General features: G+C 40.4%; 5 protein-coding genes across 6 annotated transcripts; 4 read left to right on the forward strand and 1 right to left on the reverse strand.

The window, feature by feature from the left end:
* Positions 1–3,693: 3,693 nt before the first annotated feature.
* LOC121982519 (uncharacterized GPI-anchored protein At1g61900-like) lies at positions 3,694–20,320 on the forward strand. Of its 2 annotated transcripts, XR_006112121.1 has the most exons (9): positions 3,694–3,930; positions 4,517–4,711; positions 4,804–5,412; positions 7,882–8,127; positions 8,301–8,312; positions 9,200–9,343; positions 9,588–9,641; positions 19,362–19,508; positions 20,088–20,320. XR_006112121.1 is itself a non-coding variant. In XM_042535647.1 (8 exons), exons 1-8 carry the CDS (start codon positions 3,867–3,869, stop codon positions 19,430–19,432), a joined length of 1,395 nt encoding a protein of 464 aa, XP_042391581.1. In that variant the 5' UTR covers positions 3,694–3,866; the 3' UTR covers positions 19,433–19,735. The 2 variants fall into 2 exon arrangements, 1 of the variants encoding a protein (XP_042391581.1); XM_042535647.1 differs by lacking the exon at positions 20,088–20,320 and having other exon boundaries at positions 19,362–19,735.
* An 842-nt stretch (positions 20,321–21,162) lies between these two features.
* Positions 21,163–23,943, forward strand: LOC121980197. The gene is made up of 4 exons (XM_042532153.1): positions 21,163–22,179; positions 22,622–22,740; positions 23,238–23,867; positions 23,919–23,943. The coding sequence occupies exons 1-4, from the start codon at positions 21,163–21,165 to the stop codon at positions 23,941–23,943; spliced, it is 1,791 nt and encodes a 596-aa protein (XP_042388087.1).
* Positions 23,944–24,168: 225 nt separating this feature from the next.
* On the forward strand, positions 24,169–25,365 carry LOC121983402 (E3 ubiquitin-protein ligase RNF34-like). Its single transcript, XM_042536336.1, has 4 exons — positions 24,169–24,427; positions 24,509–24,662; positions 24,750–24,843; positions 24,948–25,365. The coding sequence occupies exons 1-4, from the start codon at positions 24,197–24,199 to the stop codon at positions 25,063–25,065; spliced, it is 597 nt and encodes a 198-aa protein (XP_042392270.1). The 5' UTR covers positions 24,169–24,196; the 3' UTR covers positions 25,066–25,365.
* A 15,226-nt stretch (positions 25,366–40,591) lies between these two features.
* LOC121982520 (protein DETOXIFICATION 41-like) lies at positions 40,592–43,108 on the forward strand. Its single transcript, XM_042535648.1, has 8 exons — positions 40,592–41,067; positions 41,140–41,684; positions 41,759–41,845; positions 41,925–41,981; positions 42,060–42,298; positions 42,394–42,512; positions 42,611–42,697; positions 42,837–43,108. Exons 1-8 carry the CDS (start codon positions 40,741–40,743, stop codon positions 42,909–42,911), a joined length of 1,536 nt encoding a protein of 511 aa, XP_042391582.1. The 5' UTR covers positions 40,592–40,740; the 3' UTR covers positions 42,912–43,108.
* Positions 43,109–44,080: 972 nt separating this feature from the next.
* Positions 44,081–44,668, reverse strand: LOC121980198 (receptor-like serine/threonine-protein kinase SD1-8). Its single transcript, XM_042532154.1, has one exon. The coding sequence runs from the start codon at positions 44,666–44,668 to the stop codon at positions 44,081–44,083; it is 588 nt and encodes a 195-aa protein (XP_042388088.1).
* Positions 44,669–52,851: the final 8,183 nt, after the last annotated feature.

Genomic DNA, 52,851 nt, shown 5'->3' on the forward strand with positions numbered 1-52,851 from the left:
TTGGATCGAACGCGCTAAGGGGGGGGGGGGGGGGTGAATAGCGCTCGTGACTTTCACTTTTGTTTCAGAAATATGCAGCGGAATAGAAGTAAACGAAAAATAATCGCTAACACCAAGGATTTTACATGATTCGGAGCCTATGACGACTCCTACTCTAAGGCCCACGCTCGTTGAGCGTTTACTTCGGGCAATCACTATCAACTCGGAAGTTACAATTTAAAGTACAATATAAATGAAAAACTTATACTGACAAACAAGGAATTAGTAAACTTGAAGCTTCAGGTCGTCGGAGTCGAGTTGCAGCTTTATTGGATCGTTCTCTCAGCAGCACATGGAAGATGGATTGTGAAAGTGTTGTTCTTTACTGCTGCTCGAGACAAACTTATATATCCCGTTGAGGGCGCCCTCAACAGCATGGAGGGCGCCTCCAACTGTCGGATCCGCAGCGTGGATAAGCTCTTATCCGCCCGCAGCCTATCCACCCGAGGGCACCTCCAAGCCTATGGAGGGAGCCCTCCACCCAACGTCCAGGGTGCCTCCTGCTCTGCTGTGCGGAGTCTTCAAGTATTGCACCCGAGGCGCCTCCAAGCTCCATGGAGGGCACCTCAGGTAATATTCATCCGAGGCTTTAAAGCTTTTCCACTCTCTGCAAGATGTGTTAGTCCAAAATATAAAACATATCCTGCAAAACATAGTTTATCATAATAAAATAAGATTAAGATAAATATTTGATAGTCACCAGACTGTCCGGTTCTGATTTCGAATTTCCCTTTGAAAATCATAGGTTGAACCGATGTCTACTATTCCCTCACCGGGGAACGCATCCTCACCTACTTCACTCAGGAGAGTTTACCTGTTGCAGTTCGGTCCTCCAGACTGATTGAACTTTTTCTCAGCACCCGAGGCTTCCGGTCTTCATGCTAGACGTCCACTCCACGACCCGCCAGACTTTCACCCGATTCGCGACACTAGGATTTCAACATAAAGTCCCCGACTCTAGGATTTTTGCCCGAAACACTCGACCTGCCAAGACTTTCCGCCTAGGGTTATCACCCCCCTAGTACCTAGGGTTACCACCTCCTAGGGTTCCCACCTACCTAACCTCAGTTAGGACTTTTGCCTAAGTACACTTAGAACTTTCTTGCAACCTCATTCAAACACGTTAGACCACAGATGACCTTAACTTTGAACTCTTTGTCATTATCAAAACTTAGGTTCGATCGTTGAATGCTTCCCATACCAACAATCTTCTACTTTTTTATTATGATAACAAAGTTCAAAGTTAAGTAAAACATAATAAGATTATAAATGAGTACAAGTATAAAATCAAGATTCAAGTACAATCAAGTTAAATAAATATTTAGTTGAATTCAAGTGCAATCAAGTGAAATAAATATTTAGATGCAACTTGTTGTATCTCCCCCTCAATTACTTAACTTTCACTTTCCTCTCCCCCTTTATCATATATCAAAAATATTACCTAAAAACCAAAAAAAAAAAAAGGAAAAATAGGAAATATTTAGCTCCCCTGAAAGATAACTCTTAATTGAAAAATATAGTTTTGCAAGAAGAAGGAGAAAAAAAAATTTGAAAGAAACTATAACTAAATATTGAAAATAACTTAGTTTTAAAGGAATTTAAACTTATGTAAGTACAAGCTTTAAAAGAAGTTTGATTAAAAAACTTAGCTTTAAAAGTACTTTATTGCTTAGTTTTAAAGTTTTTGACAAAACTTAGAAGTACTCAAGTTAAATAAAGATTATGATAAAAGCTTTAGTCAAGTATTTAGTAAAAAGCTTTTGATAAAAATACTTTTGATAACCACTAAGTTTAAAAACTAATTTTACTTCAAAAATTGATATTAATAAGCTGAAAAATAATTTTGAATAAACACTAAGTTTAATAATAATTTGTTTAAACATGAAAAATAATTTCATTTTAACACCAAGTTTAAAAATGATCAAGTTTTAAAAATAATTTTAAGTAAAGTCTAACAAAAAAAACTTTTGTTCGACAAATACTTTTAAAAACATGAATTTGACTTAATTTGAAAAATCTTTCTTTTACTCCCCCTTGATTAATGTCAGTCAAATTTTGTAAAAAAAAAATTTAAAGTCTTAGAGTCCATGTATGAAAATTCAAAGTAAAAAAATAAGATTAAGATAGAAGTAATTATTTATTATCCTAATTTTCCATCTCACCCTTTCTAAGTTATTAAACATGTTCAGTTTATGAGTTTGTGTGAGATGAACTTAAGTTAATTTTCAACTTAATTTTAAGTTTATAAATATTTAAAGATATTGAAAATATTTATGTTTGAACTTAAATTTAGAGAATTTTGAATTTAAATTTGACTTTAAATTTGAATTTCAAAAAAATTAAATTTAAATTTGATGTATTTTGAAAATATTTAAGTTTGACTTAGAATTTGGATTTCAGAATTATTGAAATTGAGATTAACAACTTAAGTTTACTTTTGAATGAGTTTGAATTTCAAATTTTAAAATATAAGTCTAAATTTAAAATTTAAGGATTAATTAGCATTTGAAAATAATTAAGATTTTGAAGGTTAATTATAATTTGAAAATCAATTAACATTAACACTTTTGAAAATTAATTAAATTTGAAAGTTAATTGATATTTGAAACTTAATTAGATATGAAAGTTAATTACTTAATCTTTTGAAATTAAAGTTTTGAAATTAATTAAAGTTTTGTAATTAATTAAAATTTTGAAATTAATTAAGAATTTTAAAATTAATATTTGAAAATAATTAGATTTTGAAAATCATTTTAGAAGATTTTGAAAATTAATTAAGATTTTGAAATTAATTAAGAATTTTGAAATTAATTAAGTTAAGTTTATTAAGTGTGTGTTTCATTTCTTGGATTAACAATCTTTAGTGTGTGTTTCATTTCTTGGATTAACAATCTTCTTGGTTATAACCAAGTAAACTCCTTTGCCTCTTCTTTTCAATTTATTACTTTTATAATTTATGCAAGTGTTTCTTTATAAGTTCGAGAAGGGTTGTATTTTTTTTATACAGGATAATTCACCTCTCCCTTTTTACCGGCCTCTAAAGGGATAAACAGAGCCTACTAGACAGTTGGAGACATAACTAATCTTTCATTGTTCCTCGCAAAGTTAGAGGAGTTTGATCACGAGACAAGGAGATTAGTTAATCATAGAGAAGATGAATCCCGACTCACAATGCTAAAGAGATTAGTCGTGTGATGCTAAAGGGTTTGTTCAAGTGGAAAATGGATATTACAAAGTTAGGTTGTATATATATATCTATATATATTTCTGTGTGTAATGACATAATGCATGATTGATGGAGTTTACATTGTATTTGACTTTAGAGATATATAAGAGACATCTTGTGGTCATTAATGTTTTTCTAACAAATTATTTCTTTGACTTTTTTTGGTCATCAAGACAATGAATTTTCTCTCTATTTGACCACAACATACATTAAATGTACTCATGTTATCCTCAACCAAAGCCATCTTCATCAAGCTAAACCAACTTCAACTGGATCACACTTAGCTCGATCGAGTTGAATTAAGGTAGTTACTGAGTGAGTCAAGTCGTGTAGTAGTATTGTATTGATCTGGGAAGGAAGGAAGGAAGAGGGTAGGAGTAAAAGAGGTCATGCTACACAAACGGCGCTTCTTAATAAGCGCTTATAAATGCTGTCTGCTTCCCCACTGCTACTGACACACCTTCATCGCCATTAAAAGCGACGCCCAGCACACTCCTAGCTAGCCTTGTCCTACCACAATCCAATCCCCCCTCCTCCACTCCTCCTCCTCCTCCTCTCTCTCTCTCTCTCTCTCTCTCTCTCTCAAGCGGAGGAGTCCGAAATGGGAGGCGCCCCGCCGCTCTCCGTCCCTCCGAATCTCCTCGCCGCTTCCCTCTTCCTCCTCTGTGAGTACGCCGGACTTCTTGATCTCTTGCTCCAGTTTCAAAGATCTGATTTCGCCGTTTGGTTTGTCGAGTTTGTGGTTTGATCTTGGTTCCGAGGGTTTTGCTGATGCCGGCTTGTCCCTTACCTGGGTCGGTGGCAAAATTTCGCGGTTTCCTGTGGTTGACTGAGTGGCGACGTTAGATTGCTCTAGAGAAAAACTAGTCGCGGAATTGGTGTTTGATTGGAAAGCTGTGTCTGCCGGGTAGCCATGCGTTTGACTACCTTTTCCTGTGTAATTAAAGAGGAATTGAATAATGTGAAACCTAGTGTCGTGAAATCTGGTGATAAGTTAATTTTCTTCCTCTCGTTGGTTGTTTTAGAAAGGTGAGCTTTTGTTAGGTGTAACGTAACTACCAAGTAGCTCAAAGTTATTGAGCGAAGTATGATTCATGTAATTTCTCCTGAAATAGAAAGTACCAAGAATGTTCACTTTCATTACAACGACTTTATGCTTTTTTTTTTCTGTTCAGTATATGCAGTTGATCATTATGAAGAGCTATATGTTTCAGGTAAGTTGATTAATCCTAAAATGTACTCGTCATTCAGGTCTACTGAACTTCTGCAATCTAGACAAAATATTGGTTAATAGCTTTGAACTAGCGAATCCGGTGATGGAGGCAAAGGAAACAAATTTATTGCCTGATACTTCTCCAAACAGTGCTCCACAACCTTTTATTCCTTTACTTGCTCCTTCCCCCATGGCAACACCATTTTTCCACAATAGCACTCCAAAATTATCAGGTTTCTTTGGTTTCATGTATAACTGGCTAGATATAGATTGCAAGTATTCTTTTATTATATGATCTTTTATTTGGTTTGTCATGTTGTTGTAGGACAATGTTCATTGAACTTTTCTGCAGTTGACAATTTGTTAAGAACAACTGCTGTTGATTGTTGGGCCTCCTTCGCTCCTTTCTTAGCCAATGTTATTTGTTGTCCGCAGTTCGAGGCTACCCTTGTTATTCTAATTGGACAAGCAAGTAAAGATTCAGGTTTACTTGCGCTGGACTCTGTTCATGCAAATTATTGCCTATCAGATATTCAACAGATTCTTGGAAGTCAGGGTGTCCCTAGTGACCTTCATGATATTTGTTCCATCCACTCTTCTAACCTCTCTGAAGGATCCTGCCCAATTAATGATACCATTGGGTTTGAGAGTGTTGTTGACTCTTCTAAACTCCTTGCTGCATGTTCAAAGGTTGATGCTGTGAATGAATGCTGCAGACAAATCTGTCAAAGTGCCATCAATGAAGCTGCAAAAAACCTTGTCTTGAAGGATGGCGGATTGATGACGAATATGGAAATTAATGATACAACAGTGGAGTATTCATCTACTGTGAACAGCTGTAAAAACATTGTCCTTAGGTGGCTATCTAGTAGACTTGATTCTTCATCTGCAAAGCAAGTGTTGAGAGGACTATCAAACTGTAATGTTAACGGAGGTAATTAATTTGCAATTTCTTCTTCCAGACTCTCTGCCATCTAGTTTAGTAGTTTATTTGAGTTGCTTCTTGATTTGGATTCACAATCTGCTAGCATGAGTGAATGCCTAATTGTTGTTATGCTCTTTTGAGTAGAGTATGTTCACTGGACCAATAATCATGCTTTATGAGTTAGGAGTTTGGTAACTAAAAGATTAACACATAGTTAATGGAACATATAGAGGTGATATGGATGCTCAAGTAACAAGGAGCAATGGATTTTTTTTTTTATTAAAAACTGCCATTATTATTTATGTCTTAGTGGTAGCATGATAGATTATTGAATTATGAATTAATGTTGTAGGGCATGGTTTAAGTTGATCAATTGATTTCACAGTATTTGAGTTGAATAATGAAAGGTAAAGTGTTGCCAAACAAAATATATATTTAATTATAAAGGAGATTCAGTATTAATGATATGGTGTTATATAGTGCTTCATATCATAATAACATTATGCAGCCGACCAACCCTTAGTAGTTTGGGATGCAGTATGAGGATATCCTGTTTCTCGAGAACAGAGAATAAGAGAGAGCAAAATCTGATTTGAATTCACCACTTATAAAGTTCATTATTTGTGTCTATTACAATCAACCTATTCTTGTATTGTGCTAGTCTTTTGTATTTTATTAAAGAAAAAACTGATTTTGATTATCAACACAAGTATAAATTAGCTCACGTAAAACTCATGGGCAAAGAGATAAGTATTATAGTATATTTCATTGCTTGGAGAAGTTGCCATGGCCCTCTTTCCAAGGTCCGGAAAACTCATTCGACGAGGCAACAACTTTATTGGCACATCCCTTGTGTGAGCCATGGGATTGCATTATGCTAAACAATGCTTGTAACACATCCACATGCAGTAGTCACATAATAAGAGTAACACTCAAATATAATAAGAAAACATGGTTAAACAAACATTTGGTAAAATAAAGTAGGTAAATTTCATAAGTGCTAATGCTATCCTATTGATGTTTGAAACTAATTAGGAGATGAAAGTATAGTTCATTTAACTAAGTTGTTCAATAAACTTTTACTTACTAAGAAGGTGCGTGATTATTATATAAGATGTTTTATATGAACAATTTATTAGAAGTAATGTGATATTCAATAATGCTCTCATTAAAGAGAGATTAATTAATGAGTCCAGTAGATGTTAGAATGCTAAGATGAATAAAACTTTAAGGACTAAAAAGACATGATTAAAAAAGAAAAATCTCATATCAAGCTACAATTAGATGGTTGCACTTGTTCTTCTTTTGAGGAAGGACTTCATTTACCATCCAACTAATATCAAGATAGTGTGAAAGTGTTCCTAATAGGTAAGTAAATAAAGAGGGAGGGAAGATCTCCCAAGGACTGCAGGTTCATCATTCAATAAGTGAAAAACGAGCTTTGTCTAAGAAATTCTTCCTCTACCACTGAGGCTTCTTATAGAATGTATAATAATAATTGTGATATACAATATCACTAATTAAAGATAATTTAAGTTAATGAATTTTGTAAATTCAGATGGACGAGAGAAAAGAAAAAATTAAAAAAATTAAAAATACAGGCAGATAGAGTAAAATTTCAAAAGAAAATAAATTTAAATGGTACCAAACTACCAATATATTCAAAGCCGATTAATAAATTCAATAATTAGACAAAATGAATTGATTAATGATGAATTCTTGATGTCTACAAGGAGACTAATGAAATTTGACATATGACAATTAGAAGGGACTAAAAAGATTTGAATATTATTAGCTTGTAGCATTATGTGAGTTCAATGGTAGAATAAGATGCGTCTATCCATTGTTTCAAAAAGCCTTATTGGAGGATTTGGAAACCATTATCACACATGACATGCGAGACTTTGCAGTTAAAAAATGTATTTGATTCATAGAACCTATATAGATTGAACAAAATTGATTTAAAACCCCAAGTAGGCTATACTCTTATATTTTGTATTGCATGATTGACATATACTTTTTCTATGTAGAAGCATGGATATTTGTTGTTTAATTTACTTTTTTGTATGTAGCTTACGTTTTTTCATAAGTAAATAATATTTTTAATTTTATTTTAGTACATGGTCACATTTGCACTATGCAATGGGTTAACCATGTATCATCTGCATATGCTTTTGAAACATTGCATGTAGAATATATCTGGGACTTTCAGTTATTTTTCTGTTATGTGGTGTTTTATTGCTTGAGTGAATTGATAATATGAAGTGCCGAAGCTCTTCAATTACTTTTATGCTTTTATACTGTTCAGTCTTGCTCCATTATTTGAATTCTGCATGTTGCTAATAAACTTTTTAGCAATTTTTCTCCTTTTTTTCCTATTGTCACATTTGATAAACATAATTTCTAACTTCTATTAGAGTGGACCATTGAAGTGACTGCTATTTTGATTCTTGGTTCTTTCTGTGATTCTTCTTGCAGCTTGTCCGTTAAATTTCCCAGACACCAAGGATGTTGCCAGAGATTGTTCTGATGGGATTAAGAATAATAGTGCCTGCTGTCATGCTATGGATAATTACGTCTCACATTTACAAAAGCAAAGTTTCATTACCAATTTGCAAGCTTTGGGTTGTGCCGCCTCACTTGGTAAAAAATTGCAAAACATGAGTGTCAGAACAAATGTTTATAGTTTATGCCAGATAACTCTCAAGGATTTTTCACTCCAAGGTTAGTTATGTAAAGCTGATAGTGACTATCTATTTTATATTAGAAATGACCAATTATGGAAATTTTCATCACATTTTATTTTCTGAACTTACTGTTTCATTAATTGTTTGCTAATACTGATATCCTTTTATTTGACTTTTGTGTTGATTATGTTGATGATGAACGGAAAACAGTTGGGACCCAAGGTATGATCTTTATCCAGTTCTACTTTTGCTGTAGCATATGATTCCTTATATACTTTACTTTTGAATGAATTTGGATGTATGGAAGGCATCTTTCCTCCATTCTATAATTTCTGTGGATTAAATTCAGGGATCTAACACAAAAAATCTGGTATTGTCTGCTATATTCACAGAAGCAAATCTTTGACTTGACAATTATATTAGTTCTTTTTGACAAAAAATATTATAGATCCAAATTGTAAACACAGTGATTTATGTTGTAACACCAAGACAAAAGTCACGAGTGAGAAAAGAAAATATGTCACTATGTATGAAGAGATCCAACTCACATTGGACATAATGGTTTCTTGTAAAATGATGAATAAACTTGAAATGTGATGACCCTTTGGTCTCAATCTCTCTGCTTGTTGATGATGCCCATGGCTGACCTTAGCTGAGGTTGGTCGACTTGCTTCTATCCAGGGCCTTTTGTTGTACTCCAATCAATGAATTCTCAATGTCCTACTTTGCCCAACTCTATGGGGTGGCAACTTGGCAGAGCAGTCTTGTATACTTTGGTTGCATCAATATAGTTTCCATCTGAGATGAGGATTGGCAAAATTTCTTTGACCTCAAGATCTTACAACCAAGTAAAGATGATCTCACATGAACATGTGCTTAAGGTAATGACTACAAAAGGACCAGATGATGATTGATCCATGGTTGACAAGATCATTATCAATGTCATAATCAAGTGGTCAATAGATCAAGTATTGGTGCATACTGGATTTGGAAACTAGGTTTATTAACAAAAGAATATGAAATAATTTCATCTGTTGCATTATGTTTGATCATAATATTGTGATGTTTATCAATTTGGTACTCATTACATATGTTCATTTCTATTGCAGAGTCTGGATGCCTTCTTCCAAGCTTACCATCAGATGCAACGTTTGACCCTTACTCAGGGATCAGTTTCACTTGTGATTTGAATGATAATATTGCAGCTCCTTGGCCATCTGCATCTCAACCATCTTCGTCTACCTGTAACAAGTGTATGGTGCCTTTTCCCTTTATCTAAGTGTGTATGTGTATGTATTGAATGAACAATGAAATGCTTCAGCGATCCACCTCAGTTTTCTGAATTTTTAATGTGGAAGTTTGTCCCAATGTTCTAACAAAAACCTTCACTAGTATCTTGAAGATTTAATTTCTTTTTCTTTTCTTTTGTATAATTTTATCTCCTGTCATTCAGTGTTACTAGAAATAAATCTTTTATATTTGCCTTTCCATGTGCAGCTGTTAAGTATCCTAATTATCCTGCACTTCCAGCAGCGACCTCTTCATCTTTGGGTAAGCAAATAGCTTCAGTTCCTAGTATTATTTCGTTTATAATAACTCTCGTGTTAAGCATCCTATGCTCCCATGCTCCTGCCACTGCTTAATGTCTATGTAGCCTATTCCTTGCTTAGCAAATAGGTATTCCTGCAAATAGAAAATCACTGATGCGGGTTGTTCTGCTTTGTTTCAATAAATTATAATTTTCATACTTTATTGAAATTGTTATTAGTCGACTAGAACTTTAGTAGTTGTCGCCAAGCTCTTGGATTCAAATTCTGCCTTTATCACTTGTTTGGAGTTTTTCCTGTCTTTCTCTGACTCCGCAAAATAAATTTTTTAAAAAATAATGAATGCATGCATAACTGTCACGCCCCAGAGGAGTCCCTGTCCGAAGAAATTTCGACAACATCTCCCCTATACGGGTGACAATCTGAAGCATTACTACATACAAAATATACATCAGCCACACTCGGCTGGAATATATATACAAACTAGAAATAATATAACCACGCAGTTTAATAAGCCTATACGATTGAAAGTAAACCCACAACAACGTAAACGCAACGGAAAACACAAAACCATATAAACATAAGACCAACAACGATAACAAAATACACAGAAGCAATATACCACCCCAAACAATAACAAAACCAAAACGAAAACTATCCTCGAGTGTGACAGAGGACCCAGGACTGGCAGCCGAGACTCTCCAAGCATCCTTGACTCATCTATCTGTTACCTGGCCAAAGGAAACAAATTTGCGAGGTGGTGAGTATTGGAACTCAGCGGGTATAGAAAAGATAGTGCATGAACATAGTCAACAAATAGAGAATGCCCAAAAGAAATACAGTCTCATAAGAGAAGTAGCATATACAAAATGAAACCATAATCAATGCTCATACCTGGAACCATATCCTAGGCTAGATATAGAAGGTCAAGAATGGTACTAATCTGCTACAATACTGCTCGTAACTACAGAGGTAATGTGTAAGATATATAGACATTTCAAATAAATAAACCAAGGTTTAACCGCCTACAACGAGAGCATATCTCAACTTAAGACAGCATACCAGCATAAGTGAACAACCGCAAGAAACAACGGCAGCATAAATATACCACATCAGCATAAGTAAGCAATAATAACATAAGTGATCCGGTGGTAAGAGCCCGGGACCCCCTAACGAGGAGGCAACGCCACGTGGAGGTCAAAAGGCGAGGTGGTCCGTCGAAGAAGGGTGAGCCGACCGGACTCATGAGAAAAGGGCAAGCCGATCGGTCTGCCAGTAAACATCTGATAGTAAAAGGCGCCCTGACAGGGATCGGGGTTCCGACGCTCAATGAAACAGTAAATAATGACCGAGCTGAAGGCCTAAGAGAAGGCAGGACGTAATGGGCGCGCCGCCCGACCAGCGCAGGGAATTAGGGTCGTCCGGACGGCGCTCTTCGTCTCGCCGGCCGGATGGACGTCCTGACCAGCGGTGGGTAAAGGAGAACAGGAACATCTTCTGACAGCCGTCAAGTCTTATGGCTAGGCCATACTCCAAGTCTGACAACGAGGTGTTCTGCTGTCCCATCGAAGACGTGATTGGACTGTAGCAGTATGGCGTCAGGTAAGCGTTCTGATAGACACATATCGAAGTATGGGCTACGGACATGTATGTGCCTCGGTGGACGCACAGGGACCTTTTCACCATCCTATATAACGAGCCTCATACTTCGCCGGAGGTACGCGTTCTACAAGCTTTGGAGCTACTTTTTCCACCACTTGCTTGCCTGACTTGAGCGTCAGAGGGTTGTCGCCGGGAAGCCCTTCCCGGCCCGACTTCTTTGCAGGTTCGCCGGAGCGCCGTCCGACCGGCCGAAGACGGAGATCTACATCAGCAACCCGGAGAGCACCACGCGCCCAGCGTCCGTTGACTCAGCGATTCGGACAGGATCAATTTGGCGCCGTCTGTGGGAACGTTCCTGTATCCGAGCGGAAACAATGGACGAGGCTGGACGACAACACATGGTGACGCTTTCGAACGAGGAACTCGACGCTCTGATCGAGATAAGGGCCGCCAAGCTTGTGGAGCAAAAACAGAAAGCCACAGCCGAGCGGCCGGAGCAGCAAGCAACATCAGCGTCTGGTGGTCGAGCGGAAGCACCACCGGCCACCGACTTAACAGAAAAGGCAAGGCACCCAGAGCGGACGCTTCACTCGAGCCAAAGCACCGACTGCCAAGTTCAATTTCCCTCAAAAGCAGATACTTCATCTCCCGAATTCAACTTATAGCAAGCCCCTCCTTCTGGAATCTCAAGAGCGGGAGTTTGATGTCAGGCGATGAATCGACCATATACGAGGAAGTTGGGTGGACGAGCTGCCGAGCGGACGAGGATGGATTGGCACTGGGATCCACCATAAAGCGCAAATTATACCCAGCCTTTCTGGGACAAGGTGAAAGGTGCGCCAATGTAATGTAGACTGTGTGTTTTCCGTTTGGCTGTATATTCGAAGTACAGGAAGCAAAATGTTAAAAAACGTATCGGTCGAGCGGCCTATCTCCATAATATATAAGATCCGAGCCACCGACTCAATGGCGAAGACCCTGTGCCGATCGGCCGGGCGTATAATTATACGAGCCAAATGCTCGAAGGTAAAGACCCCGTGCCGTTCGGCCGGGCATATAAATTACACGAGTCGAAGGCTCGATAAGACCCCGTACTGTTCGGGCGGGGTGTATATTATTCGAAGCACGATCGAGGTCAAAGATCCCAAGCCGTTCGACCGGAGGTATAATATCCGAGCCAAAGGCTCGACAATGAAGGCCTCGAGCCATTCGGCCGGAGGTATAGTATCTGAGCCAAGCTCTCGATGCCGAAGGCCCCGAGTCGTTCGGAGGTATAATATTCGAGCCAAACGCTTGACGAGGAAGATCCCGCGCCGTTCGGCCAGGAGTACAGTATCTAAGCCAAAGGCTCGACAATGAAGGCCCCGAGCCATTCGGCCGGCGAGTATGTTATCCGAGCCAAGCGCTCGACGAAGAAGAACCCCGAGCCGTTCGGCTGGGGGTACGTTATCCGAGCTGGGTGAAAGGTGCGCTAAATGTAAATTTATATACATTTCGGTCGCCTATGTCCTTGTAATGCAGGAAGCAGAAACAATTAAAGGATGGCCAAGGGTTTCGCCGATCGGCAGTATCGAAGTTAGCCGTAAAGGCCGTCGAGCTCCGACGTTAAATATCGAGAGACGAGCCGGCGTCTATAAACGTCCGAGCGGAAGACCGTCGAGCTCCGACGTTAAATATCGAGAGACGAGCCGGCGTCTATAAACGTCCGAGCGGAAGACCGTCGAGCTCCGACGTTAAATATCGAGAGACGAGCCGGCGTCTATAAACGTCCGAGCGGAAGACCGTCGAGCTCCGACGTTAAATATCGAGAGACGAGCCGGCGTCTATAAACGTCCGAGCGGGAGACCGTCGAGCTCCGACGTTAAATATCGAGAGACGAGCCGGCGTCTGTAAACGTCCGAGCGGAAGAGCCATCCATATAATATACTCCGACGGTAAGAAGCCGATCGACGACAAAGCTCGTTCTTTAAGACCCCTGAGTAGCCGAGCGGCTCGCATAGCAAAATCTATGGAAAACCCCTTTGAGGTAAGGCGCAAAGCAAAAGATGGTTAATTAGAATTAAAGACGTGAGCACGTGAACGAGTGACATTCGCGCGCCGAGCGGCTGCGCAATCGCATGGAGAGAAAAAGGTCTTGCCAAAACAAAAATTGCAAAGAAGGGAAGATGATCCATTTACGCCAAGCACTGGGCAAACGAAAAAAGTTACAGCAAAAAATAAGTTTGGCCGAGCGGCGAAGATACAAAAAAAAAAAAAGTTGGTAAAAAACCCTCCTCACGCATCAAATTCAAAAAGAGCATCAGGAATGACGCCCATCACGGTTGCCAGGTCCTCTGATGGGATGGTCAGCTCGGCGGGAAGGTGGCCTTTGGTCTTCAAGTAATCCACAGCCGCCTTAATCGCCTCTTCGAAAGTGAGGGAAATTTTGTCGGTAAATTTCTCTCCGAATTTGTCCGAGCGGACAAACGCCTTCCTCACTTCGTCAGAACGAACCGACTCCCCGTCCTGATACTCTTTAAGCGTGGCCTGGGCAGCATCATTAGCAGCCTGGAGATCCTTTAAATCCCCTTCGAATTTGAGCAAATCAGCCTAGCGGCTCTCCTTCTCGGTGGCCAGAAGAGCATCCAGATCCTTGATGCGTTGCTCCAGCCCTCTGATATCCACCTTCATTCGGTCCATGTCATCGATGGCCTGGCGCTTCCGGGTGGTCGCCGTCTTGATCTCCTTATCTCGTTGTTTGACCATCGCTTCGAGCCGAACGACCTTGCTCGCTAGATCGAAAGCTCGTTTCCGTTCAGCTTCCAGTAATTTTTTGGCCTTCTCCAGAGCGGCCGTCGACTGTTGGCTGTCCCCCGCGGCTTTGAGTTTTTTCAATTCATCCTCCAGCTCGGCCAACCGATTGCTAACAGCAATCTGCTCCACCCAGTTCTACGAGCAAAAGTGAACAGGTTAAAAACTTAATTCAAATACACGAACAAAGAAAAAGAGCATACTCCGGTGGCCTGTTGAAGGTTGCTGTCGCCGAGCTGCCCGGGAGTCATCGCTTTTATTCGGCGCCGAGCATCCTCCCAAGCTTTTGCAAGAGGGCCTGTCAAGGTGATCTGCTGCTCGGGGACCACTGGCCGATCAGCAGCAGCCATGTATTCCTCTGAGGGGAGGCGCAGGACGGTTTTGATTAAATTCTGGCCGCTCGGCTCGCCCTGAGAAGCATTGGCCTTACTGGATGGCCCACCGGTGGACGAGGAAGGAAGCTCGCCCAAACGCCTGATACGGCGTAGAGTTCTTGAAGGGCTGGACGGCGGCACCTCAGAGCTTGCCCTCGGAGAGCCATGTGGGGTCGGGGTACTCTCTAGGGAAACCGTCCCGGACAACACCGGAGCATCCGCGTCCCGCTCGGGTTGTGGCTCATCAAGTGGAGTTGAGACAGACGCGGATTCCGGTCGTCGACGCTTCCGAGTGACTAGCGGAACATCATCGGCCGAACGACCCTCCACCTCGGCTTGGGTAGAAGGTTCTGTGCCGCCCGCTGCCTCGTCATGAGAGGTAGTAGCTGCTAAGGCTTCAGGGGCATCCTGAGTCCCCTCGCCTAATTCGTCGGTCGGATCGACTGGATCAAGGCCCCGCTCGGCGACCTCCTTGTTCTTCACCGCCTCAATCTGAATTGAGCTTTCGGTCGCCTTAGCATGCCACATAACTTCAGGAAACAAAGATTAAATCAATTAGAACAAAAGAAAAGGAGGGATGAGAATCGCTACTCACGCCGCAGGCGATCGGCCGGGTGGAAGACAGTCGAATATATACATTACCTGTGGAGGAGCAATTGTGATAGCGTGACCCACCAACCGCCGCCGCATGAAGGTAGGTCGATCGCCTCTAAATTTGCCGAGCTCCGGCTGCGCAGGGTCTGCCACTTGGTGCGAAAAGTTGGCCGCTCGGGAAAACGCACATAGAAAAAGTGCTCCTTCTAATGTTTGTTGGAGCTCGACATATTATCAAAAAGGACGAAGCCTATCCTAGACTGGAAAATAAAGGTACCCCACTCGGCTTGCTTGGGATAAAAAAAGTAGTGAAAAATCTTAGGGTCGAGGGGGATGTTGTTCAGTTTAAAAAGGACTATCACTCCGCTCAACAGCCTAATGGAGTTAGGGACTACTTGGCCGAGCGGAATGCGAAAATAATTGCAGATTTGCAAGAAGAACTTGTGTGGTGGAAAACGTAGCCCGGCCAAAAATTGGTCTTGAAGAAAAGAACGGTGCCGGGCGGCGGTTCATGAGGCCGATTGGCCGGTGTGGCTAACACTATTTGGTGGTCGGTCGGCAGATCATAGGTTCGAGTGAGGCGCAAGGCGTCCTCCTCGTCGAATCGGCTTTCCATGGTCGAATACCAAAGACCCGGAGTACCGCCGGTCGGCTGTGAGGTATTGGTCATGGTATAAGGCCAGGGATGGACGTGTGATGGAAGGAAGGAGAAATAAAACTAGGAAAGAGTGCGGGATGATAAAAGAAATAGCTAATAGAGAGAAGAAAGGAGAGGCAGCAAGGAAGAGGAAGTCTTACGGGCAAGGGAGATGATCGGAAGAAGCTGTAGGGTCGCCGGAGAAGAAAGGAGCAGCGAAACGTCGGGAGGAGATGAGGCCGAAATGCGGCGGAAAGCGGAAGTCGGAGCTTTATAAGGGCGACCGCTATTAATTTCAGCCGTCCGATCCAGGTCACCGATATCGAGGTCGTCATCTAGCCGTTCATTTCAAACGGCGGCTGTCCCATCGGAAGTGACGCCACCGCCATACGCTGACAAACGCACGATCGCCACGTGTCAGCAGGATACTGGCCGCATTTAATGAGCTCCCCTTACCGTGCGCAGCGCACGTGATGGGTAGTAGGGGAGAGCATCGGACATGGATTCCAAGAGAACACAAGGCACGGACAAGATACCGCCGAACGGATGAGTATACCTATGCCTGGCCGAGCGGACTAATGCAGTGATCATTGCTCAGTCAGATCGGCAGTCCAGTCAGTCGGACTTCGCCTCCTTCGACTAGACTCGAGGGGAAGGCAAGTGATCCGGTGGTAAGAGCCCGGGACCCCCTAACGAGGGGTCAACGCCACGTGGAGGTCAAAAGGCCAGGTGGTCCGTCGAAGAAGGGTGAGCCGACCGGACTCATGAGAAAAGGGCAAGCCGATCGGTCTGCCAGTAAACATCTGATAGTAAAAGGCGCCCTGACAGGGATCGGGGTTCCGACGCTCAATGAAACAGTAAATAATGACCGAGCGGAAGGCCTAAGAGAAGGCAGGATGTAATGGGCGCGCCGCCCGGCAGGTGTAGGGAATTAGGGCCGTCCGGACGGCGCTCTTCGTCTCGCCGGCCGGATGGACGTCCTGACCGGCGGTGGGTAAAGGAGAACAGGAACATCTTCTGACAGCCGTCAAGTCCTATGGCTAGGCCATACTCCAAGTCTGACAACGAGGTGTTCTGCTGTCCCATCGAAGACGTGATTGGACTGTAGCAGTATGGCGTCAGGTAAGCGTTCTGACAGACACATACCAAAGTATGGGCTACGGACATGTATGTGCCTCGGTGGACGCACAGGGACCTTTTCACCATCCTATATAACGAGCCTCATACTTCGCCGGAGGTACGCGTTCTACAAGCTTTGGAGCTACTTTTTCCACCACTTGCTTGCCTGACTTGAGCGTCGGAGGGTCGTCGCCGGGAACCCCTTCCCGGCCCGACTTCTTTGCAGGTTCACCGGAGCGCCGTCCGACCGGCCGAAGACGGAGATCTACATCAGTAACCCGGAAAGCCCCACGTGCCCAGCGTCCGTTGACTCAGCGATTCGGACAGGATCAATAAGTAAACAGCAGCAGCCAAAGCAGGCATAATAACAGCGTATGCACGGATGGTCACCCCGCCCACCTCTCTGCACCATGACCTCTGTATGGTCGAGAGGTCGAATCAATGACAACTGTACCACCCAAAGGCCGCCACTCCCGCGAGTGACCGGATGGACAGGTGCGGAGTAGCTAACTAGCTACACAGCGAAGGGGGTCCCTGCTGCTCGTACTCCAGCTACCACTCACACGAGTGGCCGAGTGCGGCACGACAGGACAAGCGGCATCAACTCCAGCTACCACTCTCTCGAGTGGCCGAGGATGCAGCATGCATGCAATGACATGATGCGAACAATGCAACAGTCATCATATATATATAAGCAGAAACGGATATGCTACATGAAGCCAACATGCTCAATATCGTATATAAATAAGCAACAGTCAAAGCATATAAGCATGGTATCTAGTATCTGCTACCGATCATGGACAACAAAAGAGACTGTATAGATATGGAACCGAATTTCTCAAAGATTGCGTGGAAGTATCAAGCGCAGGAAAAATAAGAGTGGTGTCAAGGTAAACAGTCCTTATCCAAAATAATTCATGCACTAAGGTCAAAGTACTAAAAGAAAACAAAGCAAGAAGTATCCGCCTTTATATGTAGATCGTGTCAACCGTCTTCAACAAGTCCAAAAGATCACATCCAACTCGAATCCTACGATACAAGATAAGAGGCAAAACTAAGGACCTGTAATATGCATACTAATCAGTCTACCCATCTTCCATAACTCTACTAATTAATTAGTAGGTAACCTTCAATTGCTCCTGAACCTAAGTAACGCAAATAATTCAGTTAACTATCAAATTAATTAAGCCAGCTACTTAGTTTACCCTTAGCTGATCTCCAAATCAATCAATCAATTAAACAGATTATTCAAATATTAATTCATAAATCAATATACTTACGTTTACCTATATGAGTAATTAATCAATTATTATTCAATTAACACATCCACTGTTAATCAATTTCATCAATTCCTCACTATCATAATTAACCATGTGATAAATTCATATCTTAATTAATCACCTAAATCATCATAACACTCCCCCAAAATCCAGTGATCGACAGCATCCGACAACAACCTCAATCAATTCCAATCTTCCAATTTCTAACACAGGATCAGCATAATTTCGTTACCTTAAGAGCACCGACGCAATTTGGTGGCTATCAGTGGTGGGGATGAGAAGCTCGATCAGCGGTGGCTTGGTCGGCACCGACGCGATCAAGGTTGGGACATCACAGTAGAGACGCCCCACTGGACTCCCATGGAAAGAGCAGTAATCGGGCAAATTGACGTGGCACCGATCAAGAACAGCAGGTGGTGCTCGAGGTGGCTGACGGTCGGCGTCCACGCAGAGAGAAGAGAAGGAAGCGGTGGTGGATTGCCGCCGGCGCAGAAGAGACAAGAGCAGAGGGATTGGGGAAAGGAGTAGAGTCGGCGATGATGGCTCGAGCGGGAAGAGGCTCGGCGAAGGAGGGGAGATGGCGTCTTCTTCTCCGACGATGACTTGCGGCTGCAGGCGGTTGGCGCGAAGGGGAGGAGGACCGGAGGTGGGCACCGGCCATGGCTGTTGATCGCGCGCGGTGGCGCCGCGAGCAGCACCTGGGCGTGAGAGAAGAAACGGCGGAGGAGGGAGACGGCGTGTTGCTTAGGGTTTAGAGTTTAATAATCAAAAACCTAACTTTATCCCAATCAACTCCTCCTTTAAATAGGGTATTTTAAAACAGGCTTTTCTTTGACCCCATAAAAACTTAAATAATTGCTATAAAATCCAGAAAAATTCTAATAAATTCTATAAATTCATATCAACTTAATTCCGGATAAATTATCCACTAAAACATATTTATTTTCCCCAAAATAATTTAATTATGTTAAATTTTAATTATTTACATATCTATCTATATTTTTGGCATATTACATTAACTATGTGAATTGGGAATCATTAATGATGTTTTGTATATGCCAATGAATTAAGTGCATAAAACTAGGTGAATGAGTTTGTAAAGATTAACATTTGATTATAAGAAATTAGATGCATCACTTAATGAAACTAGATGAGCATTGATTATAAAAAATACTTGATGTATCACTTTATGAAAGTAGTTGACTGTAAAAGATCTTTGAAGTCAAGGTTTACAACGGGCGCAAACTTGTCTTCTATAAGTACTTATAAAAACATGGAGTTGGTGAATACAAGTATATCATCCTGTATCTATTCTCTCCTTTTTTCAGGTCTAGTGCGAACCTGTGTGAAATTTACCATGATCATTTGTTCATTTCTGCCGCTTGCGATGATGCTATAATCCTCTTTAGTTACATTGTTCTAATACTAAGTTTGCTGCCCCCTGGCCTGTTCATGCTGGTGCTGTATCGCCAAAGGTTAGATTTTTAGAGTGTTTACCAGCATTCTTAACAATATTTTGCATTTGTTCAGTAAATCTGTGCCGAAATTTTTGGTTCTCTCTCTATCTTGTAATCAGTTGATGTAATGATCTCTTGTATAGCTAAAATAGAGTGTAAGAACAGAGATGGTCCCTGTAATTAGCTACAGATTGTTTAAGCCCATTTGAAATTCCTTTTAAGGCTTGTTAGCTATATTATTCTGACCGATACCAGCATCAGGCACAGAACAGAAGTGTTTGCTATGGCTATTTCTGAAATTTTTTGACTGATGTACAATAGAAATACTCAGGGTATCATCTTCGAGCTTAGTAGTTAAGAACTTGGATGACAAGTTTTATCGTCTCCTTTGCGAGATTGCCCTAACAGAGCCATGCAGCGTTGTGGTGCACCTATACTTATGTTGATCAGATGCTCTCCTTTGTAATTGATATCGGGTGTATACTTATGTTGATCAGATGCTCTCCTTTGTAATTGATATCGGGTGTGTTCGATCATGTAACGCTGTTAAATGTGTATTTATACTTCTTTCATTGCTTGGTTGTTTGTTTGATTCAGCTGAAAAGAAGGGGCGCGGATGGTAAGACCTGTTAGAAAATGATCTATGAAGTGCTCCGAGTGTTTTTGAACTGTCGGTGAACGACGAAAGTGAAAAAGAATGAATGCCAGTGCATTGCAGGATCGAGAATGCAAAAGGGTGTGTGTTAGTTTTGTGAAATTTGTTCTTCATGTAAATATGACTGACTTTTGTGCTTGTCAATTGGTAATGCAACTGCACTTCACTTGTTGCTTCTCGTTTGTTGAGGTTGTGTTGAAGTCGACTGAAAGAATGCCATCTGAAAGAGTCACGTATTCATCTCTTCAACAAGTTTAGTAATAAGCATAATAGTCATATTGTTCTGATGGAGAGAAGGATTTATAATTAGTTTTTCGGAAAATTTACAAACGAACAATTTTAACGAAATCTTTCAATTTCTTATTTTAATTTGGTCAACTCTATGTATTCCTCTATTCGTAGAGTACATTGAATGTACAGAAATGACTATAACAGAGTTTATATTATTCGTACTAATAACTACTTAGGAGAAATATTTTTAATATGGTGCTAACGATTTAATAATTATCTTTATAGTTTTAGAATGTTTTAGTTTAGGTTAGACATCGGAACATAGCACTCTCTCTATATATAATAATTAAATTTATTTAATGGCAAAATATTTATTACATTTTAATAAAATTATTTGATGATTTATGCAGAAGAAAAAATAAATAAATATAAATAGAAAGGGAATCTTTCCTTCCCTTGTGTTTCCTACCCTTCGTCCTCAACGGCTACTTCAAACCCCAATTAATGGCTGGCCGCGCGCTTCTCGCGGCCAAAACATCTCTGAACTCCCGCCTTATCCTTCGACATTCCCCCAATTTCAAGCTTCACCCGCCGATTTCCTTTTTTTTCCCCATCGCAGGGCAACGGCGTCTGCTGCTTTGTTTCGCTGCGATTCATCGCGACATGAACGCTTCCGGTCTTCGAGGAAAGGGGAAGCGAGAGGATGGCGGGGGGCTTCTTGCTTCAATCTGATCGTGGTTTGGACTGTTCCGTTTCTTGTTTTGTGAGGAAAGTTGAGAGCTTGGCATGGCCTCGTCGGTTGCCCGCTTGCCGTCTGCTACGGCGGATGACTGGCGCGACCGTGGTCGCCTGGCCGCTGCTGTCCTCGGCGCCTCACACGGTCGGTCGTCGTATAACCCTGCTGCCCTCCAGAAAGTTCTCGTTCGCCAGCAGAAGACGAAGGTAGGCGGTGATGCGCCGCCTTCTGCGGCTGATTTGGATCCGATGGGCAAGGCGGAGGGGGGAGGGGAGTCCCGGGCATCAGCGCGGCGGAGGGAGTCGCAGAACCTCAATAAGTGGGCGGCGCGGCAGGCGCGGGAGATGGTGACGACCATCGAGCGTGAGGCTCACAAAGAGGATACCTCCACGATTACCACGGCGGTGCGGCCCGTTTCCGCCCGCGCCGCCTCTTTCCTCCGCGAGGCGTCTCCGTCTGGATTCTCTGAATCGTCTTCCACCGCCGCCGGCGGCAATTTGCAGTCCAATGTTCGGGCTTCGTCGTTGATCCAGATGTGGAGGGAGCTTGAGGCGGAAGCGGAGGCGGAGTCGGGGGGCACGCCCAAGCACCGCGAGGCGTTCGGCGGAGCTGGTGGTAATACCGAGGACGCCTGCAGCGGCGGCAACAACTCCGATGGGTCTGATGAGTTGAATACGCTCGGCGGCTGGAGCTCCGACACGATGTCTATGGCGTCCACCGAGCCGGCGAACTCCGCGTCTGCTTCGCCATTCCATGAGAGCGAGCGGAGCCGCGTGGGGAGCATCGTCAGGATGCTAACGTCGAGCTACGGTACCGGCGGCGGCTTCGTGGCGCCTCTGAACAATGAGAACAACCGGTCAGGAAGAGAAAGCCCGGCGGCTGACAAGGCAGAGAGGCCGCTCGGCAGGGTCTCGGGGCCGTCGGTGCTGACGAATTCACGGCGGCTGAGAGGGCGGGGAGAGATGGAGAGCTTTGTGGCGAAGATGGAGCAGGAGCGGCGGCGGGAGCTCGTTGCGTTGGCCGACCACCACCATGTCTCGGGCTTCTCCTATCGCGGCCGGCTTCAGGTGAACTGCAACAACTTCAACTCAAACCATTCAATATTTTCCTAAGAAACTTCCAAATCTTCATTTTTATACTTAATTTCACACACAACAATTCAATTCAATTAAACGATCGTTTTTATTATCATTTAATTAACTTTTTTCTTATCATCTGCAATGGTGGAGAATTCTCTTTATCTGTTTATATACTACTGATTTTCTTTTGTCTCACAAATGCATTTTATGGCTTTTCCTAAGAAACTCTTGTTCACAGTGGTTGTTGATTTGAAGGCTGAACAATCTTTTTAGTTGTTTAAATTGTTGGAATAGTTTTATATTGTGATAAAAATGATAGATTTGATCAGCTACAATGTGTCTCAAATAACCATTTGAATTGTTTTCACTAAGAGTGACATTAGTAAAGTATTTCTCAAATAACCATTTATTTTTGCATAATTTCTTGTAGTCGATGCTAAAACTCCGGTCTTTCCCACGGCACATGGCAATACAAGATCAAATGCGGGTTCAGTCAAGAAGATTGGAATTGGATAAAATGCAAAATGGATCCACAATCTCAGTTATCAGGTACTAGTAACCCAGGTAATTGTGTTACAGGTGACAAGATATTTCTTCCTTTACCCTCCATTTCTATGCCAACCTTCCAAACATGCTTTAAGTTTCAATCAAGGGGTTGATCACCAAAGGGCTTTAGCATTTTGGTTTGGAGTAGGTCTCCCCTTGAACTTTCACATTAAGTACTTTTGAGCCAGTCCCTTACCTCTAGCAATGTCGAGACTGAGGACTTGTCAAAGAGAGCAAGAGACTCCTGTTACATTGTAGAGTGAGACCCATGAAAACATGCCTAACAATCTAAATGGTTTTCCATCTTGCCTTGGCCTTGAAGTTTCACAATTTGTAATGTTTCACACTACGTATTGTTGATCTTGCTTGGATGTTTATAATGTCTAGTAACTTATGATTTGGTGGGGAATAATCAATCCACTTGAAGAACTTGAAAATATCTTGGAACTTGGAATCTCTACTCTTACTTTCCTTCATATGTGTGGCTTGATCAATGCTAGGGAGCGATTCAACAACCATAGAAGACAGCGTTCCGGTAGCAAAAGATCATTCATGGAGAGCTCAAGCAGTGTACACATTCAATTTCCAGCCATGACTGAAGCCACAGAGTACCCAATAAGTGTGGACGTCCAGTTCCCCATAAGTGCCAAAGGTTCAGATACAACAATACATGTTCAGTTCCCCATGGATGCAGAAGGTTCAGTTCATGCATCTTCTACCAACCAGTTTATCCTCAAAGATGAACATCAGTTTGAAGAAGTAGATTCCCCGAGAGACTCCATGAGCATTCCGATGGAAGCCAGCACACCTATTCCTAACAACAATGAGCTGCAGGATGAAAGACACAATATCGATGGCTCTTGGGATGAAAGAAATTTATGGGTGGATAACCTTGATTGGCAAAGGCCTCCCAACTCACTGCCATCCAATGGTTGGGAAAATGAGGCTGCTGCTGAAAGTGAGGCAGCTGTCGAGGACATGGAAACATCCCCACGGCAAAATCTTGGGAATTGGATAAGTGATCAGTGTTCAGATTCATGGAGAGGATGGAGCATAACAAGAAAACCTCAATGTAATGACTTGTTCGAACGCTTCTCTGATAATGTTGAAATAAGGGATCTTCTTGAGAGGTATGCCCTCGTTCTTGTTTACCATTTTTTTTGTTTTTTTAGTATTAACAGATTCCTTCATACATCTGGTAGATAAAGCCTAACTATTCCCTTCAATTCCTTTTCTTTCAGTCTACTAATGATTATGTCTGATTGATATAATAGTAGTAATGGAACCATTATTGTGTTGCATTTCTTCACAGGTTTCTTCTGAATTCCTAACAAAGTAACTAGGTAGAACAGACACTGAACACGCGAGTTCAGATCTTTAAGCACTTAATGTGTGTCACTTTAATTCTCTTTGCAGAAAAAGAGTCTCTACTTCGCTCGGTAGTGACTTTTGCCACAAGATGAACCAGTTAATCCTGTCATTTGTACAGCGAAGAGATCAATATTTCTTCTACGAAAATTGTGCAGAAACTAATATGGATCATCCATTCTGGCAACAAAGTGTTGTTTACCAAAGTGCCAAGCCAGTTGAATCCATCTCATCGTCGATAGTACCTCTACATTATTACAACTTGCAAAACTCAGAAAATTGGCCCAACACTTCATTCACACGCCAATCATCTCAAAATGTGGTAAGGTGTCTGTCTATAGATCTTTTCGATCCTATTTCCATGAGGTTCATATGCCGATAGTATTCGTCTGCGACATTATAGGACAAGGAAGCCTTGGATGACTTTAGAAATGAGATGGCTCAAATCCACGAAGAGATCGGCGAACTGAAACTAATGGTTGAGAACTGCATGGAGTGGCAGGACAAGCTTCGGCAATCGATCAAACAGGACATTTTGGATGCAATCAATCAGTCAGGTTATGGGAACTAACTACATTTCTTTCTAGTACTCCTCTTATGGATGCTGAATTTAGTTGTTTACCCTTCTGCTTCAACTGGAACAGTGAATACCTCCCGTAATTTCAAAGATGCCAAATCTGGAAGAAGAGAAACATGCAGAGTATGTTGCCAAATGCAAGTTGACTGTTTGCTTTACAGGTGACATTACAACAAGAACCTGTAATATTTTCTGTTGGATCTCAATGTTCAATAAGTCCGAGACAAAATTATTCTCCAAAAAATTTCATCTTTGGCATCTGCAGGTGTGGGCATATGTGTACTTGTTTCAATTGTGCCCATCAGCTGCAATGGAGCAGTGCCAAATGCCCAATCTGTCAATCCTCAATCATCGATGTCGTCCGGATGATTCCCAATTCATGAACAACAAAGACGACTGCAACAACAATGACTTGAAATCGATATCTAACTAAAACCACTGAGATTTTGGTTGTGTTCTTCTGTCTTCACTGCTGATAGGTTAACCAAGTGCGAAACAATCACAAGAAAGATTGATTGTTGCGGCCATTCGAGATCAATAATGTAAATGTCATCCTTCCATTTAACTTCATATACTGGAGACTGTATCTACATATTATATTGGATATGTTCTGGAACAAAAAAACAGTTCCAATAGTGGACAAAATGTAAGGTTTATTGTTGAATACTATCAAATATGTAATCTGGGAAAAATTGTGTATGTGGTTTGTGCATTCTCTAACATTTGTGAACCATTTCTGACTATTCAATTGGTGGCTGATTTGTTTAATGAGTATTTCATTGAAAAAAGAACAAATCCATAACCATAAAGAACAAACCAATAACCACAAAGAACAATGTTTACGAGACCGCACAAAGGTTTTCACGATAAGTTTTTCTTTCCTTTGCCTATTTTCTGTGATAATGAGTTTCATTTTTTTTTAGCTTTCAATAATTTCTAAAATTTGTCTTCCCTCCTCATCCTATAACAAATAAATATATATAATGTATGTCATTTAATAAATACAATATTGAGATAAAATTCATGCACTTGTATTTCATTTGGCATGTTGTCAAATTCAGGCATTGGATCATGTTACATTCATGGATCGTCAAAGTAAATTTTATGTAACACCATGATTTCTTCAATTTATATACCATTAATAAAAATTAAATATACATACTCATCTTATATTATAAGAGATTATCATCTCCGTGTCCTCTGCCTTTTGATCTTCTTTTATTAAAACCAATATCCTTCCCTCTACTTACAGCCTGCATCACATAAATAAATAAAATAAATGCATACCCCTTGTCATAAATATAAAAAAATAAATACAACTTGCAGAGATTTTAATAACTAATAATGCATTCACCTCTTGTCATACTTAATGTGATCTATATATGCATGACAGGTTCATCATGTAGCAAAAAAATTTCTTTAAAGCAAAAATATATATGCATGGCAGGTTCATCATGCATCCTGTATAATGCATACCTCTACTTGCCAGCAACTTGATCATGGTAACAAAATTAACATTGAAGATACAGTCTCTTCTTTAGTCATAGTAAAACCTAAAACTCTTGGTGCAGTTAAATCAGACGTGAGAAATTGAGATGAGTTAAAAGGCAAAATGATGTTTGACACTTCAACATTAGAAAGTTATGAACTCGTATAGTTTCAGCAAACTAAAACTAACATAGATCAATAAGAACATAAAATTTAGAATCAACATCAAAGACTTTAAAATTCCTAACCAATAGAACTCAAATTGCTGATACTCATTCAATCTGAAAGGTATTGTCAGAAGTAATTGAAATTGAAATCACTATATATTAATCTGAAACAAACTGAAGCTAATAGTACTTAAAAGCATCAAAAACTTATAAACTCATATAGTTTCAGCAAACTAAAACTATATAACACAGATCTACAGAATCAACATCAAAGCTTTTTGAATTCCTAGCCAACAAAGCTCAAATTGTTGATACTCATACAATATGAAACATATTTGTCAGAAGTAACTGAAACTAAAATCACTATATTGGAATTTGAACAAACTGAAACAACATCTTAAACTTATAAACTCATGTAATTTTAGCTAACTGAAACTATATATCATAGATCTATAACAACTCAGAATTTATATTAACATTGTAGAATTTAGAATTCCTAGCCAACATCACAAATTGGTTACTGATTGCGAAGGCTAAGAAATGAAACACAATGGGATTTTTGGTTGAGTTGCTAAGACTATAAATTAAAGGCAATGCAAATAGCGAAAACTAACCTAATTAAGTACGGTTGTAGAGAATTAGAGACAACATAAAATAAGCGTCTAACAAAACTAACATGCAATGAAACCCAATCTAATCTAATATAATTGCATCCAAATAAAGAAAACATATTTAAATATTCAAACGAAATAACCATTGCAAGAAATTAAACAACTTAAATGCATCAACTAGAGTCCAACTAATGGAAGAAGTTAAACCAAAGTGCATGCAATCTTAACATGGGAAGCTAATGTCATTATAATTCAATAATCAAAGTAGACAACCCAACACAAAAAAAAATCAACCAACACATCGAAAGAATGTTGCAGATGGATGATGGTTGTGGATGAAGCTTCTCCCTTGATCGGAATGGATGGGGTGTGACGAGCGCCGAAAATGAATCATGCTGCCCCCTTCGAATTTGGAAGGGTGTGTGGTGCATAAGAGCTTGGAATCCTGAAGCACTTTGATGTAAACTAGCCAACGGATGAAGGTGGCTGTCAAAATCTCTCCAAATTGAATAGAGGGTTGTGGATGAGGATGGATGAATGGAAGAGCCTTGGATTTGAGAGTTCCCAAGGTGGTGTTAGTATTATCCCTTAGAGCCAATTATGAGATGATTGACAAGGAAACTGTTGCATCATATTTTATTAATAAAAGATAATAGTTATTATATTTACCTTATATCTATGGCAGATGAATAAGTATAATAATATCCTAGGATAGTAGGTTCTAGTGTATAACATTCAATTGGTTGAATTGATAGTGGGAGGCGGTAGAAATATATAGAACACTACTCTTAATTATTCCTAATCAAGTATTAATATATAAAGGCAATATTAATGTGTTGAGACTAGCATGTAGGTCAATTAATACTTAATCTCACAAATTATGGATATAAGATATCAAGTTAACACATGAGTATATATTATAGAATATATATTGAATTGACCTGCTATGAGAATGTTTCATGGATTGTTATATGAGTGTTATAAATATTTTTATAGTGACTATTAGTATGAATAGTTTTTAGACCTGAAATTACTATAGTTCCCTACATAAGGAGTTGTATACTTTGGTATCAACAAACATCACCTGTAACAAAGTGGACTAAAAAGTTAATCATTAGGTATGTAATAAGTTATACGAAGGGATATCAGTGATGTAGATGAGATATATCCCTTCTATATGATGGAAGTGATATCTCTATGCCCTTGATTAAGTAGGACTACTAAAATACATGACCATGCACAAATAAGTTAATATGAGATATTCAGCTCATTTGGTTAAGTGAGTCTACTTTGAGATCAACAAACACAAAAATTGATAAGAGGATGACACGACCTATGCCTCATCAATAAATCTAGATATCGAGGATAGAAGACCAAGTTATACAATATAATAGACACAGAAAGGTTAGGTTGAATTTTGACATTTTCGTCACTTGGGTGGTAATGATATATTTCTAGATATCACTCATTGCTTATGTATCTAAAATATTATTTTAGAGATATTGCCAATATTACGAGAACCTATTGAGTCACACACAAAGAACATATTAGTTTGGAGATGGGTATATTTTAGTTTGACTAAAATATGATGGATCCTAAGATTATAAGGCTAAGTCTAATATGAATTTGACTTATTAAGTTAAATTCAAATGAATATGGATTAGACTCATTGTATTAATGGGTTAGACTCATTGGAATATTGAGTTAATGACGTATTGGGTAATGGTTAATCTAATATACTAAATCCAATCCATTAAGAAAATTAATGAAGATTAATGGAGATTAATTCATCATTAATGGAAGAAGATCAAAAGGCAAAACCCTTGGTATTCATTAGATGAATATAAAAGACTCTTTTGAGTGAAATTTGGTAAGTCTCTTGATCTTCTTCTTCCTCTTCTTCTTGTCTTGGATGAACATCACTTGTGATTGTTGCTAGCATAACATAGTGGGTGCTTCGTTGAATACTGAGTTCGTGCGATGAACAAAGGGCTTGTTCGCGTAGATACCGTAGAGGCGCGGACGTTCTGATTGCGTTGAGATCTACCAAAGTCAAGTTGCCATCGAAATTATTTTGTTCACGCAACAAAGGTAACTATTCTATTTGATAGAGTAGTAAAAATATATATACTGTTGTGCTCAAAGGGTGTCCACATATCTCCATAATAGGATGATATTGTCTATTTTGAGCCTAAGCCCTTTTGGCTTTGCTCTTGGACTCTCCCCAAAAAGCCTCATGCCAATGGAGATATCCTACATTCTTTTAAATCCATGATTTTTACCAAATCTTTCTAATGTGGGACTTTGATTGAATCCCAACAATCCTTCCCTCAAACGAAGAACCACAATTACTCTCATTGTCTACGCCTCTCCATGAGTATCCGGTCATCTTGACCAGCTCTAGGCCTTCCCGCAAGCATCCGCATCCGATCATCTTGACTTGCTCCAAGCCTCCTTGTGAGCATTCAGTCACCCTGACTTGCTCCAGACCTTCTCCAAGAGCATCCGATTACCTTGACCTACTCTAAGCCTCTCCGCAAGCATCCGGTCACCTATGACTTGCTTCGAGCTTTCTCGTGAGTATTTGGTCACCCTAACCTACTCTAGGCCTCCTCGCGAGTATCCAGTCACCCTGACCTACTCCAGACCTTCTCCACGAGCATCCGGTCACTCATGACCTGCTTCGGGCCTCCCCGTGAGCATCCGATCAACCTGACATGCTCTGGGCCTACCTTCAACTTCGTTCAAGGCCATCCCACATTACATCTGGTCTAGACCATGGCTTTGATACCATTTGTTGTGCCCAAAGGATGCCCACATATCTCCACAATGATATGATATTGTCCACTTTGTGCCTAGACCCTCATGACTTTGCTCCTGTGCTCTCCCCAAAAGACCTCATGCAAATAGAGATATCTTACATCCTTTTAAGTCCATGATCTTTACCAAATCTTTTTAATATGAGACTTTGATTGAATTCCAACATATACTGTATTAGCATGGATCTCTGGAGGGATTGTTTTTGTCACTGCGTATATTATTTTTTTATGCAAAAGATCCCTACAGGTGGATCTTCCTCTCCCAATCGGGAGAGGAAGGTGGAGATGGCTGGAGCCTCTGCGCCCAATCGGGAGAGAAAGAAGATGGAGTGGTGGCGACCGATGAGGAAGGATCTGGTTGTGGCACCAAGGATGAGGATTGGGGAGGACGAGATGACTCCTCCTCTCCCAATCGGGAGAGGTAGAGGAGATAAAGAAGGGCTGTCGGTGATAAGAGCTTCTCCCAATCGAGAGAGGGTAAGGTGAGATGGGATGTTGTGGAGGCCAACTATGATGAGGGTAGTAGCCATCGACCTTGGTGGACTGTGGATGGAGGAGGAAGTAGGGAGGTTTGAGTGTGGGCTTCAGGTGTGCGATCGGGCGGTAGAGAATGAAGTATCGGGATGAAGAAGAAAGGGATAAAAAATTAAGGGTATTTTTTCAATCTTTGGATGATATGGATTTGAATCAAATATGAAGATCCATATTTGAATGAAGAGAACAGATCACTCTAGATCTAGATGAATGGCCAGGATGATCGGATCTGAGTGGATGGATTGAATTGCTTCATATCCACATCAATGATTTTTTTTAAAATTTTTAAAAATTTAAAATAGAATTTTTTCCCTTTAATTTTTAAATAGATTTTTTTTCATAAATATACTTTTGTTTTAGATTTCGTTTTTAACATGTATTTATTTTTGTTTATAAAAATTTATTTGTAACTTTGTTTCTAATTTATTTTAAATTTAGTCTCAAATTTTTTTAATATTATATTTTATTAAAGTGAAATGGATTAGTAATTCCATAGCAAATGTTTCTCTAAGTTATATAAAACTGAAATAGATTTTTTTTATGTTTTAAAAATTATCATTATTATATTAATTTGAAAAAAATATTTTCAGTCTTAATTTTTTATTAAATTTTAAACAAATTTTGTGACCAATATTATACGATTTCAAATTCTATTTATAATATGTATTTATGTTTATTTATAAAAATTTATTTACAACTTCGTTCAAATTCATTTAAAATTTTGTCACATTTTTTTTATCAAATATTATATTTTATTAAAATGAAATAGATTAGTGATTTTGTAGCAAATCCATCTTTAATTTATCTAAATCTGAAACATATTTTAATTCTGTTTAATTTTTTTTTATCAATATTTATATAAATTTGAAATTGATTATTTTTTAGCTAAATTTTTCTTTAAATTTTAAATGAATTTTGTGATAGAAATTATATAGTTTCAAATTTTGTTTGTAATATGTATTTATTTTTCTTTATATATTTTTTTTGTAATTTCATTTTAAGTTCCTCTCAATTTTTTTTCAAATATTATATTTTATTAAAGTGAAACATATTAGTAATTTTATAACAAATTCATCTCTAATTTATCTAAATCTGAAATATAATTTAATTTCTTTTAAAAAATTATCATTATTTATATAAATTTGAAACAGATTATTTTCTATCTCAATTTTTCATTAAATTTTAAACAAAATTTATGATAGAAATTATTTAATTTTAAATTCTGTTTGTAATATGTATTTATTTTTATTTTAAAAAATTTATTTATAATTTTGTCTCAAATTTGTTTCAAATTCTATGTCAATTTGTTTTTCAAATATTATATTTTATTAAAGTGAAACATATTAATAATTCTATAGCAAATCTGACTCTAATTTAATAAAATTTGAAACATATTTTAATTCTGTCTTAAAATTTTATTTTTGAAGCTTTCTTGTAGTGATGGGTACATCTTCGAAAAGGCTCAAGCTTCCACAAATTGGGATGTTGCAGCCTGGGAACAACCCCATTGGGTACATCCCTAGTTAGCCAGCATAGCTTAGGAGCATTACCATTAGAGAACATCCTCAATCCATGTCCTAGGCTGCGAGAGCCTCCCTGCGTGCAAATATCTCCCCTAAGCCCCAATTCTTCTAGGTTGTGAGAACCTCCCTGCTTGCAGATATCTTTCCTAGACCTCAACTATCCTAGGTCGCGAGAGTCTCCCTGCCTGCATCTGTTTCTACTAAATTATAATCCCATTATTAGGAATATAATTAAAGTCCCACATTAGAAATACATAAAAAAATCATGTGTTTAAAAGATGAAAAATATATCTATTGGTACGAATCCTTTTAGGTAGAGCCCAAAAATAAATTCACTATACTTTATTACTCTCATCCTACACTCGGTGAGTATTCTTCGGTTTGTTGTCCAAGACTTTGAAAGTTCCACTAAAAATCTTCTTCTAACAGAGTAACCTTTTACAACAATTAAGTACAGAAAGTAGAAAGAAGAAAACAATAGAAGCAAGTGTTTTGTTTTAGAGTTGTGTTGAAATGAAGAGGATCAGAGCTCTATTTATAGTCTGCTAGTCAAAAATGTCCGTTGATTGAAGTGGCATCTCCAGCGCATGGAGTGAATCCGGGCGCCCCTAGCGGTGCATTCTATCTTCTTCGTAACGATTCTTCAACAGCTTCAGGATAAAATTTTGTACTCGCCTGAGCACCTGGATAGTTTCGGGCACTTGGAGTGTTGCTAACATGGACTCCAACAGTTATCTACAGCAACGTCTCAAAGAGGAGGTGCCTGTTTGGTACCTGGACAATCTGGGCATCTGGAGTTTGGGTGCCTGGATAAAGTCAACACTGAGTTGACTTTGTTCGACTGTGGCTCCGGTCGCTTGGGTGATTCTCCGACCATCTAGAGTTGAGCTCATCTGAACCTAGAGTTGAGCTCACCCGAACCCAACTCCAACCTTCTCTCATCGAACAATCTTTCGCTCCGGCTTCTCGTCCCTCGAAAGCAATGCGCGCGTCCTTCTCACTCCACTGATATACTCCTCAGCAGCTTCTCACCCCTTGGATACACTGAGTCCATCGACTCGCTTCCCGTGCCATCATTCTCATCCACTGCATCTTTTACTCGACTTCTTGTGTTTTTAAACAACCTTAGACACAAGGTATCAAAATGTAGAGCATAACTTAATCCGGTTGATCACATCAAAAACTCACCCGGAGTACTTACAATCTCTCCATTTTTTGATATGCATCAACCTAAAATAATCTAAGGTAATAACAAATAATAAAATAAGTGATTATTTCAAGTAAATACAATAATTTGGCAATAAAATAAAAACTCTACTCCCCTAAATTTACTTCCTAATTTCTCTCTCTCTGATCTCATAAAAAAATAGGGTTATATATAAAAAAAATCTAAAATTTTTTCTAAGAGTGATTGAAACAATTATCAAGTTTGAGAATTTTTTTTCAAGAATTATTTTTCAAATATCTGGATTTCAAAGAATTAAAAACCAGATTTTTCAAAGAATAATTCAAAAATTATTTTAAAGTGTCAAGAAAGCTTAAAATTTTTTTGCCAAAAATAATCACAATAATTTGAGAATATGAGAAAACTTTCAAGTATAGGACATTTTAAAGTGTAACCGTAGAAAATATTTTAAATAGAGAAAATTATTTTTAAAAATAAATATTTAAAAATAATTTTACAATTCTAAAAATTTGGTTATTTTTTTAAACATTCAAAATACAAAGGTTATTATCCAAAAAATCAGGTTTCAAAATTTATCTCTAAAAAACTTTAAATTTTAAATTTTAAATTATATTATTTAATATAAAAATTCAAAAAAATTATATAATCATTAAAATTTTTATACTAACAGATTATTCATTTGTGAAAAAATGAACAGTATGGTATACAAACTAATTAATTTTATAAACAGAATTAAAGTAAATTAAAATTAAAACATGCATAAAAATTTATTTAATCTAAGCATGATGATTTAGGGACCTAAAATAAGTTTTTACCTACTGGATTAACAAGATATTTTTTTAGCATATATTTTCATGTTATTTTTCTAATTTAGGCCTTGTAAAATCTAAAATATCAATTAAGCTTTGAGAATTTCTAAAATGTTGAACATTTGAAGATGAATGATTCAATTTTTCTATTTGATTCTTCAACTTTTCATTTTCAACCTTCAATTTAATAGACATGATTTTGCTAAGGTAACTCTTAATTCTAAATTCTCCTGTCTTAATTGTTCATTTTTTATTTCTAGTTTACACGAACTTCTAGAAAGCAATTTAATAAATTTATACAATTTATCGGGAGATAGAGAATGTACCTCACTTACCGTCATTGTTGCTTTCTTCTGAAGTGTTTTCCCCTTTGTTGATGCTCATCTTTGAGGTACTTTCGTCGTCTTTCTGGTGATTCACTATCAGTCCTAGTCTAACATACACTTACAACTCAGACTCGAATGACAACTCGTCCCATGTTGCTCTGAGGTTCTTATGTTTGGTTTTATTTGGCCTTTTATCCTTCTCTTTTATCTTGGTCTTTAGTTTTGGACAGTTGTCTTTTACACAACCTTCTTCATTACAATTGTAGTATCTAATTTTCCTTTTACCTCTAAGAAGCTTCGTTGCATGTTTCTTACCAAAGTTATTAGACTTAAAAATTTTTTGAAAACTTCCTTACTATAAAAATTTCTTCGTCTTCGTCAAGTGATGTGTTAGAATCCGATTTGTCCTTCTTGGCTTGCAAGGCTAGGTTCTGACTTGACTCTGTTTCTTTTGTAACTCTTACACATCGAGACTCGTGTAATTTAAAAGTCGAGAATAATTCTTCTAGGGTACTTACCTCTAAGTCCGTAGAGATGTAGTATGCATCTACTAAGGTTGACCACTCTTGTATTCTCGGAAAGACATTGAGCGCGTACCGGATTGAGTCTCGACTCATTATAGAATCTCTGAGATTGTTGAGTTGAGTGATCAAGTCCTTGATCTTCACATGAAGTTGTGTCACCTTCTCTCCCTTGTTCATTCGGAGGTTTGTTAGCTGATTTCGGAGGATGTCCCTTCTAGTTAGCTTGACTTCCAAGGTACCTTCGTGTAGCTCCAAGAACTTTTCCCAAAGTTCTTTTGCTGAGTTGTAAGTTCTAATCCGGTTGACTTCTTGAGCTGGTAGTACGGTAAGCAGATAAAATTTTACTTTGTTGTTGGCTATGAAGTCGGCTTGCTCCTTTTTGTTCCAAAGATACTCTTTCTTCTCTACTCAGTGTTAATCTTTGGATACTACAAAATCATTTTTTAATGTTAGAAATATATCAAAATTGATTTTAAAGTATACTTCCATTTTGCGCTTCCAAAGCGCAAATTCTTATTCGAACTTGGGTGGGTGAATGCTGGATTCGGCCATTGTCTTCTTATTTTAGATGACAGTTAGTCCTTCTAGAGCGGTTCAGGTTCCAATACCAATTGTTGGTTCCGGTCCGACCTGCAAGAGGAGAGTGAATTGCCTTGAAATAAGAGTTAAAAACTTTCTTTTGCTTCTTGAAGTTAGCAAAAACAACATGTACAGGTTAGTTGAACAAAACATAATTAACATAAAAGAAAAGAAGCAAAATTTACTTGATTACAATCGGAGAGGTTGTTAGTCCAAGACTCTAAAAGCTCCACTAAAAATATCCTTATGGGAAGTAGTCTCTTACAACAATTAAGTACAGAAAGTAGAAAGAAGTAAACAATATAAGTAAGTGTTTCGTTTTCGAGTTGTGTTAAAATGAAGGACTAGAGCTTTATTTATAACCTGCTGGTAAAAAATGTTCGTTGGCTGATGTGGCATCTCCGGGCGCTTGGAGTGGGTTCAAGCGCCCCCAGTGATGCATTCTATCTTCTTTGCAACATCTCTTCAACGACTTTAGAATAAAATTTTATCGTCACTCGGGCGCTTGGACCAGTTCAGACTCCTGAAGTGTTGCTGACGTGGACTCCAATAGTTATCCATACCAATGTCTCGAAAGGAGGTGCTTGTTTGGTACCAAGCTGGTCCGGGCGCCCAGACCTGGTTCAGAAGCTTGGACAAAGTCAACATTGAGTTGACTTTGTCCGACTGCTACTTCGGTCGCTTGGGTAATTCTCCGGCCATCCAGAGTTAATTTTATTCGAATCTAACTCTGGTCTCTCTCCTTGAGCAGTCTTCCTCTTCAGCTTTTCGTCCCTTAGAAGTGTCATGTGCATCTTTTTTGTTTTACCGGTGTACTCTTCCACAGCTTCTCGTCCCTCGGATGCATCAAGCCCGTTAACTCGTACACAATCCCATTATGTAGAATCAGTATTGAAAAGATTCAATGCGTACGATCTTTCTACTGTAAAAACACCTATGGATCTAAGTCAACACTTAGCGAAAAACCATGGTAAGACCATATCGCAGTTGGAATACTCTCGGATAATAGGCAGTTTGATGTATCTTACAAACTGCACACGTCCGGATATTGCCTGTACGGTCAACAAGCTGAGTCGTTTCACCAGTAATCCAAACGACGCCCATTGGAAGGCATTGATGCGAGTTCTTAGATATTTGAAATATACTATGAACTATGGATTACATTATGGAAAATATCCCGCTGTGTTGGAGGGATATTGTGATGCTAATTGGATATCAGATACAAAAGACTCCAAATCCACTAGTGGATATGTATTCACGATCGGTGGGGGAGCAGTATCTTGGAAATCCACTAAGCAGACGTGCATTGCTCGGTCAACTATGGAATCCGAGTTTATAGCACTAGACAAAGCAGCTGAGGAAGTTGAATGGCTGCGGAACTTCTTGGAAGATATTCCGAGCTGGAAAACCTGTACCTGCCGTCTTGATCCACTGTGATAGTCAATCGGCGATTGGAAGGGCACAGAGTAATATGTACAATGGGAAGTCACGACATATACGTCGTAGACATAATACCATTAGGCAGTTGATCTCGAATGGAGTGATTACAATCGACTATGTTAAGTCTAAAGATAATTTGGCAGATCCTCTTATGAAAGGGTTGAGTCGAGATCAAGTATACTGCTCATCAAGAGGAATGAGATTAAAAATCTACAACTGAAAACGACTGAAGTGGAAACCCAACCTTGTTGACTGGAGATCCCAAGATCTTGGTTCAATGGGACAACAAAGTTTCTGAAGTTGTGTTACAGCACATGAGATAGTTTATCTCTATCCCAATCCTAGGATGAATTTGTGTTGTCCTACCTCATGTAGTGAGGTTAAGCTTATGCTTTTAGTGACTTCTATACCTTATAAGGTGGAGTATGGTAGGATACTCTTGATAGAAGTGTCACCTATGTGAGTGTGAAGACAGGCCGCTTCAATGAAACACTCATGAATCCAAGATGGTGTCCATGGCCAAAACGGAACCAACCATGAGAACCTAAAGTAGGTGAGATAGGTCTCTGTGTGGGTGTTATTGTCTTAGTATACAAACAGGTGAGCGGTTCAAGACATCACGTTCACTGCGCAACCTAGTATACTCGATAGCATTCCACTACGGAAGGTTCAAAGCCACAAGCTACCTCTCCCGATGCAGTGACTTATCGATTGGACTCTTGTAAAGTGTCAGCATGCATACACGCATTACATTAATTTCCATTCATGTGGGGGATTGTTGGATATTGGGGCCTAAATGGACCAATACGATTTTGAGGAGGAAAAATCGGAAGCCATCAATTGTTGAAAGTCGTAATTGACTTCAAAATTGAAATCTACGTTTCGCGTAGATAGATTTAGACTATTAATTTGCTCAAAACCGATTAAGGGTGAATGAGAAATTAATGTTCAAAGTCGGCCCAAAATAACGTTGGTTATTCATTAAGGAAATGCAGGAGAATAGTCCCACATCGGAAATTTTCGATGTGCATTCCTTACTTATTAATGATGTTGAGTTATTGGAGTTAACTCAGAAAAAGACCAGGTAGTCTCTGCTCAGGGGCGAGCAGGTGCTCGCACCTGTGAGCCCGCCACGTGCGCAATGGGTGCTTTGCACTGGGCGCTTTGCACGTACGCGTCGTCGCGAGGAGCATTGAGGAGCTTAAATTTATGCTCCAGGTGACATTGCAGTGCCTACGTGGCACTCGGGTGACGTAGTATCTGACATGGCAGTGCCTATGTGGCATCCTCGTGGGTAAGAGGAGATGATTGGACGGTTGGTTGGGCGAACGGATGGCAACCGTTGATCAAAGAAGTATGGTGGATCGCTTGTGATGCGATCTAGAGCGTTGGATCACAATGAGTCACGATCTGATGGCTTGGGATGAGACATGATCTGAAGCATTGGATCGAATGGATCAGTAAATCCAGATCCGATGGCTGATGACAACTAGGCGATGGATGAGATTAAAGGGGCTATGTGAAGGGGTATAACTCTTCAGTCCGGACGACCCAGATTAATCCACCCAAAGGTCACACCCCTCCCTAAAGCCTCTTCCTTCTGTATAAATAGAACCCTCCAGATTGGAATCAAATCACTCAACTTAATCTTCTCTTCCTCAAGTATTCACTCACTCATCTTGTGCATTCAAGAGTCCAAGAAGCCTACGAGAAGGTTCGCTGGTCTCGGAAGTCGGAGTGCTACGATTCCGAGACGATTGTCGTCGTTGTATCTTGGGAACGAATTGCAACAATCCGTTAAGCACCGTAGCGGAGCAATATCGTTTACGGAGATAGTGTCGAACACTAGCCTCGACGATCAGTTTGCATACTCTGGAATTTACCGGATCCAACAACTTAAATGGTTCGGCAAGCTAGGAGATTTGTAGCCTTGAAAGAGTATATTTTGACCGTATCAATATCCACTAAAAATATAGTTTGAAATAGTTTAAAACTTAAACCATTGCCAATGATATACACATCTCTTAGATTTTTTCACTTACAAAAACTAAAAATTTTAATTTTCTTTTTTTTTAAAAAAATTTATTTTTTAAAAAAATAAAATTAAAAACAAGGGGTATATATATACACCTTGTTTATTTTATTTTATTTTAAAATAATAAATTGCATCACCTTCACATGGGAGGACATCCACCTTCTTCGTGCGGGAGGCAATGTGAATATCCTATCCTTGCTACTTGCTAGGAACACAACCTTCACGTGGGGGGAACCCTACCAACCATTACTAATTTTAAAGTCTTGATAAACATGCGAAAACGTGATGTATTCTATCCTTACTAAGAAAAACATTTATTCGACCAACAATTTAGTATCGTGGTCTGGGACGGATAAATGACCGAAGATTTAGTTTCTTATGGAGTAAATCATTTGTTGTGGGAGATTTTTTTTTCAAATAATTTAGTATCATCTGTCTCACGATAAGATACACATAGATAGGAGTATTTTATCATAGTACAATAACTCTTTATATAAGAAAAATCAGACAACTAACAAAGTATTTTACACCGTTAAAAATTAATCCTAAAATTTATTAAAATAATAACTTTCCTTTGCTTTTAATTCGTTTACGAGTTACTCTCGCCTATATTTGAAATTAATACTGATAATTTTTTTCTGGGGCCACTGATTGTGGTAATACTTTATAGAGGAACATTAAGAAAAGGAGCTTTAGTAAATAAAAAATGATAGATTAAATTCATAATTATCAAATAAGAGCAAATTAATTGAATTTCCCACTATAAACATAGACCCCTTTATATATATACCCCCGCGTCAATTCAAAATTTTGAATTGATTTTCATAAAATGCAAAATGAAGAAGCCATTATTAGATAATATCAAATAAATTTAATGCGACTCGTGAAATCTGTTATTTAAAGGCAAATTAGATATGGACAGAAGAAAAAAGATCTTCTTAAATTATGGCACCAATAAAAGGGCACCTAAGATATATTTTTTTAATATAAAATATGAAAAATGATACGCCCATGAAAATATTAAATACAGTGTCAGATGTTGACTTGTTAAAACTATTCAAAAATTACAGTTGTTACATTTATGATGGTACAGAAGAGATACCTTCGCTCCTCACGTCTTCACTCGTCTGTCTTTAGACTAATAAAAAAAAGAAAAGGATAAATTATAGATAATTACTAATTTTGAACATCTAAATAATATTTGGAAAAGTAATATCATCATATGTTAACTAACTGTTCATCCGAAAAAATAATTTTATAATTACTTACGATGGTATTACTATAAATTTTATACAGGATGACTAAAAAACCTGTATATTACTCTATTTATTTTTAAAATTTTATATTTATAAATAATATTTCTTTAAATTTAGGGAATAAAATTTATTTTCTAATATTATAGAGGAAAGAGAAAAGAAATTAATATAAGGTATAGTGAAAAATGAATACCTAAGTATAATGAAGTATTTTTTTAATTTAAAATTATGTATTTTGGATTTGATGAGGGAGGCTGATTGGATTAGATGTCTTTAATGAGGCAGCTATTTTTTATTTTGCCGATGTCTTACTAAATTTCGACAGTCAATTCCTAGTTCGGATCCTCTGTCCCGAACTACCTCTGTCCCCATGTCCCACTGTCGATCGGACGGTCCAGATTACATCTCAAGGATGCATTGCATCTTTAAGATGTGTGTAATATTCTTATGATATGTAATGCATATTTAAGATGTAATCTGGATCGTTCGATCGGCAATGAGATATGGGGACAGAGGTAATTCGGGACAGAGGATCCGAACTGGTCAACTCCTAGCTACTAGTCTTCTTCATGTTTTTTTTTGTGTTCTTTGTTATCTACCCTTCTAACTCACGCTCGCTAACCATCCATCCTGTTAGATGTCAACAAACACCGCCTGACCGCCGTACATCACACCACGACTGTTAGCTCCGGGAGAACCACTAAACCCTCCGATACGCCGCCGGCCGCTTCTCCTCAAATCTTATTTAAGTTTGGGATGCGATGCGATCGGGGAGGGAGATAATGGGGGAGGAGAACAGCAGGTGGCGGGCCGTGGCTTCGGCCTCGCTGCTGGACATCGATGAGTCGTCGCGGGAGTCGGAGGAGATGCTGCAGTGGGAGCCGGTGCCGTGGAGGGTGGTGTGGAGGCTGGCGGCGTGGGAGTCCAAGAACCTGTGGCGCCTCTCTTGGGCCTCCATCGTCGTCCAGCTCTTGAACTTCATGCTCAGCCTCGTGACACAGATGTTCGTCGGCCACCTCGGCTCCCTCGACCTCGCCGGCGCCTCCATCATCAACGTCGGCGTCCAAGGCCTCGCCTACGGATTCATGGTACGATCGATTTTAATGGATGTTTCATGATGATCATGATCGACGGTAATTAACTAACTTGCGCGCATGCAGCTCGGCATGGCCAGCGCCGTGCAGACGGTGTGCGGCCAGGCTTATGGCGCCAAAAAGTACCGCGCCATGGGCATCGTCTTCCAGCGAGCGCTGGTCCTCCACTTGATCGCCGCCTTCTTCCTCTCCTTCCTCTACCTGTTCTCCGGCCCCTTCCTCCGCGCCATCGGCCAGTCGGACGCGATCGCGGAGGTGGGCCAGGTCTACTCCCGCGGCCTCCTGCCTCAGCTCATCGCCTTCGCCCTCTACTGCCCCATGCAGCGGTTCCTGCAGGCTCAGAACATCATCAACCCCATGGCCGTCATCGCCGTCGCCGTCCTCCTCTTCCACGTCCTCATCTCCTGGCTCGCCGTCTTCGTCCTCGACTTCGGCCTCCTCGGCGCCTCCATCACTCTCAGCATCTCTTGGTGGGTGCTCGTCCTCGCCACCTGGCTCTACATCGTACTCAGCCCTTCCTGCAGGGCCACCTGGACCGGCCTCTCCGTCAAGGCCTTCACCGGCATCTGGCCCTTTTTCAAACTCACCGTTTCATCAGCCATCATGCTCGTGTGAGTCAATCCCTCCGAATTCCTCCCCCTCTCCTCTTCCTCTTTCCCCTCGCTCAAACTCACATTCATCGCAGCTTGGAGGTCTGGTACGTCCAAGGGTTCGTGCTGATGACAGGCTACCTCCCAAATCCTGAAATCTCACTCGACGCCGTGTCTATCTGGTAATCAATGACGACCACACGACTTACTTGTTGCCTATATATCAATTCCTCCTCACTGACAGTAGCTGATCGATTCCAGTGTCAATTACTGGAACTGGGATTTCATGATCATGCTCGGCCTGAGCAATGCAGCGAGGTTAGACGACTACTGCACTCGCAAGTCGCATCGATCTCCATGAATCGTGCACTAATGACCAGAGGCTGTTTGTTGCAGTGTCAGGATAGGGAACGAGTTGGGGGCTGCTCATCCTCGAGTCGCCAAGTTTGCAGTCCTTGTCGTGGTGACGACCAGCTTGATCCTTAGCTTGATCATCAGTGTGCTGGTCCTCGTACTGCGCACGCCCTTGAGCACGCTCTACACCAGCAGTTCTGAGGTGATAGCTGCAGTCGTTAATCTGACTCCCCTGCTTTCCATCTCCATTTTCTTGAATGGAGTTCAGCCAATTCTGTCCGGTATGGCATCAATCTAAAACTCCGTAATTGTTTTTTTTTATTTATTTATGGACGATTAATGTGAAGTGTTCATGAGAATGGATTGGGTGATGCAGGAGTTGCTATTGGAAGTGGGTGGCAAGCCATAGTGGCTTATGTAAATGTGGGTGCTTATTACCTGATTGGACTCCCCATCGCCATTGTTCTTGGATTCAAGACTGGTTTAGCTGCGGCTGTAAGTGAAAACTAAAGATTTAATTTTTTTTTTTTTTTTTATCTGTTTTGCTTTGGAAAAATTACTGAACAGTTGTTTGTGATGCTGTTGTGGCTCAGGGAATATGGTGGGGGTTGATAATTGGAGTCTTTGTTCAAACGGTCTCTCTCATCGTTTTAACTGCTAGAACAAACTGGAACAGAGAAGTACACAAACTGCTGCTCATCTATGAAACACTTTTTCTCATAAAAAAACAAAATCAAAATTTTAATTGTCTGAAAATGGAGATAGAAATATTTTGTTTCCTTCTCTTTCAACCTATGTGAGAATGGCTTCTTTTTGCAGGTGGACAAGGCGATCGAGCGCTTGAAGCATACTGCCGATGAAGACACTTTAGCGATAGTCGACGACATTGAGTGACTAGTCAGCAAAGTTAAGTTTTGTGAAGATTTAGTGTAGTATTTCCAATAATTTTGATAGAACAAGAACCATTGAGTTCTGTGGTTTTATTTCAATTGAAGAGGGTGTTCTTCAGTCTACTCCAATCATTCACAGTCCTCTGAATTCAACAGTATGAATCTCTAAAGCTAAAGGATTTGTATGTTTGAATTTCTAAAGCATGAACTTGATCGAATTTTGGTTAAAGTAATGTTCATTACATGGAGAATCAAAGATACAACATATAATGAACATATATTTGAAACAAAAATAAGATTTTAGTGAACATAGAAAGAGGTCATCAAAACATGTTTTGAGGTTCAAGAATAAACACTAGAAAAGACCAATCATAAGCAGAGGCTACCTACCAAGGCATGCCTATAAATTTGGTATACTAGAGAACCCAATGCGAGATGGTTTCATCTCTTGTTACCTTTTCTTAAGATCATAAGGTAGTAGTGCATTGCAAGGTATTCATTCAAGTCTCTTGTTGTTGATGGTGATCCAAGCCAAAATATTTTAATTCGAAACAAGTCACATAATAAGATTAAACAAAGATAGTTATACATGTCTTACCTCTATATATGTGTGTTACATATACTTTCATCATTCAATTCCTATCGACCAGCCATTTCAGTGATTGATACTTGGTTCACGGACACTAACTCTCGATTACTAACATCTGAACTTACAGATGATAGTCTTGCAATAAAAAAGTATATATGACATAATATGAAAAATAAAAATATTGATGATTCAAATTGTTTATGCTCACTAGGTTCCGACGACTCTTTTGGTAATTGATACGGATTCATCTCCTCCAAATGTCCTAGTCATGCCAAAATCAAATATTTTTGGATTCATATCATTGTCGAGCAGAATATTACTAGCTTTAAGGTCCCTATGAATGATCCTTAATCTTGAATCATGATGAAGATAAAGTAGACCTCGAGCGACGCCAAGAATGATGTTGTATCTTGCTCTCCAATCCAGTAATACAGTTTGAACTTCATCTGAACACGACAAGCAGTTATTTAAATCTAATTAATCTACCATTTCAGATAGTTTTAGATTATCTAAATTGACTGAGATCTAGATCAGCCAACCAAATAGGAAGGTGCCCAAGCTTCCATTGGACATGTATTCATAGATCAAGAGTCTTTCCCCTCCTCGGATGCAACAGCCAAGAAGCTTAACAAGATTTCGATGTTGCAGCTTAACAAGAATTCATCGGTATTATTTAGACAGTCCAAAGGCTTCGTCCTCATGCAGCCGGCTACTCCGTCCAGCATGTCCCAGTTATGTTGATTCCTCGGATGAAACCCACGCAAGCATGTGCACGGCGGCGAGATGTTGGAGCTGCAATAACTGTTGGGGCCGCACGGGAACATTTGATCGCAGTGGTCCTTGGGTATGTACCAACTGACACTCCAGCCCTGTTCAGCCTCGATCCACACGAGGAGTTGTAGCTGGCCGGAGGAGTTCATGGTCCACCTCACGATGGTCGAAGACTGGTGGATTGGCTGGCAGATGATCTGATTTTTATCCACGTTGAAATTGATGAATCCGGCGGCGCCGTCCTTCACCTCTGCAAGACCACTGAAAAAGCGTCCATTCCATGTGCCTCCGCGCCAGTAGGGTCGTGTGTCTGACAAGATGACAATTTGGGGGTCGCCTCGCACGTCTAATCCGAAGGTATATTGGCCTGGAGCGGGGTCCGTGGAGCTCATGCAGGCCATGATCATGATGTTGAGGATGACCCTTGTGCTAAGGAGATGCCCTTTCTCTCAAGATTTGATGGGAAAAGTATCAACAACAACTTTATTATGACAAAATCATATTCGCACCCAGCACTCCCATCAATCCGTCCCAGGATTAACATGGAGGAGGTAAATCACGGACGACTACTAGTCTTTGGAATAATGACTAATACATAAGAAAAGTATTTATCTCGATTTTATCGAGATTCGAACCCCAAATCTTACTATGATACCAAGTATCAACAGCTTTATGAAAAGATATGTTGCATGTATTTTCATCACTCAATTCCTAACAACTAGCTATTTCGGTGATTGATACTTTCATGGACACTCGATTCCTAGAAACTAGCTATTTCAGTGATACTCAATTCATGGACAATGGCTTTGGGTCACTGTAATCTAGGGTTATTGATGATAATCTTATGATTTTCATAAAACAGATCACTGAAATTTTTATCAACTAAATCTAAGCATTTCCTTCTTTCCACATGATCCACATCTGAAAAAACAATTGCAAAATGAACCTGACCAAAGAGAAATGTATGCTTTGTAAAGAAATAATTATGCTTACATCTAGGAAAGAAATGTATAATTGATGTTAAATAGAATAACGATTATCTTACAAGTTGGGAGATCCTCCAAAATTTCTCAAAAAAAAGAGAAAATATTATTTAATAACATAGTATAATTTCTCAAACAACTATTCAGATGTTTATATAATGTCTAAACCCTACGATATAGATAAAGAAAATAAATCTCAAACCATAATTTCTAACTCCTAAATAAAGGAAAGAAATCCTAATAAAAAAAAAATGAAAAAGATCTCAATCCTTAAATCCTTAAACGGAATCAAAATAAAAAAAATATAATAGGATAGAAATTATTAAAAATACCTTAAATACTTAAAAAAAATTAAAACTTATAAAAAAATTATCAAAAATAGTAATAAAAATGTTCGAATCCTTTTGTATCACCACCTCGGGTTAAAAAAACTTGTCCTTGAATTTAGAATAATATCATGTGCTAGTCCAAGAAGAAGATCTTCTAATACTAATGATATGATGCATGATTGCGGGGTCAGTAAGATGATGTGGTTAGGAGTCAAGACCACAAGATGGTCAGAAGTCAAGCTTACGTGGAGGTCAGAAGTCCAGCCTCCGTGGCTGGTCAGAAGTCAAGCTTATGTGGCTGGTCAAAAGTCAAGTTTACGTGGAGGTCAGAAGTCAAGCTTACATAGCCAGGGTCAAAGTCTCAGCTGACGGGAGGGTCAAAGGAGAGGATCACAAGTCGAACAAAAACCAACCTCGATAGCAATCAAGAACTGGGCCCACAAGTCAGGCACAGCTGAGGACTGAGCCCACAAACCACGCAAAGGCTAGGCAAAGAAGGCCTCTGAAGTAGGTCAGGATACAGACCCGACGTACAGGTCGGGACGTACAAGCCATGGATAATATTAGAACAGATACAGGTCGAGATACAGACCTGGCGTACAGGTCGGGACGTACGTGCCATGGATAATAGTAGAACAGATGCAGGTCGGGATACAGACCTGGCGTACAGGTCGGGACGTACAAGCCATGGATAGCAGTAGACAAATACAGGACGGGATATGGACCTGGCGTACAGGTCGGGACGTACAAGCCATGGATAACAGTAGACAAATGCAGGTCGGGAAACAGACCTGGCATACAGGTCGGGATATACCAGCCATGAATAACAGTAGACGAATGCAGGTTAGGAAACAGACCGATCGTGCAGGTCAGAATGTATATACCATGGATAACAGTGAACATAAGCAGGTCGGGGAATAGACCAGTCGTGCAGGTCAGAACGTACATGCCATGGATAATAGCGGACATAAGCAGGTCGGGAACAGACCGGTCTTGCAGGTCATGATGTACAAGCCATAGATAACAGTAGATAAATGCAGGTTGGGGAACAGACCTAGCGTATAGGTCGTGACATACCAGCCATGGATAACAGTAGACGAATGCAGGTTGGGAAACAGACCGGTCGTGCAGGTCGGAACGTACATGCCATGGATAACAGTAGACATAAACAGGTCGAGGAACAAACCGGTCGTGCAGGTCGGAACGTACATGCCATGGATAACAGCGGACATAAGCAGGTCGGGGAATAGACCGGTCGTGCAGGTCATAACGTACAATCAATGGATAACAGTAAACAGATGTAGGTCGGGATACAGACCGGTCATGTAGGTTGTAACGTGCAATCCATGGATAACAGTAAACAGATGCAGGTCGGGATACGGACCGGTCGTGCAGGTCGGAACGTACAGGCCAGGGATAATAGCGGACAGAAGCAGGTCAGGATATAAACTGGTCGTGCAGGTCGGAACGTACAAGCCAGGGATAGTAGCGGATCGAAGCAGGTCGGGATGCAGACCTAGCGTCCAGGCACTACAGGACAAACAAGTCAGGGAATCGTAACTGTTCGTCAGAGAATAATCAGTGTGTCAGGGAATATACTAACAGTCGGGGCTCATTCCCCCTTTGGTTCTGTCGCCAGCCTATCAGGAGAAGCCACGTGTCATTCACCGCCAGACAAAGGTGACAGCCGACATTCTCTGACGCTTGCCAGGTCCCAAAAACATCCGTTGCAATATAAAAAGGGATGTTTTGTCCCTTATACAGGTACGCTCACTCGTCATTTCTCACTAGTCTTTACTTTTCGTCCTTTCTCTGTGCTTTCTAGGGAAAAAGTACCTGACTTGAGCGTCGGAGGGCCTGACCCGGGGACTTTTTCCCTGATTTCTGGTCTCTAACAACTCGTGGGCTCGTCTGAGTGTGTACAGAGCCACAGTTTCATCGTCCCGGTCATCTTCCTTCGTCAGCCGCCCATGCGAACCTTTCCGGGGGGTGCCAGGTAGATTCGACGCTGCAGCGACTTTCCGTCAACTTCCGGTACACCAAGGCCCGCCTTCATCCGACTCAGCTTCCGGACGGGATCAAATTTGGCGCCGTCTGTGGGAACACAATCACCTGTTCCGGAACGTGAAGTTGGAGGAGTCTGGCTGCATCAATGTCACCATGACCGCCAGAGAATACGAACTCTTCAAGGAGGCCAAGAGGCGAGCAGCCTCCGAGAAGCAAGCAACTGTCTTGCGACCCCGCCAAGCTCCTATTGAAGCTTCTAAGGAACCCGTCCCTGTTTTGGATCGAGGTTATAAGAGAAAACAGCCCGAGGGGTTTCCTCAGGTTCCTTATCGCGAGCCTTATATGGGGTATTATCAGCCAGGACCCCATGGCCTCAGCCTTAAGAAAGAGCAGCCTCAGACCTCCATGGCTGAGAGTTCCTTGCCCCGAGACTCAAAGAAACGGAAGGCTCTCATCATACCAGAAGTATTCTCGGAAGATCCGGACGAGAGAGTACCTTTCTCGGCCAGGATCTTGAATGACTGTTGGGTTCTTCGGGCCGCGAAAACCGCTTTTTCGCGTCGCGGAAACCCCGAGTCACCCAAAGCCATGGATTTCGTGCAAAGATTCGTAAACAAAATTATCGAAAAACCTTTTTCTTGTACGAGTTTGTAAAAACTTTAGATCTACACTAAAGTTAAGATCATTACCCTTGTAGCGAAGCCCTTCGCGTTCCCGCTTGTCCAAGATGTCGCCGGATCTATAGTTGTCAAAGTAGACAACCTCTATATGTATCCACACGGACACAAGTAGAAGGAGATGACCAAAACACAAGGTGTGCTAGCACCAATGGAGTGTTCGGCCAAGGAATGGGAGAAGGAGAAGAGAGAGCACCCAAGGGAGAAGAAGAGTGAAATGAAATCAATGAGAGAAATTCAAAAAAAAACCCATTAGCCATCAAGTGGCCGGCCACTCTAGGAGGTGTAACCCCCACATTAATTCCAATTAATGTGGAGACCATTAAGAGTTGTAACCCCCATGAGGTGGCACTCTAGGATGATGTGGATCAACACTATTGGTCCACATCTTGTCACCTCACTAAATGACATGGCAACAAGTGTAACCTCCTCATTTAATGTGGGCCGGCCACATTAAATGCTATGGAGGCTTGTAACCTCCATGAGGTGGCACACATTGATGATGTGGAGCAATCCTACTGGTCCACATCTTGCCAACTCACTAGTGATGTGGCAAAAAGTCAAGTCAAACATGACTTTTTCTCTTCCTCTCAAATCAAGTCAAACTTGATCAAATCTCTCTCATGGTTGATCTAATCCAACCATATAATTCAAGCCAACTTAATATAATGAATCTAATTCATTAAATTAAGTTGATTTAATGAGTCATAATCTAAATTAGACTCATTGAATACATGAATCAACTTGAGTCCAACTCAATTAGCCTAATTTGGATTACTCTTAATCCAATATGATTCATCAAATGAATCTAATCCTCTTGGTTCATCATATGAACCAAATCTCCATCTAATTGTCCTTAGTGTGTGACCCTATAGGTTCTTGTAACGTTGGCAATGCCCTAAACCCATTTAGGAGCATAAGTAATGAGCGGTATCTAGCAACACATCATTACTACCCAAGTTACAAGAATGTCGAGATCCGACATCACCTTGTGACTACCAATTGTGACTCCTCACAAAATATGTCAAATGTCCTTCTATCCTTGACATCTAGATTGATCAATGTGAGGCATAGACCGTGTCATCCTCTAATCAATCTAAATCTTGAACTCCAAGTAGACTCACTCGATCAAATGAGCTCAACATCTCATGTTGACTCATTTGGGCATGGCCATGCACTTCGTGGTCTAACTCTATCAAGAATATTGATGTCGCTCCCGTCATATGGGAGGGATAGATCCCATCTACATCACTCACATCCCTCTGCATAATTTATTACATACCCAGTAATCGCCTTTATAGTCCACCCTGTTACGGGTGACGTTTGACGAAACCAAAGTACATAACTCCTTATGTAGGGATCCATGGTGACTTCAGGTCAAAGGACTAATAATCATACTAATAGCCACATGAGAAAGTATATGACACTCATATAACGATCCATGATACTTTCTCATGGCGGGTCATTCAGTATACATTCTCTAATGCATACCCATGTGTCAGCTTGATATCTCTATATCCATGACTTGTGAGATCAAGCCATCGAGCTGACCTACATGCTAGTCTTATTGTATTAACATTGTCCCTGAATGTTAATACTCGACTAGGAATGATTTAGAGTAGTGTTCCCTATATCATCTCACTATCGATTCAACCAATCGATTGATATAGGTAAGAACCTTCTACTCTAGGACGTTACTATACTTATTTTATCTGGCACTAATATAAATAAGCATAATAACCAAAAACCAAATGCCTTAATATATATACATGAATATGATATACATGAGTCCATACAATCATCAAATGATTGGCTCTAGGGCTCTAACTAACAATCTCCCACTAGCACTAGTGTCAATCAGTATAGGCTCTAAGGCCTAATGACCTAGTGTGACCATCATGCTTTCTCTGTGCCAAAGCCTTGGTCAAGGGATCTGCGATGTTAGCCTCTGTAGGTACTCTGCAAATCTTCACATCTCCTCTATCGATAATCTCTCGAATGAGATGGAAGCGCCGTAGTATGTGCTTGGTCCGCTGGTGTGAGCGAGGTTCCTTCGCCTGTGCTATAGCTCCATTGTTGTCACAATAGAGCTCAACTGGGTCAGCGATGCTAGGAACCACCCCAAGTTCAGTGATGAACTTGCGGATCCAAACTGCCTCCTTTGCTGCCTCTGATGCAGCAATATACTCGGCTTCTGTTGTAGAATCAGCTACTGTATCCTGCTTCGAACTCTTCCAGCTCACAGCACCACCATTTAAGCAAAACACGAACCCTGACTGCGATCGATAATCATCCTGATCGGTCTGGAAGCTGGCATCACTGTAACCCTTTACAGTTAGCTCATCATTGCCTCCATATATCAAGAAATATTCTTTAGTCCTTCTTAAGTACTTAAGAATAGTCTTGACCGCTATCCAGTGACTTTCACCTGGATCTGACTGGTATCTGCTCGTCATGCTCAAAGCATACGAGACATCAGGTCGAGTACATTGCATGGCGTACATGATCGATCCTATGGCTGAGGCATAAGGGATCTGATCCATGCGGTCTCTCTCCTCTCTAGAAGAGGGACCTTGAGTCTTCGAAAGACTCACGCCATGTGACATCGGCAGAAATCCCTTCTTGGAGTTCTGCATGGCAAACCGTCGGAGTACCTTGTCAATGTATGTACTCTGACTTAGGCCAAGCAATATGTTAGATCTATCTCTATAGATCTGTATCCCTAGAATACGGGATGCCTCACCTAAGTCCTTCATTGAGAAGCAACTCCCTAGCCAGGTCTTGACAGACTGAAGCAAAGGGATGTCCTTCCCAATGAGTAGTATGTCATCCACATACAATATGAGGAAGACAACTATATCCCCTACAACCTTCTTGTAGACACAAGGCTCATCTTCGTTCTTGATGAAACCAAACTGTTTGATTGCATCATCGAATCGAAGATTCCAGCTCCGAGAAGCTTGCTTTAGTCCATAAATGGACCTATGCAGCTCGCATACTCTGCTAGTATGCTTTGGATCTACAAAACCCTTAGGTTGTGTCATGTACACATCCTCGAGTAGGTTTCCATTCAGAAACGCGGTTTTGACGTCCATCTGCTAGATCTCGTAATCGTGGTAAGCTGCAATAGCAAGCATGATTCGAATGGACTTAAACATCGCTACTGGAGAAAAGGTTTCATCATAGTCAATACCATGAATCTGCTTGAAACCTTTAGCTACCAAGCGACCCTTATAGATAAGTCCATCCATGTCAGTCTTTCTCTTAAAGACCCACTTGCACCCAATGGGTTTTACCCCTTCAGGTGGATCAACCAAAGTCCATACTTGGTTGGTGTACATGGATTCCATCTCGGATCTCATGGCTTCTAGCCATTTCTCGGAATCTGGTCTCATCACAGCTTCCTGATAGGTGGTAGGCTCATCCTCTATGAGCACAATGTCATCATGGTCAGACAAGAGAAATGAGTATCTCTCAGGCTGACGACGTACCCTATCAGACCTGCGAAGAGGTATGTCTACTTGAACTGGTTGTTGTTCCTCAACTCTTTGTGGAACAACATCATCCACAACACTTTGTGGTTTCAGTTCAACTTCCATCGAGGCATCAGTGCTATTGTTCGCATCTTGAACTTCTTCAAGATCGAACGCGCTCCCACTTGTCTTTCTAGAAACAAAGTCCCTTTCTAGAAAGACACCAGTCTTTGCCACAACTACCTTGTGATGACTGGGAATGTAGAAGTAATATCCCTTAGTTTCCTTGGGATATCCGATGAAATAGCACTTGTCGGATTTGGGTCCTAATTTGTCTGAGACTTGACGTCGTACATAAGTCTCATAACCCTAAATCCTCATGAAAGACACCTGGGCATCTCTCCCAGTCCATATCCTATATGATGTCTTTATCACGACCTTAGATGGAACTCGGTTGAGAATGAAAGCTGCCGTGTCTAGAGCATAACCCCAGAGGTATGTCGGAAGATCTGTGTGACTCATCATAGACCGTACCATATCTAATAAAGTACGATTCCTCCTTTCGGACACACCATTCCACTGTGGTGTTCCAGGAGGAGTGAGTTGGGATAGAATCCCACACTCAGCTAAATAGTCACGAAACTCATGGCTTAAGTATTCACCACCTCGATCGATCAAGTATTTTAATACTCTTGCCAGGCTTTTATGCTTCATTCTTGAATTCTTTGAACTTTTCAAAGGATTCAGACTTATGTGTCATCAAGTACACATAACCATATCTACTGAAGTCATCAGTAAATGTGATGAAGTATCTATAACCGCCTCTAGCAGCAACATTGAAAGGGCCACATACATCACTATGTATGAGTCCTAACAAATCAGTTGCTCTCTCGTTGTGCCCACTAAAGGGAGTCTTGGTCATCTTGCCTCGTAGGCATGACTCGCATATCTCATATGATTCAAAATCAAATGAGTCCAGCAAACCATCCTTATGGAGCTGGGATAAGCGCTTGTCATTTATATGACCTAAGCGACAGTGCCAGAGATAGGTGTGGTTCATATCGTTCGATTTGAACCTCTTGGTACTAATGTTATAGATAGGGTTCTCAAGGTCT

Source organism: Zingiber officinale, chromosome 5A (genome assembly GCF_018446385.1).
Source record: "Zingiber officinale cultivar Zhangliang chromosome 5A, Zo_v1.1, whole genome shotgun sequence".
Classification (NCBI taxonomy): Eukaryota; Viridiplantae; Streptophyta; class Magnoliopsida; order Zingiberales; family Zingiberaceae; genus Zingiber; species Zingiber officinale.

Coding starts and splice junctions, on each gene's coding strand:
- LOC121982519 (XM_042535647.1), top strand. CDS start 3,867: ATGGGAGGCGCCCCGCCGCTCTCCGTCCCTCCGAATCTCCTCGCCGCT. Junction 3,931..4,516: donor CGCTTCCCTCTTCCTCCTCT/GTGAGTACGCCG, acceptor CTCGTCATTCAG/GTCTACTGAACTTCTGCAAT. Junction 9,344..9,587: donor TTCGTCTACCTGTAACAAGT/GTATGGTGCCTT, acceptor TTCCATGTGCAG/CTGTTAAGTATCCTAATTAT.
- LOC121980197 (XM_042532153.1), top strand. CDS start 21,163: ATGGCCTCGTCGGTTGCCCGCTTGCCGTCTGCTACGGCGGATGACTGG. Junction 22,180..22,621: donor CCTATCGCGGCCGGCTTCAG/GTGAACTGCAAC, acceptor AATTTCTTGTAG/TCGATGCTAAAACTCCGGTC. Junction 22,741..23,237: donor TCCACAATCTCAGTTATCAG/GTACTAGTAACC, acceptor GATCAATGCTAG/GGAGCGATTCAACAACCATA.
- LOC121983402 (XM_042536336.1), top strand. CDS start 24,197: ATGAACCAGTTAATCCTGTCATTTGTACAGCGAAGAGATCAATATTTC. Junction 24,428..24,508: donor GCCAATCATCTCAAAATGTG/GTAAGGTGTCTG, acceptor GCGACATTATAG/GACAAGGAAGCCTTGGATGA. Junction 24,844..24,947: donor GTTGACTGTTTGCTTTACAG/GTGACATTACAA, acceptor TGGCATCTGCAG/GTGTGGGCATATGTGTACTT.
- LOC121982520 (XM_042535648.1), top strand. CDS start 40,741: ATGCGATCGGGGAGGGAGATAATGGGGGAGGAGAACAGCAGGTGGCGG. Junction 41,846..41,924: donor CTCGACGCCGTGTCTATCTG/GTAATCAATGAC, acceptor GATCGATTCCAG/TGTCAATTACTGGAACTGGG. Junction 41,982..42,059: donor GGCCTGAGCAATGCAGCGAG/GTTAGACGACTA, acceptor TGTTTGTTGCAG/TGTCAGGATAGGGAACGAGT.
- LOC121980198 (XM_042532154.1), bottom strand. CDS start 44,668: ATGGCCTGCATGAGCTCCACGGACCCCGCTCCAGGCCAATATACCTTC.